At 33.3% G+C, this 72,089-nt stretch overlaps 3 protein-coding genes across 3 annotated transcripts; all 3 read left to right on the forward strand.

Annotated features, from left to right (window-relative positions):
* Positions 1 to 7,460: 7,460 nt before the first annotated feature.
* Positions 7,461 to 10,728, forward strand: LOC149226509 (putative aquaporin PIP2-8). Its single transcript, XM_089380214.1, has 6 exons — positions 7,461 to 7,506; positions 9,015 to 9,166; positions 9,627 to 9,822; positions 9,908 to 10,203; positions 10,326 to 10,466; positions 10,597 to 10,728. Exons 1-6 carry the CDS (start codon positions 7,461 to 7,463, stop codon positions 10,726 to 10,728), a joined length of 963 nt encoding a protein of 320 aa, XP_089236340.1.
* Positions 10,729 to 26,066: 15,338 nt separating this feature from the next.
* Positions 26,067 to 27,431, forward strand: LOC149226510 (putative aquaporin PIP2-8). Its single transcript, XM_089380215.1, has 4 exons — positions 26,067 to 26,349; positions 26,435 to 26,730; positions 26,853 to 26,993; positions 27,124 to 27,431. Exons 1-4 carry the CDS (start codon positions 26,067 to 26,069, stop codon positions 27,253 to 27,255), a joined length of 852 nt encoding a protein of 283 aa, XP_089236341.1. The 3' UTR covers positions 27,256 to 27,431.
* Positions 27,432 to 46,323: 18,892 nt separating this feature from the next.
* Positions 46,324 to 47,800, forward strand: LOC149226511 (putative aquaporin PIP2-8). Its single transcript, XM_089375312.1, has 4 exons — positions 46,324 to 46,656; positions 46,742 to 47,037; positions 47,161 to 47,301; positions 47,432 to 47,800. The coding sequence occupies exons 1-4, from the start codon at positions 46,359 to 46,361 to the stop codon at positions 47,561 to 47,563; spliced, it is 867 nt and encodes a 288-aa protein (XP_089231438.1). The 5' UTR covers positions 46,324 to 46,358; the 3' UTR covers positions 47,564 to 47,800.
* The last annotated feature ends 24,289 nt before the right edge of the window (positions 47,801 to 72,089 follow it).

A 72,089-nucleotide genomic window follows, 5' to 3' on the forward strand; every position in this document is an offset into this window, starting at 1 on the left:
TCCATGATATGACTAGCCCGTAGAAAAAAAAAGGTTTTCGTCTTTTTTTTAAACACTCTCCCAAAATTTATTACTTCTCTGCCATTGATCTTCTCCCGAAAGATCCAGTGGTTCATGGTAGATTTCGAGTTTTCGTCTTTTTTTTAAACACTCGCAAAATTTATTACTTCTCTGCCATTGATCTTCTCCGGAAAGATCCAGTGGTTCATGGTAGATTTCGAGTTGACAAGACAAACAGGGACCGCCTTTAACTGTCAATTATTATAAGACTTTAGTTATTATAAGACTTTAATTATCCAATTCCAATGGGTGCATATTTTAGGTTTAGGTTAAAGTAATAGTGGTGAATTTATTTTAGTTATATGTTTTAAATATGTATGTAATGTAACTGAGCTAAATAATTTCTGGTTGGAATTTGAAAAAAAAATAATTGACTCAATCATAATGAATCTAAAAATATAAAATTAAAATTATATTTTGTTTAGTCGACCATAAGTCTACTTGTAGTGTATCTCGGCATTTATTTACAGGGCAGTTACTGATCCATTCACTTTGTCATTAATGTCATTGACGTAGGCATAAACAATGGCTTATGAAATCTCAACAATCACCTTGCTGTTCACCTTTTTTACACAATTCTACATGTTTCTTTTAGAACAGGAATGCCTTTGGAATATGGCCAAAACAATGCATTTGTGCTTTATAAATAGAAATTTCCGTGATTCACTAGAGATCACGATCTAACTGAGCCAACGGTCCAGATTAAAATGCATCATTGCAAGTCGCAAGTCACAAGGTTCTTGATCCGAAGCTCCCCTTTGTTAAAGTCCTGATGCGATTTATCGCACCGATCGTTTATCGGCAATCGCTGCTTCCCCATGGCTTAAGGCCTTATCTCCCCCGCCCAAATGCTCTGATGCGATATGTTGGCAGTCGATAATCGCAACTCATGAAGACTTGGGGTCCGCCTTCCTCTTAAAAAAACTTGTGATGCGATAGGTTATGGTTCACGGACCCGACAGTTTACAAAAGTTTCGTGAATAACATTTCAAATCCGGATTTCAAATCTGCTAAGTGTTTGTGCTAATTGTTAGTGTAACTTGGATTTTCGCCTGCAGGACCAAAACCATGTAAATAAACTTCACTGATCTGATATCGATGATCCAATGATGTTCATAGAAAAGGCAACGAACAATGATGTTCATAGAAAAGGCCATGATTTTGATTAACTCTATGTTTTTCTAATATGAATGGTTTACATTTTTTCTTTCGAAATAAATAGAATTATATAATTAATAAATAGAATAATATAATTATGTAAGAGAATAATGATATTTTTGGATTCATAATGATTCGTAATTGCTGAAATAAATGTTTTCAATTTTGGATTCATAATGATTCATAATCCCTCAAACAAATCTTTCAATTTTTTAAAAGAAACTTTAAACACCTTCCTTAATTCATGTTTAAATTCACGTGTTTTTAGATTTTCCGTTGTTTTTAATTTGTCCAAAATTATTTGGAATTACAAGTAAATTTGATTCAAAAAAAAATCACAAGTAAATTTGAGTAAAGATTGTTTGGAATCACAAGTAAAATGTACTTAGCTCCAACCAAAAATTCCTTAACATCTACTTGTTGGACAACCCATTAAGTTCAAGTTATATATCATTATTTTTTTATAACAATGGAGACATATAGAATTAATTGTTTTAGAAAACACATTTTCTTAATGGTTAAGAACATTTAAATTATAACTATTATGATTAGAGTATTATTAAAAATGACATTATTAAGTAAGAAATAGTATTTTAATAAATATTAAGAAATTCAAATAATTAAAAGGAGTTATAAATATATATAATTATGTTGAAAAATCTCACAAACATAAAACATATTACATTTTTTGTTATTTAAATTTCTTAATATTTATTAATTTAACCTCCATATACAAAATAATCACAATCATGTAGATATTAATGTAGTCCATTGGAATGCTTTGATTGTGATATTAATGCAGTCCATTACAAGGATTATCTTATCATATTAACAATCTATTGTTTTATTAATAAATAAGTAAAATGATTCTAGATTAATTCTAGATATGAAAAAAATTATTAATATGTTGTTTTAGAAATTTAGTAATATAATTTTAATTTGATATTTTTCGATTCAATATGAATGAGTCAATTTTTTTTTTTCAAATTTCAAGCAGAAATTATTTAGGTCATTCACATTACATACATAATTAAAACATATAACTAAAATAAATTGACTACTATACACAACAGGTGGCCATGTGATCTTGAATCCAGAAAAAAAACCAAGTTGTTCACCAACTATTTTTTATTGGTTGAAATTTCACTCTAACACAACCATTAACATTTCTTATCCTTAATAAAATGGAAAATTGTGTATAGTAAATTTTGTATTTATGTTAGTTTTAATTTTTTTCAACATTAAATTGTTTTGATGCTTTTTTTTACTATTAGGTGATTTCACTGTTAAAATATCTTAATATTAATTATAAATAACATATTTTAATATTCTAATTGATATATTTCATTCGAAAAATATTGTAATGTGAGTTCTAAAATAAAAATCTCACTATTTGCTTTTATTAAAATAATTCAATTTCAATTATATAGATAGACAAATAGAATAATAACAATTATAAATATAATAAAAAATAAATTAATTAATTGTAGTAGAGTATAAAAGAAATTATTTAAAAATATATTAATAAAATAATATATATATATATATATATATATATATATATTAAAAATATTTTTAATGGTTAAAACATTTTTATGTTACTTCAAGAGAAAAGAGATGTATACACATCATGAATTTTATGCAGTTAATATATGAAACATATATATAGTATATACATATAAATAATTCATATATATATAACATGTATATAGTACATCAGACATATATATGGTTGATAAATGGAATATGGATTCTTTTCCATTTTTAATAAAGTCAATATCAACTTTTAATAAAGTCAAAATTAAAATGAATTTAAGTTACTCTATACCATTTTTAAAAATGAAAAATAAAATTATAATATTTATAATTTAACAATAATGTATTTATAAAAAAATAATAAAAAAGATTACCATGTTGATAATATAAAAATAAAATGAAATAAAATAAATTATAATGTTATTACATAAAAATTAATATATTTAAAAAATAATAAAAAGATTACGATGTTTATAATATCACAGTAAAATACTTTAAAAAATAATAATTTGAAATATATAAACATTTTAAAGTGATAAATTTATTAGTGTAATTTAAAAAATAAATTATTTAAAATGAACCCCAAGTTTTCACTGATTACTATATTTATATACGTATACATCTTTGAATCTTTTGTAAATTTTATTGGCTTCAAATTGCAAATGCTTTCGTGTTTTGATGGCTTGAAACATTATTAATATCAAAGGTTTTTAAAATTTCCCAAATTATATTTACGCATATAAGCCTTTCAATCTTTTATAAATTTTATTTGCTTAAAATTGAATTTCAAACATTATTAAATATTTATTTTTTTTAATTTACCAAATTATACCTATTTACCAAATTATACCTATATACATATAAGCTTTTGCATCTTTTATAAATCATAGTGGCTTAAAATCGCAACTAATTTTGTGTTTTGGTTGCTTCGAAGATTATTATTTTTCAAACATTTTTAATACGTAAGAGTTTTTAATATCCCTCGAGTTATTTTTTTTAACGTATTTTTTTCCAAGTTCATGTTTATTCCACATAAGTTTCCATATTTTCCTTTCGTTCTTTCAGACCCTGAACGCTGTCTTCCCAAAATGAAATTTGCGATACCCATTCGAAATAAATCACGCTCATATGGTTGCAGTGCAATTGATGTTAACGGAAGTAATCCATCAGTGGAACCCATCGACTGCACCAGCGAATGCGAAATGACGCCCTATCCTACCAACCCCCGGGATTTAGAAGCCAAGAATACCCTAACTTAAATTTACAATATAATCTATGAGCGAGATAGGTTCAGTGTTGTTTACTTCCCTCGTACAAAAATTTAGCTCAACGGTCGAGACGGGTCCACTACTTTTACAGCAGATCCAGCTCGCTTATACTCTACAGTCATGTGACGGCTACGGTACGTCAGCTCTTCTCACTACTATTTAACCGATCAAGGGCATTCTTCTGTAAAATCCACACACTGGAGTATCCATTATTAAGATTACAGTTTTTGCTGTCAAGCTACGGAGAAGAGCAGGATCGCAAAGATGGGAGTAGAAAGCGGAGAACAAGAGAGCAGGGATTATGAGGATCATTCCCCCGCCCCTCTTTTGGATTCGCTAGAATTTGTTGGAATGTTAATTCCAACTGCAGGCAGCAGGCGGATGTGAGCAGCCGACTCAGCAGTCGTACCAACGCCCAAACCGCTGCGCCCAAAATCGCCAGAACGAAACCGCCCGGTCTCCCCGCACCGCCTTTGGCAAAATGCTGTACCCGCAGAGGAGGACCCGACACAATGAAACTCCGCCACGCGTCCCATGTACGAGCGCCGAAACCGCTTTCCCCGGACGCTAAAGGTCGTTCTGTTTGCGGGAGCTTGGCATGCGAATTCCGTTGGATCGAGTTTGGTGGCTCGGATCTGCGCGAAGCTGTGCGGACTTTAATGACCGGGCCCGACGAATGAGGTGGCGACACGTGGCACCGAAGTGACGTCAGCCGACCCCGCCCGCGTCAAATCAGATTTTGCGTGGAGTGATTTTTTTTGTTGACCGCCGAGAAGGGAATTCAATGGTCTTTAATGTTTTACGTAGATCTTGGTGGAGGCCCCTTTAATAAGGTTATGGGGCATACGTCCTTTATGTTAATTTTTATATGTTTTTTTATATATGGCTATGTAAGCCCGTGTGTGAAAAATGTTACGTTATGTTTTTTTTGTTGTGGTGTATTGTGGCTGCGGCAGCGTATAGTAATGTGCGCGTTTTTTTGGTGATGGGTATTGTGCCTGCGCACAATTTTTTTATGTAATGGTGTTATGTGGTGGCTGCGCACAGTAGTGCGATTTTTGTAAATGCACAGCAGTGCGTTAAAACAAAACAGGGATGTAATGGTTTTGCTCGCCATTGTAAAACAGAGGTGCATTGTAATGGTGTTGACCCTGTGCACGTTTTTTTTGTTCATGGAAATGTATTGAACGCACAGCAGTGCGAAAAGAATTTGAAAACAGGGATGTATTGTATTGGCTTGCCATCGCAAAACCAAGAGATAGCATGAGATTGTTTATGTAATACCCACAGCAGTGGAAGACCAGAAGCGAGAGAGAGACAGAGTCTCTCCAGTGAATCCCTCTCTGCGCAGAGGATGAAGTTTGTAACAGTTTTTGTTTTTAATCAATAGAAAATAGTTTTATGGCTGTGTAATGGACTGTTATGAGTCATTTTGTTTTAATAGCTTCCCTGTGCAAAGGTCCTGGAAGAAATGGAACAGAGCATTGGCTCTGTGGTATTTGCTTGATTGGTTTTGGTATTTTCCCATGTAAAAATACCCAACAGTGGTATCAAAGCTAGTCCAGGCTCTTTGAAGACTCAAAGAAGCTGAAGGAAAGTGTGGTTGCAGCAGTCAAACTTCTCCAGCAGTGTGAAGACTCAGCCAAAAGAGTTAAGGTATTTTTCAAAGCTTTCCTTTCTGTTACTGTTGAAGAAACAGTCAGTGATTTAAAAAAAACACAGTCAAGTATTTAAAGCCTAGATAAGAATGGCAAAGTCAAAGAAGAAAGCCTCCAGGCCTGTTAAAAATGTGTCTCCCTCCTCTACTAAAATAGAAGGCAATCCATTTGAATACATTTTATTTGAAACCCCAAAGTTTGATGGAAACTTTGATGTATAGGAAATAATGATGAGGGCTTTCCTAATGTCTGAGGGGATTGAAGTCTGGGAGTCAGTGATTGATGACAGCAAGATGGATAAAGAATCCATGGAGTATGATGCACAAGCAGTAAAGACTATCTTGAATGGACTCCCTGATTCTGTAAAGAATAATCTAGGAAAATATACATCAGCAAAGGATATATGGGACAGACTACATGACCTTCATGCAAAGGGAGCACTGACCATGACAATGAGTCAAGAAGAACCCATCATGGAAGCTGAAAATGAAAAGCTTGACCTCATCAAACTTCAAGTAAGAGAAAGGGATGAAGAGCTTGCCAAGCTTAAGAAGGAGTTTGACCAATGCAAGAAGAAACATCATGAAGAAGTCATATCCATGACAAATCAGCTGAATAGTGCAAAAAAGCAGGCAGATGTCTTGACAAGTGAACTTGAACAAAGACACAAGAGAGTGAATAAGCTTGTGGAAGAGATTGGACAGTACAAGGTAGAGGTCTCCTCCCTTAAGTCTAAACTACAAGAAGCCAGGAAGCAGGCACAAGGAGCTGAAAAGAAAGTGAAGAGCAGTCAAGCAAAAGATGAAGAAATCTCCAAAATGAAGACTGATATTATCTCCTTTAAAATAGTAGTAGCTGAAGCTACTCGTAGCAAGGAAGAAACTGAGGGACAACTAGCAAAGAAAAATAATGAGTGTGAAAAGTTGGAAGAAGAGATTGTCCTCCTCAAAAAGAAGGTTGAAGGGATGAACAAGATCATGAAGAGCTCTCAAGCTTTGGATGACATGCTCAGCTATCACAGATCTCCATCTGATAAATCAGGACTTGGGTATGTAGGTGAACCCTCAAACAAGGATGAGGATGCTTTAAGCAAAGGAGATGTGAAGAAGCCAGAAAGAAGTTGTGAAGCTCCTAGTTCCAGCAAAGGCAAGGAGAAAAATGAAGGCTGCAATAGAAGAAATCCAGCTCCAAGAAGAAATGTAGCTGATGTCAAAGAGGCAAGAGGCAATGGTGATCATCAAAGGATCTCAAGGCAGCAAGGCTTCAGAAGTACATCAAGGAAACCTCCATCTCCCAGGTACCAAAGTTCATTTTATGGTTATTGTTATGCTTGTTCAAACTTTGGTCATATGGCAAAAGACTGTAGAGCATTTCATGGAGATAGATGTTGTGGTCCCCGACAATCTCCAAGAAATAATTTCACAAGAAGAAATCATGAATTCTTATTCATGAATAAATTTGAATGCTTCAAGTGTCATAACATTGGGCATATGGCACATGACTGTAACTTAAGATGGGATCCTATGCAAGCTAGACCCACACAAAAGAAGAAAGTTACACAAGTATGGAGAAGAAAAGAAATACAGTGTGAAAGCTCCTTAAGCAACGCAGCTGATCTAAGTTTGTTTTGAGAAAACTTGCCAAAAGAAGACAAGCATACATTAAATGAGAGCTTGTAATTTTTTTTTGTTTGCTGAACTGTATTAACAGTCACTCTTTGATGAAAACCTTTTATAAGGGAAAAATATGAAGTTAAATCTGCCATAAAAGCAGAAAAGAAATGGAGGCAGCGCTCAAATGTAAAGAGCAGCAGCGCAAGAAGAAAAGTATGCATGGCAAGGAAACCCTCACAGCAGTGGGAAGACAAAATATAAAACAACAGTTTGAAATTTTTTTTAATGCAATATGCATAGAAATGCATAAAGAAAAACAGGGGCAGCGCATAGTTTTAATGCACATGGAATGAATGAGAATGTGTGAGGCAGCAGAAAATTGAAAGGGATTGCACAGCAGTGCGTTGTGAAAATAAAATGAATGAAGCTGAAGATTGTGTGAAGCAAGGGTGTAAAAAGAAAAGGCAGCAGCCCGTGTTAATTTTTTTTTTGTTGTGTGGAGAATGCAATGCAAAACAACGTGAGGATGATTTCTCTCTATGTGCAAGTAATGGAGAGTAAAGAGTTAGTGTATGGGCACACAACAATATGATGAAACAAAAGGCAGCCACAGTGCAAATCGCAGAGGCAATGCAGCAGCAAATAAAAACCCAGGGATGACAGTCTATGGTTATCGATATGGACAACAGTGCATAAGAGAAGGCAGCAGTGTGATGGCAAGAAGGAGAAGCACAGTAGTGCATAGAAAATGAAGCCAGAGCTAAGAGAGAATGAAGAAATGTGTTTTTACACAGCAATGCAAATAAGAAAATGCAGCAGCATGAAGTTTTTGTTGAAGAAACGAGATGTAATGGACAGCAGCAGATGTAAAAGAGTTTTTTCTTTACAGCAGTAAATGTAAGTGCAGTGAGTGTGTTGTTTGCATCTGAAATGCAAGTAAGACACAACAGAAGTACGATTGTAATTAATGAAGGGGAGCACGCAGCGGCGTGAAGAAAAGTTTTTTCATTGTGAAGAAGGGAAGCACGCATTAGTGCACAAGTAAAGAATTCTCACACAACAGTGTGAATGTGAGAAAGGAAAGGCACAACAACGCACATGTAAGAATATTTTTATTAACGCACAGCAATGCAGAGTTTGTAAAGAAATGTAAGAGCAGTGCAGGTGTAGATGCAGTAGCGTGGAGCAGACACAGCAGTGTGGGCTAGACGCAGCAAAGAAGATGGCACAACAGTGCAGCAGAGAATATGCATCAACATAAGAGAACATTGTAATGAGTTTGCACACACAGCAGTGCAATGATTGTTTGTTTTGGAACTGCATTTGAAGCAGTGACTTGGTGAATCCCTCTGTTGAGAGGAAGATGCTCTTTAGCATTGTTTGGTAAATCCCTCTGTTAAGAGGAAGATGTTTTTTTTATAACAGGTGAATCCCTATGTCATGAGGAAGGTGCTCTTCAGCACTTTGTAATGGTGAATCCCTCTGTGATGAGGAAGGTGCTCTTAAGCACAGTTTCAGGTTAATCCCTCTATTAAGAGGAAGACAACTTTGTTTGTTTGTGAACTGCATCAGAAGCAGTTGGTGAATCCCTCTATGTGAGGAAGATATCTTTGTAACAGCAGTACTGAGGAATCCCTCTATGTGAGGAAGTGTTTGGGTATGTCCTAATGCCCAGCAGTTGAAATTAAATGAGAGTGTTGGAATGTTAATTCCAACTGCAGGCAGCAGGCGGACGTGGGCAGCCGACTCAGCAGTCGTACCAACGCCCAAACCGCTGCGCCCAAAACCGTCCGGTCTCCCCGCACCGCCTTTGGCAAAAGGCTGTACCCGCAGAGGAGGACCCGACACAATGAAACTCCGCCACGCGTCCCATGTACGAGCGCCGAAACCGCTTTCCCCGGACGCTAAAGGTCGTTCTGTTTGCGGGAGCTTGGCGTGCGAATTCCGTTGGATCGAGTTTGGTGGCTCGGATCTGTGCGAAGCTGCGCGGACTTTAATGACCGGGCCCGACGAATGAGGTGGCGACACGTGGCACTGAAGTGACGTCAGCCGACCCTGCCCGCGTCAAATCAGATTTTGCGTGGAGTGATTTTTTTTGTTAACCGCCGAGAAGGGAATTCAATGGTCTTTAATGTTTTACGTAGATCTTGGTGGAGGCCCCTTTAATAAGGTTATGGGGCATACGTCCTTTATGTTAATTTTTATATGTTTTTTTATATATGGCTATGTAAGCCGGTGTGTAAAATATGTTATGTTATGTTTTTTTTTGTTGTGGTGTATTGTGGCTGCGGCAGCCTATAGTAATGTGCGCGTTTTGTTTTTTTTTTTTTTAGTTGAAGCGGTGGTCGTTCTACAGAGCCACCATGTCTGAGTTCGTTGGTACGCTGCTTTTCCTCTACATAACACTCACAACCGTCGTTGAAAACAAACGAAGCAAAGGTACCTGCGGCGGAGTGGGGTTGTTGGGAGAAGCCTCCGCTTTCGGAGGAATGATCTCCGTGCTAGTATACTGCATATCCGCAATTTCAGGTATAAGAATCCAAGTGCATTCCTGCAGCTTTGATCATAATCTGATTTCATATTTCATATATATATAATCAATGCGTGTGTCCAGGGGGTCACGTCAATCCAGCTGTCACGTTTGCACTGTTTCTTGCCCGCAAGGTCTCTCTTCCTCGCGCCCTAGCGTACATTGTAGCTCAATGCCTGGGTGCCCTGTGCGGAACTGCCCTTGTGAGGGGCATGCAGGGGAGCTTTTATGCCTCCACCGGAGGAGGATCGAACTCTGTATCTACCGGTTATTCCAAGGGAAGTACCCTTCTCGCCGAGATCATTGGCACGTTCGTGTTGGTTTACACTGTCTTCTCTGCAGCAGACCCCAAGCGCAAAGCCCGCCACTCCCACATCCCTGTACATAACACAAATCATATTCCATCCTGAAACTCTTTCCCTACATATATATATGAACCTTGGTGTTATTAAATATTCATTCGCTGATGGAAATTTACTAATATGACAAATGGTTAACGCAGGTTTTGGCTCCGATTCCAATTGGGTTAGCGGTATTCTTGGTCCATTTGGCAACCATTCCCATCACAGGCACGGGCATCAACCCTGCCAGGAGCTTTGGGCCCGCTGTGATATACGGCCATCAAAATTCATGGGACGACCTTGTAAGATTTATCTATAATTCTCTGTTTCGAAGCATTGCATTTGACTAATCTAAATAACTTCAAAGAGGAGATTTATATTAATAGAAATGAAATTTGATTGTGACTTCGTTTAATGGATTGAATGCATCAGTGGATATTCTGGGCTGGTCCGCTGATTGGAGCTGCGGTTGCTACGGCCTATCACCAGTACCTTCTAAGAGCCGGTGGTTTTGGTCTGAAAAACTCGGAATCGTTGCGTAGCCAGCCCACCAGCGTAATATAGAAGGAAAAATTCACAGGCCATCTCTTATTATCCCACATTGCAGTTTGATAAGTGGGCATTATATTGTAAGCTGTGCTGATAAAAATAAATATTGATAAATACCATGAATATAATGCTGCCGTTTTTAACGCCTCCCTTTGTGTTGTTTAAAGCTTCATTCTCAGAAACCTTATTAAATGTAACTCTTCGATCTCCAATAAGAGTCTGACTCCGGATCATTTATTGTCAAATTAATTTCATACGTTGAACATTTTGTTCGTGTTGTTTTGTGCAAAGCTTCAGTCTCGGAAGTCTTCCTTTTATATCTGTTAAATGTATTTGTGGATTATTAGTTTTCTGTACTGTTTACAAATCAAACTAAAAAATTAATCCAGTTTGAAACCTAAACATGACTTCAATATTTATTAACGACTATTTTAAATATAATATATTCATAATTTAATAATTTTAATTAAGTGGAATATATAAAAATATAAAAATATAAGGTTTTTAAAATTTTCGAAAATATTTTTTATTCTATATATAATTTATTTAATAAAATAAAAATTGTGCAGGTCATTTTTACTTTTCCCATCTCCACTAATATTACAAATTCTAATCATACCAATAACATAAATATTTTGATATCAACATTTATGTAACATTTAATTTAAATGTCCCTGAACACAACTTAAAAAATACAGGGTAAAAACAACATAGTAATATGCCACTCGAAAAATACAATATAAGAATATTATTACCGAATGGATTTGATGGCGTGATGAAAGTGTCCGCTTATATACAGATTATACTGAACGATACTTCGATTTAAAAAACATATGAAGTTCGACGACACATCGATTGGCCACCCTATGAAAGAAAATAGTAACTTGGTAGTAAGGTAACCTTAACGCGTCTGGTATTCTTGATACTATCGATCACTTAAATATTCGAAGTGATTCGCTAAATTCAAGGATTGTATTTCATGGCTTACGTAAAGCCGCCCTGTATGTATTTCCGTCGGACTCAACATATAACATAGCAAGTAGGTAACGAGAAACAACATTGTGGGTCACCGTAAACATAACGGCAGAAGCTATTTTAAGATTCTCAATTCCATGAAAACTTTGTGTCAGCCAATTTTTTTTTGTTTTAAATAAGGGTTTAGAATATTTTTTATAAAATTGCATTATAAAACGTGGTCCATAATTTGCATGATGAATGCATGGTTTGATTTTTTTAAATATTTTATATATTTACATTTAGCTGGTATATTTTGCATTTAGTCATTCTTATAAGGTTAATAGATGATTATGGTTTGATTTTTTTAAATATTTTATATATTTACATTTAGCTGGTATATTTTGCATTTAGTCATTCTTATAAGGTTAATAGATGATTATTAGGTTTTCTTTAAAGTTGTTTTATCTTGACTTATTTAAATTGAAACTACTGAAATTGTAAATTACAAAATGTGGTATGCATTTTGCATTTGAAAGAATCAAGCATAAGTCTAAAACAATGATAACAATTTGCATGATGCACGTGCATGGTTTGATTCTTTTAAAGGTTTTACATATAATTTAATTTCATGAATATGTAGAAATGAAAGTAAATTTTCATTTAATTGGTACATTTTGCATTCAATCATTCCTATAACCTTAGTAAATGACTCAGCCAACCACAATCACAAATTAAGATAGAAGTAACAACGCTCTGTTCAACCAACCACAATCACAAATTAATAAAGCAATAACAATGTACCTGAACTCTAAGTTCTCAAAGATGAATCCGATTAGAAGAAATTGTTGTGAAATTCAATTAAAAAATTTATAATGGAATGCCATCTTCAATGATCTGTTCATGGTCAAATTTTTATATTCTCCATTTTTTAACTTTCAATTTTTTTTTATTTAACTTCTATCAACTTTATGCACATTGCACACACCAAGTGTCTATATTGACAACTTATGACATCAGTGTGATAGTCTTGAAAGTAAACATTACTCTCAATTTGGTGAGTTTCTTGCAAAAAATAAAACTGCAGTATAATAACCCTCTATCATATATAAAAATGTTATCATCATAGTCTTCCAATAACTTCATCTTTCGTTCAGTGCACCACATGAAATAATACTTGGCATTTTCTATGTTGTTAGTGGGTGCAGCTATGCAAAAACATCTCCTCCACAATAAAACAAGTGTAAATTTAGATCGTAATTTATATGAAATTCACTTTATCAATATGGAGTTGATTTTATTATCTATTTCTAGAGCTTTATATTTTAACTATTATCTAGATACTTATACACATTGATTTTAAAAACATAAAACACACACACACACACACACAAATATATACATATATATATTGAAATCAATTGAAATGTTACCTTCTCTAACAAAATCAAAAACTCAATCACCTTTAGATGATACTATAGTATCCTCTGATTCCATCTCTTCAAATATCGCACTTCATATTTTCCCCTTTGTATTTAGTTTTGTATGTTGTCAAGTTTTACATACATATTGTTTTCAAAAACATCATTGGATTGTGTGTCATCTGCGCAAATTGGACAAAACAAGAATATTATATTTTATCAAATGCAAACACATTTTGGTAATCCTTTGTTTTCATTGAATGCAATTTTTGAGTCCCTTTTAATGTTTCAGTTTCATAGTAATCGATCTATCTACATCTTCGACTCTAATATGCCAAAGAAAACCTATAGTAAATTCAAACAAAAATTTAAATATGTTATTTAAAATATAGTTTATATATGTTGAATATATTCATTGTCATACTGTTTAAACTATATAATTTATAAATGTTTAAAATTAGAAAACTAATAAAAAATATCATATATTAAAACTATATACAAGTTAATTTTTACATATATGTACATACCTTTGTACCTCCCTTGATGGGTTAGTCTGATAGATTAGTGAAACATCACATCATTTAACAACTTGTTCAGATGTGACAAGTTGCTCTATAGAGTGTTCCATTTTATATCTTCGAAGTGCTTGTTTTATACATGCCCCTACACCATCATGTTCTCCTTTTCCATAACCAGTCTCAAAGAAATTCCAACGATGTTTAATGTGGATTTTCTTATGAAGACGACACAACCAAAAAATGATCGTGAAGATTTGAATTAACCTGCACATCCATTTGACCATATCCAATGTTCATTGAATTTTATTCCACCACCTTTCAATGAATCATAAATCTTATCAAAACAATGTTGTACAAAGTGTGCATCATGTGTAAGATCATCGCTGATATAAAAGTGATATTATTTAATAACATGTCGATTCTAACTAGTGATTTCGATAGCATCAACATTTTCGTCATCATGTCTATATAGAATATGGAAAATCATAGATACTTGGTCAGACTAATAATATTCAATCTGTATTTAATTTTGTGCAACAAATGTGTAATTCTCTACAAAATCCACTATTGACAAAATGGTCCCAAATGGAAACATTTCACGGGGTTTTTTTGACTTGCAGGTCCTTCCATCAAACGCTATAAGAATGCTTGGTGTAATTATGAATTTATGTCTCAAATTTCTTCAAAAGCTCTATCACAATAATTTCTTCTTGTTGTAATTCAATCCTTTTCGCACTTGTACTATTATTTGAACTCATTGATGTATGGATATATTTATATCTCTTCCATTTCACTTTTAGGTTAGACAATTATTAATCATTTATATCAATAGAATATTTGTTGTGAAATAAAGTCAAATTTCCACAATGATCACATTTTTTACCACCAACACATTTCTTTTGGTAAAATAATTCATGACTTTCTCTTTCACATAGAATTTCAAATATGAAACCATGGATAGTGGAAGGAGGAGGTGAATTTTTCCAAAATGTTTTACCAAAATTAAGGAAGGTGTCATAATATAATTGAAATTCCACATGATAATGAAAAAACAAGTGTCACGTATAGTGATATGTTTAACATACCATGGTTTTCTTTGCACAAAAGTATTGGCTAGGACATTAATTCCATGATTCTCTTCTATGAACTTATTGAAAAATTCTATCTGAGTGGCATCCAAGATATGTTTTTCATGTTCTTCATACTTATTTCATGTTATTATTTGCCGCCTCACATCCCTTGCTTTTGGTGAAACACGTGAATTTTTCATCCAATATTAATGTATTATTTTTTTAACATATTCTCCAAGTCTATCTTTGTATGGTTTCCTACAAATAATTGTCCAACAAGCGAGCTCATCATTTACATCTATTTGTAATAGAAATTTCCTATGTTTGTGCGATGCTTTTTGTGAGGTCCTTAATATTTTTTCCATAGATTTTACCAAACAATTTTCTTTAGTACTTGATGAAACCACTACCATTTGTATTGCTCTACGTGTAGCTAGATCGGTTGTCTTTCTAGATCTTCCAATTTTTTGTATAGCACTATTTATATTATGAATTACATTTTTCTTCACCTTTTTATCTTTCGTTGACTTTCGAATACCCAACCAAGTTGTAGGGCGTTTTAATTTCTTTGATGTTAAGAGGCCTCTCAAAAGTTGAGCTTGAAATATCACACTTTCATCTTTGAAGAAATTTTCAATAATGACCTTAACACGATATTTTATAATATGGTCACCTTTTTTATCTCCATATATGTTAGTGTCAACATTTTGTAACATCTCATCATCGACATTGACTTTATTTCTACATATGAAAATTAAATGTAACACTACTACACCAAGGTCACTTTTAAGACATTATTTTAAGACAAGAAATCTTTTGCCTTAAAAAATCACTTTTTTATTCTAGTTATTTTGCATTAAATTTTAATATGAATTGATTTGTCTTAAAGATAAACTTTAAAACAAAAACAGTTTGAGACAAAAATATTTTAAGACAAAACTTTATATTTAAGACAAAAATAGTTTAAGACAAATAGTTTAAGAAAAAAATAGTTTGAGACAAAAATATTTCAAGAAAAAACTTTATATTTAAGACAAAAATAATTTAAGATGAAAATATTTTGAGACAAAACTTTATATTTAAAACAAAAGTAGTTTGAGACAATCATTTAAAGAAAAAAATTATATTTAAGACAATTATTTTAAGACAAAACTTTATATTTAAGACAATGGCCACTTTAGATGAAACCTTTTTAATACAATTAACAATTAAAACACAAACATATCAAATTAAGACAATATTATCTAACAACTACAAAATTGATTCTAACAGTGTGTCCTAAGTCCGCCAGCTTACAAGGAACTACTGTCTTGCACCTATACCAAGGTTGTTATTTTACTTACCATTCATGTTTTCTTATATAAATAGAGCGATTTGTTGGGCTCTTTATTTTGTGGGGGTCATCGACTAAGAAGAATGCGGCAACTTTTACGAACAAGATTTCTCATACATCAATTCCTCTTCTATCCCCTTCATATCTACTGATGCGATTAGAGACAAATTGTCTATCGTTGCATTTGGCATTGCTACATGGAGGAAGATTTTAGGAGAATTTTTTAAGAGAAAAGAAATATTCTGTCTTTAAATTTTACGTAAGAGGCTCTAGTAAAAAAAGGTAGAGGTGAAGGATTAGGGGTCCATCTACTATCATTCACGAAGTGGTTGGTTTACCATGGTTGTGAAGTGATATTCAACATAGGAAAAGTGTTCCTAAGACACATAGCCATGGGACAGGTGAAGAAGATCGGGGTTCAAGTGAAGAACCTATATAAGCTGGATATGGAACACTGTGATGTATTAAGCACTAAGACGGAGAAAGTGTAGGTTGTGACATCGATAAACTTTGGCACAAAATGCATGGTCATCTGAATCATGGTACCTTGAATATTATACAACAAATAACCATTGGCCTCGCTAAAGGAGCACTTAAGTAGTAGGATGTATGCAAAGGATGTACGTTGCGGAAGTACATAAAATCCACATTGCATGATCGGGACAACAAAGCACATGTAGTCCTAGAAAGGATCCACTATGATGTTTATTGACCTTTATCGACAACCTACACTGCCAGACAAAAATATTTTGTCATTTTTATTTATGACTTCTCACGGAAGTGTTGGATATTCTTCATGTGGAAGAAAGATGAGACATTCTCCAAGCTCATAGAGTTCAAGACACTGGTTGAAAAAGAAGCTAGCAAGAAGGTGAAGGCTCTATTGTAGCAGTTGCAACACCCTCCAAAATTTTTTCCTGCACTTAAATTGCGGAGCCTACTATGGATATTGTTATTGATCGTTCCTTAGTCACTTATTGGTAAGTTGATGATCTGAAGCTCCCCTTTTCTATCTTAAGAGTCCTTCATGCTTTTATCTTTACACAGAATGTGTCATATTTGGACCAGGGGTTATCGTTTGTCATGTAAAGGGAGGTTTGTTTTGATTCAAGGGGAAATCTTTATGAGAATGGGTTGTCCTCGCCACATAGATATGTTTGATACTCATTTCACACACTCTTACACAAGTGTCTCTTTTATCCTCCCAAATTCTATCATCAGAGTTGCACTTGTCGTAAGCTTCCACAAAGGTTGTTGCATTAAGCGAAGTATGTGTTATATGTTCTGGATGGTCTATGTTGTATCACTAAGTTTTCAAGTGTGTGATTGTAGTCAAGTTTTATCACTGTTCACATTAGTTCCATTGATCCCACACTTAGCCAAATTTCAGAGTTTCCTTAGCAACCTAGCCTCATCCAACTTTCCTGAACTGTGCACTTCACATATGTAACCCTCAAGATTTTCCCTTACATGTTGGAACTATGCAATGCGCAGAAATCCCAACCTCCCTTAGCATTCAAAACTACACAGTGGTTTCCTCCAATGTCCTTCCCTCAGCCAGAACCCACTGTCTCTAGAAACTGTGCAATTTTATCCCTTGACTACCCAGTCTGCCTTGCATCCTAAAATTGCGTAGATGTGTCCTCCCAGGGCCTCATCCCATGGCAGTGCCTTGCATCCTAAAAATATGTAAATGTGTCCTCCCAGGGCCTCATCCCGCAACAATCACTACCTGCTGAAACTCACAATTATGTCTCTCAGGGGCCACGAAGAAAAATGGCATGATAAATGAGTCTCAAGGAGCTGAGGAGAAAAATAAGCAAACCAAGGAACCCAAAGTATGTTAGAATATCGTGATCACATGAAGACTCCATCTGATGCATAACCCTATGGAGGCTAGGTATGTTTCAGACTATTGCTAAATACATAATGACTATTGCGTATGATGTAGTAATACACAATGATTGTTGCATATGGAGGTGGTATAACATATGGTTGTTTCAAACAACAACCAACGTAGGTTTGGAGTGGTGGTATCGGTGGAGGAGTGGTATTACACAGTCAACTATTATGCAGCGGATTTAAAACCGTGAGGACTACATACACTATTCAAACATTATACCATTGAGCCATACGACATTAAAAAAATGGAATTCAATACCATTTTGTTCCGCCACTCTCATACCATTCCGACCAACATGTTCAATGCAGAGTACTCCAGTCATTTGATGTTGAATGTGCCTCCAACAACTAGAGATATATGCATAGTGAACCTCACGGTCAATGCATAATTTCAGAAGTGTTTATCCCTCACAGTATTTGAAAATTTCTTAATGCAAAGGCAGATACCATTCCGTTGCGTACCATTCTCAACACCACGACTTACACCATGCATCATACACCATGTCTGAGCGGCACCATCACTAGAACGAGGTCTTGGTTTCCACACGACTAGCAGGGGCTCGACAGGTCTCAGTGCTCGATAGTGGAGTGGTATGGGGAGACGAGTCGTTTACCCAACAATGTTTAGGTAGGAAATATAAAATCCATATGATAGTGTATGGAAGGTGGGTTCAGGCTTCAGGAGCATGGCAGAGGTGTCAGTTCTGCAAAATAGGCAGAACATAGGTAAGAGGGAGTTACAAGGGCAGAGAGGGAAGCCAAAAATGGAGCTGGCTCTGATACCATGTCAGACCAGGAGGTAACTCCTCAAATGTAATTGTATTATTCATTCAGGTTGTTCATTATTATATACAAGAGGGAGTGACTGTTCAGTTCATCTCCCGATGAATCTCCATTTTCTCTATTATTTATTTACACTAATTACAGTTGCTCACCCAATCCCTATGATGATAGAATCTCATAGCTCAAGAATTTGAGTATTCCTCCATGTCATTATCATCAAAATAAACACCATTGTCACTGCTCTCTCTTCTATCCTCCATTATATGAAATTCAATCTTTGCATCTTCTAGTGTGAAGGAAGAACCCTCAAGAGGATCACCCTTAACTCAGAAGTAGGTGCTCTTAAATTTAATATGGAAAAATATACATGCCCAAAAAACATTGACTCTTCCATTTGACTTTATATTGAGCCCTTGGTGTCTTGTAGCATACTTCCATAATGAATTTTTTTTCTATTGAGCCTATTTTCTTATTAAGGCTATGCCTTTTTTGAACATTTGAAGCTACTTTTACAACCCCACTTCTAACCGATGGAACATTAGTAGACTGTGATGAAAATAGAGGGGGAACAACATCAGTGGGGGCATTCCTCCCTTTCCATTTTCCTTTTCCATATTTCCTTGATGATCAGGCCATAATTTATATTAAATGAAGAAGAAAATGAACTATTATAGGAAAAATATTGAAGATTGGTGAACAAATTCACTTACACAGTGTTGCCTCTCAATCTATCCCAAGAGATATGCAAGGTTAGTGCTAAGAAAAAATTAATGCAAACATGGAAGGGGACCCACTATCAACTAGGATCCCACTTCCACACTCTTCTTAGATGAATACAAGTCACCTAAAGGGAGGCTTCCATATGAATGATACCCTTTCTATGACACACATCAACCAAAATGAGCCAACTCCTTGCAATAGTAAAAGGGGTTGAAAAATACCAACATTCTAATCACCAGGTTTGTTTTGTGTTTTTTAACATAAAATCCTTGAAAAAAACCCTCATGGGGAGATTCCATTTTAACATCAAAAACCCAAATTCTAAGGCTCTTCTAAGATTATAATTTCAAATGGTAAACTGAGAATTTATTCATGAGACATTAAGATGGCACAAGTATTCCGTGTATTATTGCAATCATCTATTTAATCAGCACATATAATTAATTAAAAAAATTTGCTATTTATGGACCTTAAAACACAAAATTCATTTAACATTCATACAATGTAAGAATGACAACTATGTGAGAAGGTTAAGAGGTCGTTGATAATAAGTAATGTTATGAGAGACATAGAATGATATCAACAATTTCTAAATATATACACCTTTCCGAGATATTCATCTTATATGTGGGTGAATGCAAACTTCCTTTCATGAACAATATACAAATTTTTTTAGTAAAAGACATATCGAATTTTCATTCCCAAGTATAAAGAAGAGTAACCAACTTATAATTATGGTCCCAAAGTAAGCATACCAAAACCATAGTAAAGGGTGCTAATTAGATATAATTTTTTCATACATAATTTTCTTCAAACAAATGTGGCACAACTCAATACCCTATTAGTTATACACATAATTTCATGGTGACATTGGTGCTATATCTATATATGTATTTTATTCTTGTTAAATCACTCCTTTAAATGTAAAAAAAACAAAATATCTCAGAGTGGAAAATAGAGTTACCAACTGTCATCTGTGCCACTCAAGAATTGCATACAAACATTCTCATGATGGTTGTAATATAGTGGGGGGGATTTCCTTTAGGCATTTCATCAAACAGTTATTGAACATCCACATATATTTCTAGAAGTTCTCACAAATGTATTAGATTGACAATTGTGGCCTCTAGTAAATAGGTCTAAGGTAAATTCAAAATAAAATGAAGAGACTTTTGGAAATGCTTAAAGAACTGATTTGCACATTTCTTAAAACAATTTATGTGCAACCTTATCTAGCAAAATTATTGTTAGCAAACAATATAAAATTCAAATTTTAATCTTCAATTTTGTTTTATAGAACATTGAATGTCCTTTTTGTAGGCATCAATACTTTACCAACATAACTTTATACCAGCATACAATGAAAATTATGAAAGATTGTTGTTTGACTATGAGATATTTTCATAGATATAAATAAGAAAACATTTGCATGCAAATTTTTTCTTTAATGGTTATATGTTAGGCCCCTTTGGAAGAGTTTTCATAATCATTTCATGGGAAATATTATGTTATTTTTTTTTTGTATCCCCCATACAAATTTTGTGTTCTAGGGTATTTGGCCTTAATTGGGAGTAGCAAAGCAGGGGATAAATGTTATAGCCAATTCCTAGTGAATAAGGCTATGAAGAACGGAATGTGGCTCAAAACAATTTTTTTTTAATCTACGCCACCTACTTCCATATCTTCTTTGGGGAATATTTTGGAGGATATGAAGACTCAAATTTTGTATTCTCTTACAATGCAAATGGATAAGATGTGGTTGAAGGTGAAACATACAGGGATTTGGCCATTTTTTGTCCTAGACAGAGAAATAAACATGATAATAATTCATACCCTTTGCATACCATTTATATTTGTTGGATATGTATTGATCAACTTGTTACGAATAAATATCCATTTCTACCTCCCCTAACCACAACATTTAGAGTTGAAGGCCCATAAGAATCCATGGAACTTTTTTTCTTTATGAACAAAATAATAACATGACCCTCTAGGCCTTTCTAATAGTCCTACAACCATATATCTTCTTCTCCTTATGGAAATCAGTATAAATAGGCAGAATGAATCCCAATTTCGCAATCACCACTACCAAATAATCTACTTTCTAGAGGAAAAGCACTCAAATGCAATTAGGCCTGTGTACTTCTTTTCAGCTCCATGAAATTGCTCAATTATCTAACCCTATACACTAGTAGGGTGGAGACCCCAACAACAATTACAATAGTAAGGTCTCATGCTTCCACCTATAATTATTTTTTTTACAATGTCTCTTCAAAATGATATCCAACAAAAATCACCAAGAGCTCCAAAAATACCAACCTAGCTTGCACCTAATCCAAATAATAGGTATGCCCAACCTGTCTACAAGATCGATTCTTCCAATTTTTAGAATTACTCACTAATATTGGGTAAAATCAATGATGTCCACCTCATGTCAAGAAAGAAACATAGAATCCGCCACCTCCTATCATTACTGAACACTATTAAAGTGGTCAACCCCAAGGGGAAACCAAATATCAAGAGGAGGAAGAGAATGTAGAAGAACAACATGAAACAAGGATTTCATCTCTTGTCCCACAATTTCAAAAAGGATCAGAAGATAAGAAACCTCATAAAGCTACAACCACTCTATTAGATTGGCTTAAAAATACTTTTGAAAATATCCCCTTTCTTCAGGCCATCAAATAAATACCCATTTACAACAAGCTCATCAAGGATTTTTGCAAAGGCTCAGGCAGAAAGAAAATAAATCCTTCTACCATTCAAATATGGGCCAACTTTCTGATATCATGCTGAGGAAAGCTACACATCCAATTTATTCTGACCCCATAAGTCCTATTGTGACTATCTATATAAATGATACTTCCGTTACCAAAACTTTGATCAACCATGGAGTAACTTTTAATTTCATGATCAAGGAAACTATGCTAAGATTGAACTTTTAGTTGACTCTGAGGCATACTCCCACTATTTTGTAGCTAATAGATACCTCAACTGTAGGCCCATAACGAACATTGAAAGATTCAATTGTGTGAATTGATTCATGGGACTACCTCACTGATTTGATTGTCTTGGACACAAAGAAAAAGCTCAACGATTACCTTCTTCTTTTGGGTAGGTCATGGTTGGCTAAAAAAAATGCCTGTACAGGGTGCTGGGAAGGAAAAATGACAATATAAAATCATACTTTACAAAGAAGCTCACACTTCATCCACCTGCCAAACCTCCTTAGATGAAGAATCCAATGTGGATATAATAATATGGGGATGGCCCAATTCTCCCCATTCTAACAATTGATAGAGTTGTCTCTCTGAGAAAACTTAAAGAAGAAACTATGTTCTCAAATATTATGTGAATTTGTATGACACTTCTTTTCACTTTTGGGATAAGCGATCTTTCAAGATTGGGAAATTACTGGTTTATTAATTGAAGAACGTACTTGGAGGAGGTTATATAGTGTGAAGGAAAGTTATTCTTCTAATAACATGATTGAAGTTGCACCGAAGAATACATTGAGAATCAACAATAATTTCATTGTTTCACAGGAACGTAAATTGTTGGAAATTCTATAGGAAAAGAGTCTAACCTTTTCTTGGAACTATTCACATATGAAAGGTATACATTAAGACAATTTTCAACATCACATTTTATAAATGATGGACCCATGCTCATTAGGAAGCCACAAAAAAGGTTGAATACAACATTTAAGGACAACACAATGACTGAATTACATAAATTGTTGGATGCATGAATAATCCCACATGACTATATCCTAATGGGGAAGTTGCAAACCCTATTCCAAGAACATGACTAAGATTCCAATCTTATCATGCCATTTCAATGAATCTCCATTAGGTTAATTGTAAAAACTTGACCATTTTAGGTAACAAACTTGACCATCAGGTTTTTCATTCAATCTGAGAGGACCCTTGTAGTATAAACCAAAATTAGAGAGACCAAAAAAAAAATATTTCTATAGCTAAGAAAGAAAAATGTATAAAGGAAAGGTATTTTTACTGCTCAGAAGACACAATGTACCACTGAATGATTCTACAGAAACTACCATTCTTTTTAAAATACCAGAATAGTTGCTAAGATCTGTACATTCTCTTAAATTATCTTTAGGCCAAAAATTACACTTATATGAAGTAATTGGATTCAAACTTAACTTCCAATAGACAAATTTGATCAAGCAAATGAGCTCATGGCATAGAAGAAAAGGAAATAAACATACCTACAACATCTTTCCCATCATAAACTCCTTTATAAATAGTCCCAAATGTGCCCTCGGTGATAATACTTGTGATATCCAATTTTTTTGGGTCAATTTCCCACTCCTTTGGCTTTTGGGCTTTTGATTTTATCTATACCTTACTCAGGTGTTCTTTCAAATTCATCAGATCGATCTAATGTGTTCTAAAAAAACTACTCTTCTGAAAAATGGAATGGACCAACCATCATCAAATCTAATAAACATTGCTCTGACAGGAAAAGGAAACTGACTTGATCTATTGTAACCCAAATGATAATATGACAACCATATTTAATAAGCCTCCATGAAAATCTAAGTTTAAATTGGGTATAGAGAAGTAAGGTGTGGTAGAGAATCGATTTTTCTGTTAAGGGGGAGCGTTAGAGTTAATAGGAGAAATGTGTTGTTCCAAAAAATTCTTCTGGAGAGTTTTGCTTTCTAATATAAGTGTGAGTTATACTCACTTAGGTGTTGTTATCATCCAATTATAAATGGTTTTTATGGTTATCTATTATACCTATCCCATTGCTATAAATATGGGTTCTTATTATGTGTTCAAAGATGTATAGAATCTAATAAATCATTTCTCAATAGAGGTTGACTTCTTTATGGTGTTTTTGAGTGTCTTCTAATGGGGAATGTGTTATACATCCCTAAAGAGCTATCACCACATGGTGTTTATATACAATGGGTAATCATAGGGGTAAGTGTTTGGCGGTGGATCCCATGGGAAAATATTTTTGGGTAATTTTTGGTATTTTTTATAATTTAATCCATATCCAATTAATGAATTAGGGTTGTAACTACACCAATAGACATGTCTAATTTTGAATCAGGATTCTATATTTTTAATTTAATTATCAATAATTATAAGGTGGTTGGTAAGGATTTAACATTCACAAGATATTCTAACATATATTAGTATTATATACAAATTAAAGGTTGGGATTTATATCCAAAATAGTTATATCATTTTTTAATTAAATGAGTTATGTTTTTTTGGGCATGTGATATTGATAAACCATGGTATTGCCCAATGACATTGTAATAAAGCATATTTATATTAAGAATCTCTATGGTAAGGTAATGATGCATCTCTAAAATTAAAATGAATTTAAGTTAGCCTATACCATTTTTAAAAATGGAAAAAAAAAATTATAATATTTATAATTTAACAATAATATATTTATAAAAAATAATAATAATATATTTATAAAAAAATAATAACAAAGATTACAATGTTGATATTATAAAAATTAAATAAAATAAAATAAATTATAATGTTTTTACATTAAAATAATATATTTAAAGAAAATAATAAGATTACGATGTTTATAATATTACATTAAAATACTTTAAAAAATAATAATCTGAAATAATAAACATTTTAAAGTGATTAAAAAAATAATAATTTGAAATATATAAGCATTTTAAAGTGATAAATTTATTAGTGTAATTAAAAAAATAAATTTTTTAAATGAACCCCAAGTTTTCACTTATTATTATATTTATATACGTATACATCTTTGAATTTTGTAAATTTTATTGGCTTCAAATTGCAAATACTTTCGTGTTTTGATGGCAGAAACATTATTAATATCAAAGATTTCTAAAATTTCCCAAATTATATTTATACACATATAAGCCTTTGAATGTTTCATAAATTTTATTCGCTTAAAATTGAATTTGAAACATAATTTTTTTTTTTTTTTTTTTTTTAATTTACCAAATTATACCTATATACATATAAGCTTTTGCATCTTTTATAAATCATAGTGGCTTAAAATCGCAGCTAATTTTTTGGTTTGGTTGCTTCAAAGATTATTAATTTTCAAACATTTTTAATAGGTAAGAGATTTTAATATCCTCGAGTTATTTTTTTAACGTATTTTCCAAGTTCATGTTTACTTCACATAAGTTTCCATATTTTCCTTCGTTCTTTTAGACCCTGAACGCTGTCTTCCCAAATGAAATTTGCAATACCCATTCGAAATAAATCACGCTCATATGGTCGCAGTGCAATTGATGTTAACGGAAGTAATCCATCAGTGGAACCATCGACTGCACCAGCGAATGCGAAATGACGCCCTATCCTACCAACCTCTCGGATTTAGAAGCAAGAATACCTTAACTTAAATTTACAATATAATCTATGAGCGAGATAGGTTCAGTGTTGTTTACTTCCCTCATACAAAAATTTAGCTCAACTGTCGAGACGTGGTCCCCTACTGTTACAGACATCCAGCTCGCGATTACTCTACAGTCATTGTTACGGCTACGGTACGTTAGCTCTTCTCACTACTATTTAACCGATCAAGGGCTTTCCTCTGTTAAATCCACACAGTGGAGTATCCATTATTAAGAGTACAGTTTTTGCTGTCAAGCTATGGAGAGAGCAGGATGGCAGAGATGGGAGTAGAAGGCGGAGAACAGAGAGCAGGGATTATGAGGATAATTTCCCCCGCCCCTCTTTTGGATTCGCTAGAATTGAAGCGGTGGTCGTTCTACAGAGCCACCATGTCTGAGTTCGTTGCTACGCTGCTTTTCCTCTACATAACACTCACGACGGTCGTTGAAAACAAACGAAGCAAAGGTACCTGCGGCGGAGTGGGGTTGTTGGGAGAAGCCTCCGCTTTCGGAGGAATGATCTCCGTGCTAGTATACTGCATATCCGCAATTTCAGGTATAAGAATCCAAGTGCATTCCTGCAGCTTTGATCATAATCTGATTTCATATTTCATATATATATAATCAATGCTTGTGTCCAGGGGGTCACGTCAATCCAGCTGTCACGTTTGCACTGTTTCTTTCCCGCAAGGTCTCTCTTCCTCGCGCCCTAGCGTACATTGTAGCTCAATGCCTGGGTGCCCTGTGCGGAACTGCCCTTGTGAGGGGCATGCAGGGGAGCTTTTATGCCTCCACCGGAGGAGGATCGAACTCTGTATCTACCGGTTATTCCAAGGGAAGTACCCTTCTCGCCGAGATCATTGGCACGTTCGTGTTGGTTTACACTGTCTTCTCTGCAGCAGACCCCAAGCGCAAAGCCCGCCACTCCCACATCCCTGTACATAACACAAATCATATTCCATCCTGAAACTCTTTCTCTACATATATATATGAACCTTGGTGTTATTAAATATTCATTCGCTGATGGAAATTTACTAATATGACAAATGGTTAACGCAGGTTTTGGCTCCGATTCCAATTGGGTTAGCGGTATTCTTGGTCCATTTGGCAACCATTCCCATCACAGGCACGGGCATCAACCCTGCCAGGAGCTTTGGGCCCGCAGTGATATACGGCCATCAAAAATCATGGGACGACCTTGTAAGATTTATCTATAATTCTCTGTGTGGAAGCATTGCATTTGACTAATCTAAATAACTTCAAAGAGGAGATTTATATTAATAGAAATGAAATTTGATTGTGACTTCGTTTAATGGATTGAATGCATCAGTGGATATTCTGGGCTGGTCCGCTGATTGGAGCTGCGGTTGCTACGGCCTATCACCAGTACCTTCTAAGAGCCGGTGGTTTTGGTCTGAAAAACTCGGAATCGTTGCGTAGCCACCCCACCAGTGTAATATAGAATGAAAAATTCACAGGCCATCTCTTATTATCCCACATTGCAGTTTGATAAGTGGGCATTATATTGTAAGCTGTGGTGATAAAAATAAATATTGATAAATACCATGAATATAATGCTGCCGTTTTAACGCCTCCCTTTGTGTTGTTTAAAGCTTCATTCTCAGAAACCCTATTAAATGTAACTCTTCGATCTCCAATAAGAGTCTGACTCCGGATCATTTATTGTCAAATTAATTTCATACGTTGAACATTTTGTTCGTGTTGTTTTGTGCAAAGCTTCAGTCTCGGAAGTCTTCCTTTTATATCTGTTAAATGTATTTGTGGATTATTAGTTTTCTGTACTGTTTACAAATCAAACTAAAAAATTAATCCAGTTTGAAACCTAAACATGACTTCAATATTTATTAACGACTATTTTAAATATAATATATTCATAATTTAATAATTTTAATTAAGTGGAATATATAAAAATATAAAAATATAAGGTTTTTAAAATTTTCGAAAATATTTTTTATTCTATATATAATTTATTTAATAAAATAAAAATTGTGCAGGTCATTTTTACTTTTCCCATCTCCACTAATATTACAAATTCTAATCATACCAATAACATAAATATTTTGATATCAACATTTATGTAACATTTAATTTAAATGTCCCTGAACACAACTTAAAAAATACAGGGTAAAAACAACATAGTAATATGCCACTCGAAAAATACAATATAAGAATATTATTACCGAATGGATTTGATGGCGTGATGAAAGTGTCCGCTTATATACAGATTATACTGAACGATACTTCGATTTAAAAAACATATGAAGTTCGACGACACATCGATTGGCCACCCTATGAAAGAAAATAGTAACTTGGTAGTAAGGTAACCTTAACGCGTCTGGTATTCTTGATACTATCGATCACTTAAATATTCGAAGTGATTCGCTAAATTCAAGGATTGTATTTCATGGCTTACGTAAAGCCGCCCTGTATGTATTTCCGTCGGACTCAACATATAACATAGCAAGTAGGTAACGAGAAACAACATTGTGGGTCACCGTAAACATAACGGCAGAAGCTATTTTAAGATTCTCAATTCCATGAAAACTTTGTGTCAGCCAATTTTTTTTTGTTTTAAATAAGGGTTTAGAATATTTTTTATAAAATTGCATTATAAAACGTGGTCCATAATTTGCATGATGAATGCATGGTTTGATTTTTTTAAATATTTTATATATTTACATTTAGCTGGTATATTTTGCATTTAGTCATTCTTATAAGGTTAATAGATGATTATGGTTTGATTTTTTTAAATATTTTATATATTTACATTTAGCTGGTATATTTTGCATTTAGTCATTCTTATAAGGTTAATAGATGATTATTAGGTTTTCTTTAAAGTTGTTTTATCTTGACTTATTTAAATTGAAACTACTGAAATTGTAAATTACAAAATGTGGTATGCATTTTGCATTTGAAAGAATCAAGCATAAGTCTAAAACAATGATAACAATTTGCATGATGCACGTGCATGGTTTGATTCTTTTAAAGGTTTTACATATAATTTAATTTCATGAATATGTAGAAATGAAAGTAAATTTTCATTTAATTGGTACATTTTGCATTCAATCATTCCTATAACCTTAGTAAATGACTCAGCCAACCACAATCACAAATTAAGATAGAAGTAACAACGCTCTGTTCAACCAACCACAATCACAAATTAATAAAGCAATAACAATGTACCTGAACTCTAAGTTCTCAAAGATGAATCCGATTAGAAGAAATTGTTGTGAAATTCAATTAAAAAATTTATAATGGAATGCCATCTTCAATGATCTGTTCATGGTCAAATTTTTATATTCTCCATTTTTTAACTTTCAATTTTTTTTTATTTAACTTCTATCAACTTTATGCACATTGCACACACCAAGTGTCTATATTGACAACTTATGACATCAGTGTGATAGTCTTGAAAGTAAACATTACTCTCAATTTGGTGAGTTTCTTGCAAAAAATAAAACTGCAGTATAATAACCCTCTTTCATATATAAAAATGTTATCATCATAGTCTTCCAATAACTTCATCTTTCGTTCAGTGCACCACATGAAATAATACTTGGCATTTTCTATGTTGTTAGTGGGTGCAGCTATGCAAAAACATCTCCTCCACAATAAAACAAGTGTAAATTTAGATCGTAATTTATATGAAATTCACTTTATCAATATGGAGTTGATTTTATTATCTATTTCTAGAGCTTTATATTTTAACTATTATCTAGATACTTATACACATTGATTTTAAAAACATAAAACACACACACACACACACACACAAATATATACATATATATATTGAAATCAATTGAAATGTTACCTTCTCTAACAAAATCAAAAACTCAATCACCTTTAGATGATACTATAGTATCCTCTGATTCCATCTCTTCAAATATCGCACTTCATATTTTCCCCTTTGTATTTAGTTTTGTATGTTGTCAAGTTTTACATACATATTGTTTTCAAAAACATCATTGGATTGTGTGTCATCTGCGCAAATTGGACAAAACAAGAATATTATATTTTATCAAATGCAAACACATTTTGGTAATCCTTTGTTTTCATTGAATGCAATTTTTGAGTCCCTTTCAATGTTTCAGTTTCATAGTAATCGATCTATCTACATCTTCGACTCTAATATGCCAAAGAAAACCTATAGTAAATTCAAACAAAAATTTAAATATGTTATTTAAAATATAGTTTATATATGTTGAATATATTCATTGTCATACTGTTTAAACTATATAATTTATAAATGTTTAAAATTAGAAAACTAATAAAAAATATCATATATTAAAACTATATACAAGTTAATTTTTACATATATGTACATACCTTTGTACCTCCCTTGATGGGTTAGTCTGATAGATTAGTGAAACATCACATCATTTAACAACTTGTTCAGATGTGACAAGTTGCTCTATAGAGTGTTCCATTTTATATCTTCGAAGTGCTTGTTTTATACATGCCCCTACACCATCATGTTCTCCTTTTCCATAACCAGTCTCAAAGAAATTCCAACGATGTTTAATGTGGATTTTCTTATGAAGACGACACAACCAAAAAATGATCGTGAAGATTTGAATTAACCTGCACATCCATTTGACCATATCCAATGTTCATTGAATTTTATTCCACCACCTTTCAATGAATCATAAATCTTATCAAAACAATGTTGTACAAAGTGTGCATCATGTGTAAGATCATCGCTGATATAAAAGTGATATTATTTAATAACATGTCGATTCTAACTAGTGATTTCGATAGCATCAACATTTTCGTCATCATGTCTATATAGAATATGGAAAATCATAGATACTTGGTCAGACTAATAATATTCAATCTGTATTTAATTTTGTGCAACAAATGTGTAATTCTCTACAAAATCCACTATTGACAAAATGGTCCCAAATGGAAACATTTCACGGGGTTTTTTTGACTTGCAGGTCCTTCCATCAAACGCTATAAGAATGCTTGGTGTAATTATGAATTTATGTCTCAAATTTCTTCAAAAGCTCTATCACAATAATTTCTTCTTGTTGTAATTCAATCCTTTTCGCACTTGTACTATTATTTGAACTCATTGATGTATGGATATATTTATATCTCTTCCATTTCACTTTTAGGTTAGACAATTATTAATCATTTATATCAATAGAATATTTGTTGTGAAATAAAGTCAAATTTCCACAATGATCACATTTTTTACCACCAACAGATTTGTTTTGGTAAAATAATTCATGACTTTCTCTTTCACATAGAATTTCAAATATGAAACCATGGATAGTGGAAGGAGGAGGTGAATTTTTCCAAAATGTTTTACCAAAATTAAGGAAGGTGTCATAATATAATTGAAATTCCACATGATAATGAAAAAACAAGTGTCACGTATAGTGATATGTTTAACATACCATGGTTTTCTTTGCACAAAAGTATTGGCTAGGACATTAATTCCATGATTCTCTTCTATGAACTTATTGAAAAATTCTATCTGAGTGGCATCCAAGATATGTTTTTCATGTTCTTCATACTTATTTCATGTTATTATTTGCCGCCTCACATCCCTTGCTTTTGGTGAAACACGTGAATTTTTCATCCAATATTAATGTATTATTTTTTTAACATATTCTCCAAGTCTATCTTTGTATGGTTTCCTACAAATAATTGTCCAACAAGCGAGCTCATCATTTACATCTATTTGTAATAGAAATTTCCTATGTTTGTGCGATGCTTTTTGTGAGGTCCTTAATATTTTTTCCATAGATTTTACCAAACAATTTTCTTTAGTACTTGATGAAACCACTACCATTTGTATTGCTCTACGTGTAGCTAGATCGGTTGTCTTTCTAGATCTTCCAATTTTTTGTATAGCACTATTTATATTATGAATTACATTTTTCTTCACCTTTTTATCTTTCGTTGACTTTCGAATACCCAACCAAGTTGTAGGGCGTTTTAATTTCTTTGATGTTAAGAGGCCTCTCAAAAGTTGAGCTTGAAATATCACACTTTCATCTTTGAAGAAATTTTCAATAATGACCTTAACACGATATTTTATAATATGGTCACCTTTTTTATCTCCATATATGTTAGTGTCAACATTTTGTAACATCTCATCATCGACATTGACTTTATTTCTACATATGAAAATTAAATGTAACACTACTACACCAAGGTCACTTTTAAGACATTATTTTAAGACAAGAAATCTTTTGCCTTAAAAAATCACTTTTTTATTCTAGTTATTTTGCATTAAATTTTAATATGAATTGATTTGTCTTAAAGATAAACTTTAAAACAAAAACAGTTTGAGACAAAAATATTTTAAGACAAAACTTTATATTTAAGACAAAAATAGTTTAAGACAAATAGTTTAAGAAAAAAATAGTTTGAGACAAAAATATTTCAAGAAAAAACTTTATATTTAAGACAAAAATAATTTAAGATGAAAATATTTTGAGACAAAACTTTATATTTAAAACAAAAGTAGTTTGAGACAATCATTTAAAGAAAAAAATTATATTTAAGACAATTATTTTAAGACAAAACTTTATATTTAAGACAATGGCCACTTTAGATGAAACCTTTTTAATACAATTAACAATTAAAACACAAACATATCAAATTAAGACAATATTATCTAACAACTACAAAATTGATTCTAACAGTGTGTCCTAAGTCCGCCAGCTTACAAGGAACTACTGTCTTGCACCTATACCAAGGTTGTTATTTTACTTACCATTCATGTTTTCTTATATAAATAGAGCGATTTGTTGGGCTCTTTATTTTGTGGGGGTCATCGACTAAGAAGAATGCGGCAACTTTTACGAACAAGATTTCTCATACATCAATTCCTCTTCTATCCCCTTCATATCTACTGATGCGATTAGAGACAAATTGTCTATCGTTGCATTTGGCATTGCTACATGGAGGAAGATTTTAGGAGAATTTTTTAAGAGAAAAGAAATATTCTGTCTTTAAATTTTACGTAAGAGGCTCTAGTAAAAAAAGGTAGAGGTGAAGGATTAGGGGTCCATCTACTATCATTCACGAAGTGGTTGGTTTACCATGGTTGTGAAGTGATATTCAACATAGGAAAAGTGTTCCTAAGACACATAGCCATGGGACAGGTGAAGAAGATCGGGGTTCAAGTGAAGAACCTATATAAGCTGGATATGGAACACTGTGATGTATTAAGCACTAAGACGGAGAAAGTGTAGGTTGTGACATCGATAAACTTTGGCACAAAATGCATGGTCATCTGAATCATGGTACCTTGAATATTATACAACAAATAACCATTGGCCTCGCTAAAGGAGCACTTAAGTAGTAGGATGTATGCAAAGGATGTACGTTGCGGAAGTACATAAAATCCACATTGCATGATCGGGACAACAAAGCACATGTAGTCCTAGAAAGGATCCACTATGATGTTTATTGACCTTTATCGACAACCTACACTGCCAGACAAAAATATTTTGTCATTTTTATTTATGACTTCTCACGGAAGTGTTGGATATTCTTCATGTGGAAGAAAGATGAGACATTCTCCAAGCTCATAGAGTTCAAGACACTGGTTGAAAAAGAAGCTAGCAAGAAGGTGAAGGCTCTATTGTAGCAGTTGCAACACCCTCCAAAATTTTTTCCTGCACTTAAATTGCGGAGCCTACTATGGATATTGTTATTGATCGTTCCTTAGTCACTTATTGGTAAGTTGATGATCTGAAGCTCCCCTTTTCTATCTTAAGAGTCCTTCATGCTTTTATCTTTACACAGAATGTGTCATATTTGGACCAGGGGTTATCGTTTGTCATGTAAAGGGAGGTTTGTTTTGATTCAAGGGGAAATCTTTATGAGAATGGGTTGTCCTCGCCACATAGATATGTTTGATACTCATTTCACACACTCTTACACAAGTGTCTCTTTTATCCTCCCAAATTCTATCATCAGAGTTGCACTTGTCGTAAGCTTCCACAAAGGTTGTTGCATTAAGCGAAGTATGTGTTATATGTTCTGGATGGTCTATGTTGTATCACTAAGTTTTCAAGTGTGTGATTGTAGTCAAGTTTTATCACTGTTCACATTAGTTCCATTGATCCCACACTTAGCCAAATTTCAGAGTTTCCTTAGCAACCTAGCCTCATCCAACTTTCCTGAACTGTGCACTTCACATATGTAACCCTCAAGATTTTCCCTTACATGTTGGAACTATGCAATGCGCAGAAATCCCAACCTCCCTTAGCATTCAAAACTACACAGTGGTTTCCTCCAATGTCCTTCCCTCAGCCAGAACCCACTGTCTCTAGAAACTGTGCAATTTTATCCCTTGACTACCCAGTCTGCCTTGCATCCTAAAATTGCGTAGATGTGTCCTCCCAGGGCATCATCCCATGGCAGTGCCTTGCATCCTAAAAATATGTAAATGTGTCCTCCCAGGGCCTCATCCCGCAACAATCACTACCTGCTGAAACTCACAATTATGTCTCTCAGGGGCCACGAAGAAAAATGGCATGATAAATGAGTCTCAAGGAGCTGAGGAGAAAAATAAGCAAACCAAGGAACCCAAAGTATGTTAGAATATCGTGATCACATGAAGACTCCATCTGATGCATAACCCTATGGAGGCTAGGTATGTTTCAGACTATTGCTAAATACATAATGACTATTGCGTATGATGTAGTAATACACAATGATTGTTGCATATGGAGGTGGTATAACATATGGTTGTTTCAAACAACAACCAACGTAGGTTTGGAGTGGTGGTATCGGTGGAGGAGTGGTATTACACAGTCGACTATTATGCAGTGGATTTAAAACCGGGAGGACTACATACACTATTCAAACATTATACCATTGAGCCATACGACATTAAAAAAATGGAATTCAATACCATTCTGTTGCGCCACTCTCATACCATTCCGACCAACATGTTCAATGCAGAGTACTCCAGTCATTTGATGTTGAATGTGCCTCCAACAACTAGAGATATATGCATAGTGAACCTCACGGTCAATGCATAATTTCAGAAGTGTTTATCCCTCACAATATTTGAAAATTTCTTAATGCAAAGGCAGATACCATTCCGTTGCGTACCATTCTCAACACCACGACTTACACCATGCATCATACACCATGTCCGAGCGACACCATCACTAGAACGAGGTCTCGGTTTCCACACGACTAGCAGGGGCTCGACAGGTCTCAGTGCTCGACAGTGGAGTGGTATGGGGAGACGAGTCGTTTACCCAACAATGTTCAGGTAGGAAATAGAAAACGCATATGATAGTGTATGGAAGGTGGGTTCAGGCTTCAGGAGCATGGCAGAGGTGTCAGTTCTGCAAAATAGGCAGAACATAGGTAAGACGGAGTTACAAGGGCAAAGAGGGAAGCCAAAAATGGAGCTGGCTCTGATACCATGTCAGACCAGGAGGTAACTCCTCAAATGTAATTGTATTATTCATTCAAGTTGTTCATTACTATATACAAGAGGGAGTGACTGTTCAGTTCATCTCCCGATGAATCTCCATTTTCTCTATTATTTATTTACACTAATTACAGTTGCTCACCCAATCCCTATGATGATAGAATCTCATAGCTCAAGAATTTGAGTATTCCTCCATGTCATTATCATCAAAATAAACACCATTGTCACTGCTCTCTCTTCTATCCTCCATTATATGAAATTCAATCTTTGCATCTTCTAGTGTGAAGGAAGAACCCTCAAGAGGATCACCCTTAACTCAGAAGTAGGTGCTCTTAAATTTAATATGGAAAAATATACATGCCCAAAAAACATTGACTCTTCCATTTGACTTTATATTGAGCCCTTGGTGTCTTGTAGCATACTTCCATAATGAATTTTTTTTCTATTGAGCCTATTTTCTTATTAAGGCTATGCCTTTTTTGAACATTTGAAGCTACTTTTACAACCCCACTTCTAACCGATGGAACATTAGTAGACTGTGATGAAAATAGAGGGGGAACAACATCAGTGGGGGCATTCCTCCCTTTCCATTTTCCTTTTCCATATTTCCTTGATGATCAGGCCATAATTTATATTAAATGAAGAAGAAAATGAACTATTATAGGAAAAATATTGAAGATTGGTGAACAAATTCACTTACACAGTGTTGCCTCTCAATCTATCCCAAGAGATATGCAAGGTTAGTGCTAAGAAAAAATTAATGCAAACATGGAAGGGGACCCACTATCAACTAGGATCCCACTTCCACACTCTTCTTAGATGAATACAAGTCACCTAAAGGGAGGCTTCCATATGAATGATACCCTTTCTATGACACACATCAACCAAAATGAGCCAACTCCTTGCAATAGTAAAAGGGGTTGAAAAATACCAACATTCTAATCACCAGGTTTGTTTTTTGTTTTTTAACATAAAATCCTTGAAAAAAACCCTCATGGGGAGATTCCATTTTAACATCAAAAACCCAAATTCGAAGACTCTTCTAAGATTATAATTTCAAATGGTAAACTGAGAATTTATTCATGAGACACTAAGATGGCACAAGTATTCCGTGTATTATTACAATCATCTATTTCATCAACACATATAATTAATTAAAGAATTTTGTTATTTATGGACCTTAAACCACAAAAATCATATAACATTCATCCAATGTAACAATGACAACTATGTGAGAAGGTTGAGAGGTTGTTGATAATAAGTAATGTTGTGAGAGACATAGAATGCTTTCAACAATTTCTAAAGAGATACACCTTTCCGAGATATTCATCTTAGATGTGGGTAAATGCAAACTTCCTTTCATAAACAAGATACAAAATATTTTAGCAAAGAACATATCAAATTTTCATTCCCAGGTATAAAGAGGAGTAACCAACCTATAATTATGGTCCCAAAGTAAGCATGCCAAAACCATAGTAAAGGGTGCTAAGCAGATATAAATTTTTCATACACAATTTTCTTCAAACAAATGTGATACAACTCAATACCCTGTTAGTTATACACATAATTTCATGGTGACCTTGGTGCTATATCTATATATGTATTTTATTCTTGTTAAATCACTCCTTTAAATGTAAAGAAAACATAATATCTCAGGGTGAAAAATAGAGTTACCAACTCTCATCTGTGCCACTCAAGATTAGCATACAAACATTTTCATGATGGTTGTAATATAGTAGGGGGGATTTCCTTTAGGCATTTCATCAAACAGTTATTGAACATACCCATATATTTCTAGAAGTTCTCACAAATGTATTAGATTGACAATTGTGGCCTCTAGTAAATAGGTCTAAGGTAAATTCAAAATAAAATGAAGAGACTTTTGGAAATGCTTAAAGAACTGATTTGCACATTTCTTAAAACAATTTATGTGCAACCTTATCTAGCAAAATTATTGTTAGCAAACAATATAAAATTCAAATTTTAATCTTCAATTTTGTTTTATAGAACATTGAATGTCCTTTTTGTAGGCATCAATACTTTACCAACATAACTTTATACCAGCATACAATGAAAATTATGAAAGATTGTTGTTTGACTATGAGATATTTTCATAGATATAAATAAGAAAACATTTGCATGCAAATTTTTTCTTTAATGGTTATATGTTAGGCCCCTTTGGAAGAGTTTTCATAATCATTTCATGGGAAATATTATGTTATTTTTTTTTTGTATCCCCCATACAAATTTTGTGTTCTAGGGTATTTGGCCTTAATTGGGAGTAGCAAAGCAGGGGATAAATGTTATAGCCAATTCCTAGTGAATAAGGCTATGAAGAACGGAATGTGGCTCAAAACAATTTTTTTTTAATCTACGCCACCTACTTCCATATCTTCTTTGGGGAATATTTTGGAGGATATGAAGACTCAAATTTTGTATTCTCTTACAATGCAAATGGATAAGATGTGGTTGAAGGTGAAACATACAGGGATTTGGCCATTTTTTGTCCTAGACAGAGAAATAAACATGATAATAATTCATACCCTTTGCATACCATTTATATTTGTTGGATATGTATTGATCAACTTGTTACGAATAAATATCCATTTCTACCTCCCCTAACCACAACATTTAGAGTTGAAGGCCCATAAGAATCCATGGAACTTTTTTTCTTTATGAACAAAATAATAACATGACCCTCTAGGCCTTTCTAATAGTCCTACAACCATATATCTTCTTCTCCTTATGGAAATCAGTATAAATAGGCAGAATGAATCCCAATTTCGCAATCACCACTACCAAATAATCTACTTTCTAGAGGAAAAGCACTCAAATGCAATTAGGCCTGTGTACTTCTTTTCAGCTCCATGAAATTGCTCAATTATCTAACCCTATACACTAGTAGGGTGGAGACCCCAACAACAATTACAATAGTAAGGTCTCATGCTTCCACCTATAATTATTTTTTTTACAATGTCTCTTCAAAATGATATCCAACAAAAATCACCAAGAGCTCCAAAAATACCAACCTAGCTTGCACCTAATCCAAATAATAGGTATGCCCAACCTGTCTACAAGATCGATTCTTCCAATTTTTAGAATTACTCACTAATATTGGGTAAAATCAATGATGTCCACCTCATGTCAAGAAAGAAACATAGAATCCGCCACCTCCTATCATTACTGAACACTATTAAAGTGGTCAACCCCAAGGGGAAACCAAATATCAAGAGGAGGAAGAGAATGTAGAAGAACAACATGAAACAAGGATTTCATCTCTTGTCCCACAATTTCAAAAAGGATCAGAAGATAAGAAACCTCATAAAGCTACAACCACTCTATTAGATTGGCTTAAAAATACTTTTGAAAATATCCCCTTTCTTCAGGCCATCAAATAAATACCCATTTACAACAAGCTCATCAAGGATTTTTGCAAAGGCTCAGGCAGAAAGAAAATAAATCCTTCTACCATTCAAATATGGGCCAACTTTCTGATATCATGCTGAGGAAAGCTACACATCCAATTTATTCTGACCCCATAAGTCCTATTGTGACTATCTATATAAATGATACTTCCGTTACCAAAACTTTGATCAACCATGGAGTAACTTTTAATTTCATGATCAAGGAAACTATGCTAAGATTGAACTTTTAGTTGACTCTGAGGCATACTCCCACTATTTTGTAGCTAATAGATACCTCAACTGTAGGCCCATAACGAACATTGAAAGATTCAATTGTGTGAATTGATTCATGGGACTACCTCACTGATTTGATTGTCTTGGACACAAAGAAAAAGCTCAACGATTACCTTCTTCTTTTGGGTAGGTCATGGTTGGCTAAAAAAAATGCCTGTACAGGGTGCTGGGAAGGAAAAATGACAATATAAAATCATACTTTACAAAGAAGCTCATACTTCATCCACCTGCCAAACCTTCCTTATATGATGAATCCAATCTGGATATAATAATATGGGGATGACCCAATTTTCCCCATTATAACAATTGATAGAGTTGACTCTCTCAGAGAACTTGATGAAGAAACTATGTTCTCAAATTTTATGTGAATTTGTATGACACTTCTTTTCACTTTTGGGATAAGCGATCTTTCAAGATTGGGAAATTACTGGTTTATTAATTGAAGAACGTACTTGGAGGAGGTTATATAGTGTGAAGGAAAGTCAATATTCTAATAAGATGATTGAATGCACCCAAGAAGACATTGAGAATAAAAAATAGTTTCATTGTTTCCCATGTACATAAATTGTTGGAAATTCTATAGGAAAAATGTCTATCCTTTTCTTGGAACTATTCATATATAAAATTTATATATTAAGACATCTTCCAACATTACATTTTATAAATGATGGACCCATGCTCATTAGGAAGCCACAAAAAAGGTTGAATACAACATTTAAGGACAACACAATGACTGAATTATATACATTGTTGGATGCATGAATAATCCCACACAACTATATCCTAATGGGGAAATTTCAAACCCTATTCCAAGAATATGACTAAGATTCCAATCTTATCATGCCATTTCAAAGAATCTCCATTAGGATAATTGTAAAAACTTCACCATTTTAGGTAACAAACTTGACCATCAGTTTTTCATTCAATCTGAGAGGACCCTTGTAGTATAAACCAAAATTAAAGAGACCAAAAAAAAAATATTTCTATAGCTAAGAAAAAAAGTGTATAAAGGAAAGTTATTTTTACTGCTCAGAAGACACAATGTACCACTGAATGATTCTACAGAAACTACCATTCTTTTTAAAATACCAGAATAGTTGCTAAGATCTGTACATTCTCCTAAATTATCTTTAGGCCAATATCTTACATTTATATGAAGTAATTGGATTCAAAGTTAACTTCCAATAGACAAATTTGATCAAGCAAATGAGCTCATGGCATAGAAGAAAAGACAATAAACATACCTGCAACATCTTTGCCATCATAAACTCCTTTATAAATAGTCCCAAATATTCCCTCGGTGATAATACTTGTGATATCCAATTTTTTTGGGTCAATTTCCCACTCCTTTGGCTTTTGGGCTTTTGATTTTATCTATACCTTACTCAGGTGTTCTTTCAAATTCATCAGATCGATCTAATGTGTTCTAAAAAAACTACTCTTCTGAAAAATGGAATGGACCAACCATCATCAAATCTAATAAACATTGCTCTGACAGGAAAAGGAAACTGACTTGATCTATTGTAACCCAAATGATAATATGACAACCATATTTAATAAGCCTCCATGAAAATCTAAGTTTAAATTGGGTATAGAGAAGTAAGGTGTGGTAGAGAATCGATTTTTCTGTTAAGGGGGAGCGTTAGAGTTAATAGGAGAAATGTGTTGTTCCAAAAAATTCTTCTGGAGAGTTTTGCTTTCTAATATAAGTGTGAGTTATACTCACTTAGGTGTTGTTATCATCCAATTATAAATGGTTTTTATGGTTATCTATTATACCTATCCCATTGCTATAAATATGGGTTCTTATTATGTGTTCAAAGATGTATAGAATCTAATAAATCATTTCTCAATAGAGGTTGACTTCTTTATGGTGTTTTTGAGTGTCTTCTAATGGGGAATGTGTTATACATCCCTAAAGAGCTATCACCACATGGTGTTTATATACAATGGGTAATCATAGGGGTAAGTGTTTGGCGGTGGATCCCATGGGAAAATATTTTTGGGTAATTTTTGGTATTTTTTATAATTTAATCCATATCCAATTAATGAATTAGGGTTGTAACTACACCAATAGACATGTCTAATTTTGAATCAGGATTCTATATTTTTAATTTAATTATCAATAATTATAAGGTGGTTGGTAAGGATTTAACATTCACAAGATATTCTAACATATATTAGTATTATATACAAATTAAAGGTTGGGATTTATATCCAAAATAGTTATATCATTTTTTTAATTAAATGAGTTATGTTTTTTTGGGCATGTGATATTGATAAACCATGGTATTGCCCAATGACATTGTAATAAAGCATATTTATATTAAGAATCTCTATGGTAAGGTAATGATGGATCTCTATGGTTAAGAATATTATTAAATAGTTATTTTTTACTGTATAAGTGCTTGATTTATATATTAATTATTTTTAAAATTAATAATAATACTAATTTAAATAAATCTATAATTTAGCTAATTTTTATGATTTTTTAATTTTGGCAAGATGAGATGTATTATAAGTGTTTTGATGCATATCATATATTGATACCTATTGAAACTTACCAACCATTTAATTTATATGATTACATTATTATAATAAGGTAAATAGATTTAAGTTTTGGATGCCACATAATTCATATATATTGTATTATGAAGGGTGATGTTAATCTAATAAGAGAGAGTTGTGACTTTAATACTCGCTAATTTTCTAGTTTAAGGATTTCCATGATAATTTTTTATGTATTGTGTGTGAGCTATTGGTTATTTTTTTTTATATAAGAAATTATATACTCTATTTCACTTTACATGTTTAATTTTTTTCTTTCTTCTTCTTCAATATGAAGAACGCATAATATTTTATTAATTCAAAATAAAAGATGTACAAATTCTTCTTAAGATCATAACATATGCGTCTCTCGCAATGTCCCTTATGATGGAAATATCAGCAGAAAGAAGGGAGATCCATATACCACAAGATGAGCCTCATAGATGAACAACATATTCTAGATACAAAAATCAGTAAAAGCAGAGATTTGTGGATATGTATATATACAAATACCCAACAACTGTAATATCAGGGTAGTACAGAAGCAGCCCAAAACCGAAGATGATTAACAGTATTGCACGAGTAGCATCAAAAATACAAAAAACGGTACAATAAAAAATAGAGAAATCCGACTATGGACTCTGCAAAGATCAAGCATGTGCTTACCATCTAACGAGGAGGCAGAGTTGTATAAAAATCAGCATGAATTGGACTAAGCTAGCCTTGTAGAGGACGTTGTTTTAAGCCAAGTGGCCAGGAATCCAGTTACTGCTACGAAAAGAACAGTCATCCAATAATACCACAAATAACTATATTCGTATTTTAAACCTACAATATCATTAAGAAAATAAAAAGTTAGTGGTGAGGGGTTATTTAACCAGGGAGGGGAAAATCTTCAATATTTATGTTTTATGTTTTTCTGGTTGATAGTAATTGTAAAGTGCATCTTGGCTAATGAACTTGAGAGGAACCTCTTTGATAGCTCGTCTGCTATCATATTTGTTTCCTATGGACATGTGCTATGGAGGAATTGTTTGGTGGAGTCATATTCTATAGTTACTTCTAATGCATTTTTTGTAACTATGATTTGGGGCTTTTATTTTTAAACATAGATAAATCAAATTATTGAGCTCATTCTACAACCCAGTATGATGTATAATGTTGTTCATTATCAAAGTTAAAATTTTACTCAAATCAGAGAAAATAAAATTTTTAAAAAGTCTAAAAAAAATGAAAAAAATAATTATACAAAACATTTAAACAATGTTTGTTCATAAAAAAATTAAACTTGAAGAAATTGGATCGCTCTCCACTCATGTTATATTTTGTAGAAATTTCTCTATAGATCATCTAGCTCTGATACCATGTAGAAATTCTCACTGTAGATTACCTGATAATGTAATGTAACTAAAGCAAAATACTTGATCTACTTCTACTATGAAACTTTGCGGAAACTTAATCAATTTTGAGGAAGATCAAACAGAACACATATAACAGAGAAGAAAATCAATCACACATGAAACACATAAGAATACTATGGGGAAAGCCTCAGCTAAAAACCCCGCTATCTATATTATCATACAAGTGGAAATATCTCAGGATTACACAAATTTTTAGCTCACAAGATATTATCATACAAGTGGAAATATCTCAGGATTACACAAAGCTTTATCTCACTAGATATTATCATACAAGTGGAAATATCTTAGGATTACACAAAGCTTTATCTCACGAGATATCCATCTCGTAGTATAATCCCTCACTGTTACTCATAGACAGAATAGACAACACTTGTGCCTTCCTTCAGTCCTCCAAGCCTCCTATTTCCTTGTGCAGTTTATCTTGGGTCCTCCAACTGCAACCTGTGTGATTCTCACCTCACACACAACACTGACTTCTAAATTAACTGCGCAATCCTGAAATATTTTATTCCTTTTGCATGGTTGAGTTTCCTTTATAGGAAAATTCCTCCAACTTATAGTACAATGTCTGTGTCTTTAATCTCAACTGGGTCTTTCTCTGAACTAGCATGCATGAGTTATTTATGAGAGAATATTTAGTTAGTCATCTGGAGAACACTAGTTGCATGCATGCATGCATTAACTGACTGAACTCACAATTAGTTCCTCCAACTGTTTGGAACTAATTTAACTAGACTTAAGTCAGTTAACCGAGCTAACTAATTACAACTCAAATACAACTTATCCTTATCTCCTTAATTAAGGGATAACTTCCTCAATCAAAGGGATAACTGTTGCATGTCTTCACAAAGACTTCATGTTTGATTTTCACCAACTAATTAACTCAAGATGAGTTAATTAATTATTTTTCAAACAGCTAGTGAGACTAAATTTGAATTTTAGTTCAAGGACAAATAAAAATTGGAATATATCCTAAAATTCTATTTATAGCAATGCTATTTTTAGCATTTCTATTTTTTTCTATTTCCAACAAAGTTGGAGTATATCGTGAAATGCTATTTTTAGCATTTCTTGTTGCTATTTCCAACATATTTAAGATGGATCTATGTTGGTACTTTTCCATAGTTTCATGGATGCTAAGGAAACTATGGATGCTAAAGCAAATTAGCTTGACAAATCTTGGTTCAGTGATTGAAATTGCCTCATCATACTTAGTGAGGCACTACTTGATAATATGTGGTAATTGAGTTGTAAGGTGATATAAAGTTATGATAAAATGATATATATATATATATATATATATATATATATATAGAGTAGAGGGGCATTTTATGGTTATTATGAGGGAATATATATTTTTAAATAAAATAAAATATATATTAAATGAAAAAAAAAAAAATTAAAAGCATTATTAATATTAAAGACTAATATAAAGGAGATGTGTAATTTCTTTCAAATTTAAATTAAAATTTAAACGTGGTATTTAAAAATATATATATATTAGAAACAAAACAATATTACCATAAATAAAATATATCAATATACATATTAACTAATATAATTTTGATATCCATTTTTTTAATTTATATTAATTTTATATAAAAATAAAATAATTAAAAGTAAAATGTGTAATATTTTTTGAAATATTTCAATGCAAGTCTCAAATAAATAAATTATATATATATATATATAATTTCCAAATAGTAGAAAATATATTTTAATATATAATTAAAAAATATTTTAATATTAATTATAAATAACATATTTTAATATCCTAATTGATATATTTGATTCAAAAAATATTGTAATGCGAGTTCTACAATAAAAATCTCAATATTTTCTTTTATTAAAATAATTCAATATCAATTATATAGATAGACAAATAGAATAATTGCAGTACAGTATAAAAAAAAATATTTAAAAAAATATATATATATATATATATATATTAAAAATATATTTAATGGTTAAAACATTTTTATGTTACTTCAAGAGAAAAGAGACGTAATTATTTCTATACACATTATGAATTTTATGCAGTTAATATATGAAACATATATATAGCATATACATATAAATAATTCAGATATAGCATGTATATAGTAGATCAAACATATATGATTGATAAATGGAATATGGATTCTTTTCCATTTTTAATAAAGTCAAAATTAAAATGAATTTAAGTTAGCCTATACCATTTTTAAAAATGGAAAAAAAAAATTATAATATTTATAATTTAACAATAATATATTTATAAAAAATAATAATAATATATTTATAAAAAAATAATAACAAAGATTACAATGTTGATAATATAAAAATAAAATAAAATAAAATAAATTATAATGTTTTTACATAAAAATAATATATTTAAAGAATAATAAAAAGATTACGATGTTTATAATATTACATTAAAATACTTTAAAAAATAATAATCTGAAATATATAAACATTTTAAAGTGATAAAAAATAATAATTTGAAATATATAAGCATTTTAAAGTGATAAATTTATTAGTGTAATTAAAAAAATAAATTATTTAAAATGAACCCCAAGTTTTCACTTATTATTATATTTATATACGTATACATCTTTGAATCTTTTGTAAATTTTATTGGCTTCAAATTGCAAATACTTTCGTGTTTTGATGGCTTGAAACATTATTAATATCAAAGATTTCTAAAATTTCCCAAATTATATTTATACACATATAAGCCTTTGAATGTTTCATAAATTTTATTCGCTTAAAATTGAATTTGAAACATAATTTTTTTTTTTTTTTTTTTTTTTAATTTACCAAATTATACCTATATACATATAAGCTTTTGCATCTTTTATAAATCATAGTGGCTTAAAATCGCAGCTAATTTTTTGGTTTGGTTGCTTCAAAGATTATTAATTTTCAAACATTTTTAATAGGTAAGAGATTTTAATATCCCTCGAGTTATTTTTTTAACGTATTTTCCAAGTTCATGTTTACTTCACATAAGTTTCCATATTTTCCTTTCGTTCTTTTAGACCCTGAACGCTGTCTTCCCAAAATGAAATTTGCAATACCCATTCGAAATAAATCACGCTCATATGGTCGCAGTGCAATTGATGTTAACGGAAGTAATCCATCAGTGGAACCCATCGACTGCACCAGCGAATGCGAAATGACGCCCTATCCTACCAACCTCTCGGATTTAGAAGCCAAGAATACCTTAACTTAAATTTACAATATAATCTATGAGCGAGATAGGTTCAGTGTTGTTTACTTCCCTCATACAAAAATTTAGCTCAACTGTCGAGACGGGTCCCCTACTGTTACAGCACATCCAGCTCGCTTATACTCTACAGTCATGTTACGGCTACGGTACGTTAGCTCTTCTCACTACTATTTAACCGATCAAGGGCTTTCCTCTGTTAAATCCACACAGTGGAGTATCCATTATTAAGAGTACAGTTTTTGCTGTCAAGCTATGGAGAAGAGCAGGATGGCAGAGATGGGAGTAGAAGGCGGAGAACAAGAGAGCAGGGATTATGAGGATCATTCCCCCGCCCCTCTTTTGGATTCGCTAGAATTGAAGCGGTGGTCGTTCTACAGAGCCACCATGTCTGAGTTCGTTGCTACGCTGCTTTTCCTCTACATAACACTCACGACGGTCGTTGAAAACAAACGAAGCAAAGGTACCTGCGGCGGAGTGGGGTTGTTGGGAGAAGCCTCCGCTTTCGGAGGAATGATCTCCGTGCTAGTATACTGCATATCGGCAATCTCAGGTATAAGAATCCAAGTGCATTCCTGCAGCTTTGATCATAATCTGATTTCATATTTCATATATATATAATCAATGCTTGTGTCCAGGGGGTCACGTCAATCCAGCTGTCACGTTTGCACTGTTTCTTTCCCGCAAGGTCTCTCTTCCTCGCGCCCTAGCGTACATTGTAGCTCAATGCCTGGGTGCCCTGTGCGGAACTGCCCTTGTGAGGGGCATGCAGGGGAGCTTTTATGCCTCCACCGGAGGAGGATCGAACTCTGTATCTACCGGTTATTCCAAGGGAACTGCCCTTCTCGCCGAGATCATTGGCACGTTCGTGTTGGTTTACACTGTCTTCTCTGCAGGAGACCCCAAGCGCAAAGCCCGCCACTCCCACATCCCTGTACATAACACAAATCATATTCCACCCTGAAACTGTTTCTCTACATATATATATGAACCTTGGTGTTATTAAATATTCATTCGCTGATGGAAATTTACTAATATGACTAAGTGGTTAATGCAGGTTTTGGCTCCGATTCCAATTGGGTTAGCGGTATTCTTGGTCCATTTGGCAACCATTCCCATCACAGGCACGGGCATCAACCCTGCCAGGAGCTTTGGGCCCGCTGTGATATACGGCCATCAAAATTCATGGGACGACCTTGTAAGATTTATCTATAATTCTCTGTTTCGAAGCATTGCATTTTACTAGTCTAAATAACTTCAAGGAGGAGATTTATATTAATAGAAATGAAATTTGATTGTGACTTCGTTTAATGGATTGAATGCATCAGTGGATATTCTGGGCTGGTCCGCTGATTGGAGCTGCGGTTGCTACGGCGTATCACCAGTACCTTCTAAGAGCGGGTGGTTTTGGTCTGAAAAACTCGGAATCGTTGCGTAGCCACCCCACCAGTGTAATATAGAATGAAAAATTCACAGGCCATCTCTTATTATCCCACATTGCAGTTTGATAAGTGGACATTATATTGTAAGCTGTGGTGATAAAAATAAATATTGATAAATACCATGAATATAATGCTGTCGTTTCTAACGCCTCCCTTTGTGTTGTTTAAAGCTTCATTCTCGGAAACCCTATTAAATGTAACTCTTCGATCTCCAATAAGAGTCTGACTCTGGATCATTTAGTGTCAAATTAATTTCATACGTTTAACATTTTGTTCGTGTTGTTTTGTGCAAAGCTTCAGTCTCGGAAGGCTTCCTTTTATATCTGTTAAATGTATTTGTGGATTATTAGTTTTCTGGACTGTTTACAAATGAAACTAAAAAATTAATCCAGTTTGAAACCTAAACATGACTTCAATATTTATTAACGACTATTTTAAATATAATATATTCATAATTTAATAATTTTAATTAAGTGGAATATATAAAAATATAAAAATATAAGGTTTTTAAAATTTTCGAAAATATTTTTTATTCTATATATAATTTATTTAATAAAATAAAAATTGTGCAGGTCATTTTTACTTTTCCCATCTCCACTAATATTACAAATTCTAATCATACCAATAACATAAATATTTTGATATCAACATTTATGTAACATTTAATTTAAATGTCCCTGAACACAACTTAAAAAATACAGGGTAAAAACAACATAGTAATATGCCACTCGAAAAATACAATATAAGAATATTATTACCGAATGGATTTGATGGCGTGATGAAAGTGTCCGCTTATATACAGATTATACTGAACGATACTTCGATTTAAAAAACATATGAAGTTCGACGACACATCGATTGGCCACCCTATGAAAGAAAATAGTAACTTGGTAGTAAGGTAACCTTAACGCGTCTGGTATTCTTGATACTATCGATCACTTAAATATTCGAAGTGATTCGCTAAATTCAAGGATTGTATTTCATGGCTTACGTAAAGCCGCCCTGTATGTATTTCCGTCGGACTCAACATATAACATAGCAAGTAGGTAACGAGAAACAACATTGTGGGTCACCGTAAACATAACGGCAGAAGCTATTTTAAGATTCTCAATTCCATGAAAACTTTGTGTCAGCCAATTTTTTTTTGTTTTAAATAAGGGTTTAGAATATTTTTTATAAAATTGCATTATAAAACGTGGTCCATAATTTGCATGATGAATGCATGGTTTGATTTTTTTAAATATTTTATATATTTACATTTAGCTGGTATATTTTGCATTTAGTCATTCTTATAAGGTTAATAGATGATTATGGTTTGATTTTTTTAAATATTTTATATATTTACATTTAGCTGGTATATTTTGCATTTAGTCATTCTTATAAGGTTAATAGATGATTATTAGGTTTTCTTTAAAGTTGTTTTATCTTGACTTATTTAAATTGAAACTACTGAAATTGTAAATTACAAAATGTGGTATGCATTTTGCATTTGAAAGAATCAAGCATAAGTCTAAAACAATGATAACAATTTGCATGATGCACGTGCATGGTTTGATTCTTTTAAAGGTTTTACATATAATTTAATTTCATGAATATGTAGAAATGAAAGTAAATTTTCATTTAATTGGTACATTTTGCATTCAATCATTCCTATAACCTTAGTAAATGACTCAGCCAACCACAATCACAAATTAAGATAGAAGTAACAACGCTCTGTTCAACCAACCACAATCACAAATTAATAAAGCAATAACAATGTACCTGAACTCTAAGTTCTCAAAGATGAATCCGATTAGAAGAAATTGTTGTGAAATTCAATTAAAAAATTTATAATGGAATGCCATCTTCAATGATCTGTTCATGGTCAAATTTTTATATTCTCCATTTTTTAACTTTCAATTTTTTTTTATTTAACTTCTATCAACTTTATGCACATTGCACACACCAAGTGTCTATATTGACAACTTATGACATCAGTGTGATAGTCTTGAAAGTAAACATTACTCTCAATTTGGTGAGTTTCTTGCAAAAAATAAAACTGCAGTATAATAACCCTCTATCATATATAAAAATGTTATCATCATAGTCTTCCAATAACTTCATCTTTCGTTCAGTGCACCACATGAAATAATACTTGGCATTTTCTATGTTGTTAGTGGGTGCAGCTATGCAAAAACATCTCCTCCACAATAAAACAAGTGTAAATTTAGATCGTAATTTATATGAAATTCACTTTATCAATATGGAGTTGATTTTATTATCTATTTCTAGAGCTTTATATTTTAACTATTATCTAGATACTTATACACATTGATTTTAAAAACATAAAACACACACACACACACACACAAATATATACATATATATATTGAAATCAATTGAAATGTTACCTTCTCTAACAAAATCAAAAACTCAATCACCTTTAGATGATACTATAGTATCCTCTGATTCCATCTCTTCAAATATCGCACTTCATATTTTCCCCTTTGTATTTAGTTTTGTATGTTGTCAAGTTTTACATACATATTGTTTTCAAAAACATCATTGGATTGTGTGTCATCTGCGCAAATTGGACAAAACAAGAATATTATATTTTATCAAATGCAAACACATTTTGGTAATCCTTTGTTTTCATTGAATGCAATTTTTGAGTCCCTTTTAATGTTTCAGTTTCATAGTAATCGATCTATCTACATCTTCGACTCTAATATGCCAAAGAAAACCTATAGTAAATTCAAACAAAAATTTAAATATGTTATTTAAAATATAGTTTATATATGTTGAATATATTCATTGTCATACTGTTTAAACTATATAATTTATAAATGTTTAAAATTAGAAAACTAATAAAAAATATCATATATTAAAACTATATACAAGTTAATTTTTACATATATGTACATACCTTTGTACCTCCCTTGATGGGTTAGTCTGATAGATTAGTGAAACATCACATCATTTAACAACTTGTTCAGATGTGACAAGTTGCTCTATAGAGTGTTCCATTTTATATCTTCGAAGTGCTTGTTTTATACATGCCCCTACACCATCATGTTCTCCTTTTCCATAACCAGTCTCAAAGAAATTCCAACGATGTTTAATGTGGATTTTCTTATGAAGACGACACAACCAAAAAATGATCGTGAAGATTTGAATTAACCTGCACATCCATTTGACCATATCCAATGTTCATTGAATTTTATTCCACCACCTTTCAATGAATCATAAATCTTATCAAAACAATGTTGTACAAAGTGTGCATCATGTGTAAGATCATCGCTGATATAAAAGTGATATTATTTAATAACATGTCGATTCTAACTAGTGATTTCGATAGCATCAACATTTTCGTCATCATGTCTATATAGAATATGGAAAATCATAGATACTTGGTCAGACTAATAATATTCAATCTGTATTTAATTTTGTGCAACAAATGTGTAATTCTCTACAAAATCCACTATTGACAAAATGGTCCCAAATGGAAACATTTCACGGGGTTTTTTTGACTTGCAGGTCCTTCCATCAAACGCTATAAGAATGCTTGGTGTAATTATGAATTTATGTCTCAAATTTCTTCAAAAGCTCTATCACAATAATTTCTTCTTGTTGTAATTCAATCCTTTTCGCACTTGTACTATTATTTGAACTCATTGATGTATGGATATATTTATATCTCTTCCATTTCACTTTTAGGTTAGACAATTATTAATCATTTATATCAATAGAATATTTGTTGTGAAATAAAGTCAAATTTCCACAATGATCACATTTTTTACCACCAACACATTTCTTTTGGTAAAATAATTCATGACTTTCTCTTTCACATAGAATTTCAAATATGAAACCATGGATAGTGGAAGGAGGAGGTGAATTTTTCCAAAATGTTTTACCAAAATTAAGGAAGGTGTCATAATATAATTGAAATTCCACATGATAATGAAAAAACAAGTGTCACGTATAGTGATATGTTTAACATACCATGGTTTTCTTTGCACAAAAGTATTGGCTAGGACATTAATTCCATGATTCTCTTCTATGAACTTATTGAAAAATTCTATCTGAGTGGCATCCAAGATATGTTTTTCATGTTCTTCATACTTATTTCATGTTATTATTTGCCGCCTCACATCCCTTGCTTTTGGTGAAACACGTGAATTTTTCATCCAATATTAATGTATTATTTTTTTAACATATTCTCCAAGTCTATCTTTGTATGGTTTCCTACAAATAATTGTCCAACAAGCGAGCTCATCATTTACATCTATTTGTAATAGAAATTTCCTATGTTTGTGCGATGCTTTTTGTGAGGTCCTTAATATTTTTTCCATAGATTTTACCAAACAATTTTCTTTAGTACTTGATGAAACCACTACCATTTGTATTGCTCTACGTGTAGCTAGATCGGTTGTCTTTCTAGATCTTCCAATTTTTTGTATAGCACTATTTATATTATGAATTACATTTTTCTTCACCTTTTTATCTTTCGTTGACTTTCGAATACCCAACCAAGTTGTAGGGCGTTTTAATTTCTTTGATGTTAAGAGGCCTCTCAAAAGTTGAGCTTGAAATATCACACTTTCATCTTTGAAGAAATTTTCAATAATGACCTTAACACGATATTTTATAATATGGTCACCTTTTTTATCTCCATATATGTTAGTGTCAACATTTTGTAACATCTCATCATCGACATTGACTTTATTTCTACATATGAAAATTAAATGTAACACTACTACACCAAGGTCACTTTTAAGACATTATTTTAAGACAAGAAATCTTTTGCCTTAAAAAATCACTTTTTTATTCTAGTTATTTTGCATTAAATTTTAATATGAATTGATCGTGAAGATTTGAATTAACCTGCACATCCATTTGACCATATCCAATGTTCATTGAATTTTATTCCACCACCTTTCAATGAATCATAAATCTTATCAAAACAATGTTGTACAAAGTGTGCATCATGTGTAAGATCATCGCTGATATAAAAGTGATATTATTTAATAACATGTCGATTCTAACTAGTGATTTCGATAACATCAACATTTTCGTCATCATGTCTATATAGAATATGGAAAATCATAGATACTTGGTCAGACTAATAATATTCAATCTGTATTTAATTTTGTGCAACAAATGTGTAATTCTCTACAAAATCCACTATAGACAAAATGGTCCCAAATGGAAACATTTCACGGGGTTTTTTGAATTGCAGGTCCTTCCATCAAACGCTATAAGAATGCTTGGTGTAATTATGAATTTATGTCTCAAATTTCTTCAAAAGCTCTATCACAATAATTTCTTCTTGTTGTAATTCAATCCTTTTCGCACTTGTACTATTATTTGAACTCATTGATGTATGGATATATTTATATCTCTTCCATTTCACTTTTAGGTTAGACAATTATTAATCATTTATATCAATAGAATATTTTTTGTGAAATAAAGTCAAATTTCCACAATGATCACATTTTTTACCACCAACAGATTTGTTTTGGTAAAATAATTCATGACTTTCTCTTTCACATAGAATTTCAGATATGAAACCATGGATAGTGGAAGGAGGAGGTGAATTTTCCCAAAATGTTTTACCAAAATTAAGGAAGGTGTCATAATATAATTGAAATTCCACATGATAATGAAAAAACAAGTGTCACGTATAGTGATATGTTTAACATACCATGGTTTTCTTTGCACAAAAGTATTGGCTAGGACATTAATTCCATGATTCTCTTCTATGAACTTATTGAAAAATTCTATCTGAGTGGCATCCAAGATATGTTTTTCATGTTCTTCATACTTATTTCATGTTATTATTTGCCGCCTCACATCCCTTGCTTTTGGTGAAACACGTGAATTTTTCATCCAATATTAATGTATTATTTTTTTAACATACTCTCCAAGTCTATCTTTGTATGGTTTCCTACAAATAATTGTCCAACAAGCGAGCTCATCATTTACATCTATTTGTAATAGAAATTTCCTATGTTTGTGCAATGCTTTTTGTGAGGTCCTTAATATTTTTTCCATAGATTTTACCAAACAATTTTCTTTAGTACTTGATGAAACCACTACCATTTGTATTGCTCTACGTGTAGCTAGATCGGTTGTCTTTCTAGATCTTCCAATTTTTTGTATAGCGCTATTTATATTATGAATTACATTTTTCTTCACCTTTTTATCTTTCGTTGACTTTCGAATACCCAACCAAGTTGTAGGGCGTTTTAATTTCTTTGATGTTAAGAGGCCTCTCAAAAGTTGAGCTTGAAATATCACACTTTCATCTTTGAAGAAATTTTCAATAATGACCTTAACACGATATTTTATAATATGGTCACCTTTTTTATCTCCATATATGTTAGTGTCAAAATTTTGTAACATCTCATCATCGACATTGACTTTATTTCTACATATGAAAATTAAATGTAACACTACTACACCAAGGTCACTTTTAAGACATTATTTTAAGACAAGAAATCTTTTGCCTTAAAAAATCACTTTTTTATTCTAGTTATTTTGCATTAAATTTTAATATGAATTGATTTGTCTTAAAGATAAACTTTAAAACAAAAACAGTTTGAGACAAAAATATTTTAAGACAAAACTTTATATTTAAGACAAAAATAGTTTAAGGCAAATAGTTTAAGAAAAAAATAGTTTGAGACAAAAATATTTCAAGAAAAAACTTTATATTTAAGACAAAAATAATTTAAGATGAAAATATTTTGAGACAAAACTTTATATTTAAAACAAAAGTAGTTTGAGACAATCATTTAAAGAAAAAAATTATATTTAAGACAATTATTTTAAGACAAAACTTTATATTTAAGACAATGGCCACTTTAGATGAAACCTGTTTAATACAATTAACAATTAAAACACAAACATATCAAATTAAGACAATATTATCTAACAACTACAAAATTGATTCTAACAGTGTGTCCTAAGTCCGCCAGCTTACAAGGAACTACTGTCTTGCACCTATACCAAGGTTGTTATTTTACTTACCATTCATGTTTTCTTATATAAATAGAGCGATTTGTTGGGCTCTTTATTTTGTGGGGGTCATCGACTAAGAAGAATGTGGCAACTTTTACTAACAAGATTTCTCATACATCAATTCCTCTTCTATCCCCTTCATATCTACTGATGCGATTAGAGACAAATTGTCTATCGTTGCATTTGGCATTGCTACATGGAGGAAGATTTTAGGAGAATTTTTTAAGAGAAAAGAAATATTCTGTCTTTAAATTTTAAGTAAGAGGCTCTAGTAAAAAAAGGTAGAGGTGAAGGATTAGGGGTCCATCTACTATCATTCACGAAGTGGTTGGTTTACCATGGTTGTGAAGTGATATTCAACATAGGGAAAGTGTTCCTAAGACACATAGCCATGGGACAGGTGAAGAAGATCGGGGTTCAAGTGAAGAACCTATATAAGCTGGATATGGAACACTGTGCTGTATTAAGCACTAAGACGGAGAAAGTGTAGGTTGTGACATCGATAAACTTTGGCACAAAATGCATGGTCATCTGAATCATGGTACCTTGAATATTATACAACAAATAACCATTGGCCTCGCTAAAGGAGCACTTAAGTAGTAGGATGTATGCAAAGGATGTACGTTGCGGAAGTACATAAAATCCACATTGCATGATCGGGACAACAAAGCACATGTAGTCCTAGAAAGGATCCACTATGATGTTTATTGACCTTTATCGACAACCTACACTGCTAGACAAAAATATTTTGTCATTTTTATTTATGACTTCTCACGGAAGTGTTGGATATTCTTCATGTGGAAGAAAGATGAGACATTCTCCAAGCTCATAGAGTTCAAGACACTGGTTGAAAAAGAAGCTAACAAGAAGGTGAAGGCTCTATTGTAGCAGTTGCAACACCCTCCAAAATTTTTTCCTGCACTTAAATTGCGGAGCCTACTATGGATATTGTTATTGATCGTTCCTTAGTCACTTATTGGTAAGTTGATGATCTGAAGCTCCCCTTTTCTATCTTAAGAGTCCTTCATGCTTTTATCTTTACACAGAATGTGTCATATTTGGACCAGGGGTTATCGTTTGTCATGTAAAGGGAGGTTTGTTTTGATTCAAGGGGAAATCTTTATGAGAATGGGTTGTCCTCGCCACATAGATATCTTTGATACTCATTTCACACACTCTTACACAAGTGTCTCCTTTATCCTCCCAAATTCTATCATCAGAGTTGTACTTGTCGTAAGCTTCCACAAAGGTTGTTGCATTAAGCGAAGTATGTGTTATATGTTCTGGATGGTCTATGTTGTATCACTAAGTTTCCAAGTGTGTGATTGTAGTCAAGTTTTATCACTGTTCACATTAGTTCCATTGATCCCACACTTAGCCAAATTTCAGAGTTTCCTTAGCAACCTAGCCTCTTCCAACTTTCCTGAACTGTGCACTTCACATATGTAACCCTCAAGATTTTCCCTTCCATGTTGGGACTATGCAATGCGCAGAAATCCCAACCTCCTTTAGCATTCAAAACTACACAGTGGTTTCCTCCAATGTCCTTCCCTCAGCCAAAACCCACTGTCTCTAGAAACTGTGCAATTTTATCCCTTGACTACCCAGTCTGCCTTGCATCCTAAAATTGCGTAGATGTGTCCTCCCAGGGCATCATCCCATGGCAGTGCCTTGCATCCTAAAAATATGTAAATGTGTCCTCCCAGGGCCTCATCCCGCAACAATCACTACCTGCTGAAACTCACAATTATGTCTCTTAGGGGCCACGAAGAAAAATGGCATGATAAATGAGTCTCAAGGAGCTGAGGAGAAAAATAAGCAAACCAAGGAACCCAAAGTATGTTAGAATATCGTGATCACATGAAGACTCCATCTGATGCATAACCCTATGGAGGCTAGGTATGTAAAACAAAGCACATCTATTGAAATACATCTCTTAACGTAGCTTAAAAGTTTTGTTATCATTGTCATATCAATCTGTCTTCAATGAAATGCATGGTTGCAATAAATGAAATTTATTCCATGTGTTTCCTTTAAGTGTCTTTCTCCCTTTCACTTGTTTATTGCATAGCCTAGAAGATGAAGAGTATTACCACTTGTTTATCTATGCTACGGAGGTTGTGAACAACATGATATTATGACTAACCAGGCATGATGCAAGGCATCCTAAGTGGGATGAAAGATGTTTGGTGGTATGTATATGGTCATTACACTCCTTCTCATTACTCCTTTTCAATAATCCTTTCTTTGTTTCTTGCATGTACCCTCACTGCTTGTCAGATTTGGCTACTTGCTCCCAGTAGTCTCTTAGCTCTTTCCTGAAAAAGAAGGGAAAGGAATTTCCTTCAACATGATTTCTTCAAGCCTCTTCATAGAAAGTATAGAGCTAAGAGAAGTAGATGTGGAATCTCACTATCAAACTCTTGAATATACTTTGCACGTTCGAATCTATCCAAATGATTAAGCTACCACTCAACAACATTGTCAATCTTGGAAGACTCAAGAAAGATCACATCTCTAGATATTATACACATCTTATTCACTTCATCATAGAGATGGTATGCTTTGGAGATATAGTACCCCAGGAATATACATTTGTGACTCCTTTCGTTGAGTTTTTTAATCCTTTCCTTAGGTATGAAGGCATAACATGATGAACCAAAAACCCTGAGATGCCTCACCAAAGGAATGTGGTGATACCACATTTCATAGGGAGTCTTGTTTCTAATAGAAAGAGATGGAAACCTATTCTTTATATGCACAACACATAGAACCACATCAACCCAAAAAATTATGAACTTAACATGTGAACTATGCCAAGTTAATAGTGAAAGTAATACATTATAGTAAACTGTGTGTTGAAAAATGCAGCAAGAAATTCTCAATTTGATGTTTCCCTAATTAAATTGAAAAAAATTGAATTTTCACATCAACAGACAACTTGGATGATGTTAACTTGTGTGACATGGCTTGTGTCACCTACTTTACTCAGTAAATTCGAGTTGGAGAAGTTAGAGTTCAGTTCTGGATATGTGATTGCTAATTTGTAGCAATAAAGGTTAATTATCTCAGGTTGTTGTCAGTTAAACTAGTTCTAACTTTTGGAGGAACTAGTGGAAGGTCATTTAAGCAATGGGACTTCAGTCAAACTCAGTGATCATCCAGTTAACTGATCAATCAACCCAAAATAATTGGGGCATGCGGAGAAGTCAAGTTCCCTAATATTGGTAGAGATTCCAAGGAAATTTTAATTTCTTGTAGCTCACACAGTTGCAAGAACTTAATATAAACATAGTGGAGGAGGTAGCTTGAGTAGGAGATTCTTGTGAAATTGTAGAGGGAATGATTGTTGCTAGCACTAATAGCCTACAAAAAATTTGTTTTGCACCACACCTCAATGTTTTGGGAAAGGTTTTTGAGGGTGGATAATTTTTTCTGATGCTTTTTGGTCATGCACGCCCTCACTAAGTATCTCGGAGGTCTGTAATAGTTCCTTGCATGCATGTCCTCACTAAAAATGTTTTGGGATGTATGTACCAGTTCCTTGCAAAGTTCTGTTTGTCAAGGCTTAACTACTTATGATCTTAGGTGATCACAACAGTCCGACAATTTATGGAACTCTCCAATCACCATTCCTAAAAGGATCCAACAAAACGACTTGAGAGGAAGATGAGAAGGACACACTCTTATTGGAACTAGCCTAGAACTAGTGGAATTTGTTAGTCCCAATGGTTTTATAGTTGTACTAGTCTACTTTGGTGGTTCATATTAGCTAAGGTTGGTCTTGTGTTGAACTAACCTTAAAACACCAAAGTGACTAGTTCTCTACTAAATTGACCAATTCTGAAGAATGTAGTGGAAAATAGCTAATGACCACCAAATATTAATTGAAAAAAAATACTTAGAAAGAAAAAAATTATATTAAGCCTAGGGCCCTACAAAACCTAACCCTAGTAATTAATGGTAATATTTAATTTTTAAAGTTAAAGTAAAATTTGACATTCTCCTTATCTTTCCTTTTTGAAAAGGAAAGATAAGGATAATGTCAACTTTTACTTAAATTTATAATATTAACATTAATTGATTTGGGTTGTTTCAGAGTGGTTCCAACTTCATTCAATTTTGGGAAAGTCAAATTTTAGATCCCATTCAAAACTTAGTGGTCACTGTTTGAACCGCTTCTTTGAGTCCTAGACTTTGACTTGCAATTTTTCACGTGCATTTATTGCATATTCGTATTCCTCGTGAGACTTTGCAGCAGAATTTGATCTTTAATCAATTGCAAGAAATTTGCCTAGCTTAGGGAACCATTAGCTACCCCTCCCAAGTTGCTCCTCAACAATGAAATTTTCATTGGAAGTAGGCATTCATTTTATCCATTAGATTATCTTTTCCATTGTGAAAGTCCAACAACACCCCTGCCATCATGTGCTTGATAATCCATCTCATCTTTACTGCTACCTTATAAAAACTCTTAAATATTGTGTCTGCAATCTAAAAGAGGAAGAACTAGAAAGGGCCTTCTTGGCCCTCTTCTCAACCCACAATATGTTTAGCTTCTCTCTTGTGCTCACCCTCTAGTCTTCTCGTAGCTTTAGAATGGCGAATCTTAAAAACGATCTCATGATGTGCATTCAGGGAGGCATAATTCACCCTTGCTTTGCATCAAATTACCCCCCTAGCATTCCCTTTACCTTTACACGCAAGCATATATTTTCCTTGTGGAGGAATGTTAAGCTTCCTATCCCTATTTTGCCTCCCTCTCCTACCCTCATGAACATGATAAGATGAATTTAACCAAACTCACTGTATTTTAGATAAACAACCCATCCAACTAGGTAGATTGTATTGAGACACTTTTAGAAACTAAATCCATCCCTCCACAATGATATGTCCCTCTCCAAGAACATCATTATGTTGTCTTTGAGATCTATCATTCCCATGATCACAATAAATTTCCCAGTCCTTCACTTACATCTTTGGTAACGTCATCATTCAGATCACTTATACTTTGTTGTATTGTTGCTTGTGTTATGATTTACTTTAATGGAAATATCTCCCTAGTAGGCACGAGTAACCAAATTCAAGTTCTTATTGAAATCTTGTGTTAACATACTTAATTTTCATTTTGACCTATTCAGTTTCAAATTCTAGTGTGGTTGGTTTATTGGTTGACTACTAGCATTCACCAAGTGGTTATTGATGATAATAATTCGTTTAGAGCGAATGTTGGACTTTGCCTTGAAAACCAATCCCCAAGAATATGCAATTATCATGGAACATTTCAGAGCTCATACTTTTCTACAAAGGAATACACTATTTTCATTCATCAAGAAAAGTTATATGAGAAGGAACGAAGTGGTTATGGTTTTCAACATTTTCACCCACATTTCCTATCTATCGTTCTCTTATTGAATGGGAATGTTGGTGTTTTGCGATTTTCAAATTAAATTTCTATGCTGGTGGTGCTCATCTCACATTTTGGTCTCCTTCTAAAATATTGTTTGGTATGTGCAAAATGAGCATTGGTGCAGCTTTTAGTGGTGCAATTTTTAAAGATATGCACATTCTATATTGATTTAAGACATGAAATGTTCAATATCTACATGATACCTTTTCTTGACATTCCATTCATAAATTTGAAATTTGTAACAAGTATAAATTTTACTAATTAAGTAGTATATTGATTATTACAAAATTGAAGAAGTAGGAAGAATAATATATAATGTAGGTTTATGTGAGTGGAAAATGTTAAGACAAAGGAAAAATTATATAATTGTAGGTGGACCATATGGGTTGGGTTCCTTGCCATTGATGTATTCTATATAAGGAGGGAGAAGAAGGAGAAGATGGTTTCACTTTTTCTCTTAGATTCTTTCATCAATTCCTCAACTGGTGCGATAATGGGAGGCTAGTTTTGTAAGATATGTTCAATCAAGTCATCTTCATCAAGCTGCCTCCCTCGTATAACAATGTCTAGAGTGCATAATAGGTAGAAGGATATCTGATAAGATTATTCCTCTTCCTCCTCTAACCATAAGGGTAAGTCATGTTCAATAGAAGGTTGAGAAAGAGGATACAACAAACGTTGTTTGGATAAATGCCCATTCTTAATAGTCATGACCCCAACCCTACAACTAATGTAGGCATCAACAGTGGCTAACCAAGATCTTCCTAGAATGAGAGCATAGCCATTAAACTTTGTTTTGGGATGGAGTATTAGGAAATCAGTGGGGTACTCCCAGGAGTCAATAGAGACCATCACATCCTCAATAAATCCTTGAGGAACTACTTTGGACCTATCTACAAGTTTCAACACTATGGTGGCCTTCCTTGAAGCCCCTTGGAGTTTGAGATTTAACATGGTTTCCCTATTCATTACCTTGATTTCATCCCCAAGATCAATTAGGGTACTAGGAAACATAATGACATCGATGTGCACATCCACTACTGGACTACCATGATCTGAGTACTTTGGGGAGATTACTCTTCCCAACATCAAATCAGATAGTTGTCCAACAACATTGATTGTGGGAGTATCTCTTCTCCTTCTCCCAGGAATTTTGAAACATTCCTCCTTGATAAGCTTGTTGTAGATGGGAACATCTTTGATGGCCTAGAGGAGGGGTATCTTGACACACAAATTATTTAACTTCCCAGAAGTTCAGCATCTTTTGAGGTGTGTTGTTTAGGGTGGACCATCCTTTCAGGATAAGGAGGTGCATTGATTTGATGGGAAATCTCATCGTCTTCTTCAATCTATTCAAGTGGAGAAGGTATATTATTCTCTTGGAAATCTCTCTCAAACTAAAGGTTGATCTCTTGGATTTCCATGGCATAAGAAGGATATTATGTTTCCCTAGTGTATACCTATTGTGATTGCTTATTATTCGGGTTCATATTTGGTTGAGAAGGAATTTGAGGTTGTTTAGGTGGAGTATGGTGAGGTTTTTGTGCTTGAGGTTGAGGTGGAGGAAGTAAAGCAGGAGTTTGGGTGGTTTGAGGCCTCCACCCTGATGAGGTATTTCCCCGTTGCGAAGGTTGGGGTGGGTATGGCTGAAAATGAGTGTTGATAGGTTCAAGATGATATTGAGGAGTATCATACCATGGAGGAGGTGTGGACCATGATGGATGAGTGGAAGAGTATGAAGGTTGGAACAGTGCATTTTTATTTGGATTGTAATGATGACAATGTGAACCTTGCATGGCGTGTTGATATGGTCAAGGACCTAGGGTTCTCCTTTGGTTAATGAAGCACAACTACTCGGACCCACCTTCTATCCCTCCGTGGTATACAACCTTTAGACCTAGCGGAGGGGGACATTTATCTATTGCATGATTCTCTTCATAGACTAAGCAAACTTATATGACATTCAATTGGACTCATTCCTAGAGTGTCTTTTAGTACACCTAGCGAAAAAGATAGCTAGTTCCATCTTTGCTTCCTGTTGTTTTATTTTTATTTCAATAGTATCCATCTGAAAGGAAAATGTATGCAACATTTCAGTCTTAAAATCTTGCAACATACTTCCAATCCCATTATTGATGATTGTTGTGGAGGGAGAGGAACTGACCAGAATTTGGTTAGACCTACCCTTCTTCCTAGTATCCCTACAGTGATTCTTGAATACAATTTTGATGTTATCATAAGGCAATTGGTATATATCTCCTCCATATAGCATGTTGAGGGTTTCCATTACATCTTCCATGATCCAGCGTAGAAGAACTAGCTTGAGTGACTCAGGATCAAGGGTATAGTTGGCCCTCCGATAATTGACTTGAAACCTTTTATCATAGTCCTCAAAATATTCATCAGGTCCAAGGGTCCTCCTAAAGATTTCATCCTTTGCTTCTTTAGACCTACAATAATCATGATACTTTACAATCAGGTTTTGTGTCATTTGGGCCTAGGTAGTGATGATTCCTCCAGGTAGACTTATAAATTAGCGCAAGGCTACATCTTTGAGGGTAGAAGGAAGAAACTTCAACTTATGCCGATCAGAGGCATAGTCGTAGGTCCTAGAGACAACAAAAAACTCAAACATGAAGATGCGAGGATATTCAGAGGTAAGGCCATGGAAATTTTGAAAGGAAAAAAGGCTTATATTTTACGTTCTAGCCTCTCCATTGGTTTCTCTGATAGGGAAAATCTCATTGTTCTGGTTTTCAGCCATAATTTGGGTAGGCGAGATGGGTTCTTCAAAAATTTCAAGTGGCTCTCCTAAAGGTTTTTCCAACTCCCCTATAGTTAGAGAGGGAAGTTCATAGTCACCAAAGAAGAAGGAAGGTTGACTTCTTGAGGGGGTGGGGGTTTTTCGTAAGAATTTCCCTTGGTTATCTCTACTCCTATGAAGCATGAAAGAACTAGCATTGTTGCTTTTTCAATAATTTTCAAAGCAATAATATTGGTGCAAAACATAATAGAACACACAATTATTTAGCAGAAATAATTCCTACTTAAACACCTCCCCGACAATGATGCCAAAAAGTGATGATCCATGGTATTGTACCAAGAATTTTTCAACTCCCAATGGTTTCTCAACTCAAATTTTCAACTTGGGGTTTTTACAAACTTAGAGGTGATAATGCACTATGCAGAGTAGGTTAGGTTCTACTCATGTCACTCTTATTCATGAAATCAGATCAAGGTATTTAGAGACCATTCCTCCAACTAATTGTAGTGAAAACGTCTCATGAAAGCATAAATGAACATGATTCTAATACCAAGGTTAAAATTCCAATCATCAAATGTAAATGCTAATTGAAATTGCAATAGAGAAAATAGGCTAATTTAATGGAAGAAATAAATCATACTATTTTTCTTGGCATTCGTCAAATGTAAATGTTACTTGAAAATGCATAAGGAAAAGAACTAATCTATTTGAAGAAATAACTCATGCTACTCTTCTTGCATATTCGATTAAAATCAATAACCTATCTTGCATGCATCATTTATTTTCTCACACTTTCTGAAATTGAGAAATCACTTCTTTAACATGCTTATGAAGAAAAATATGCTAAATCTAACTCTGTTTTTCTATCTGATGGTTGCAGTGATGGAAGGATGAGGTTGGAGTGGTCCTAAGGTATTAAATAATCATAAAATCATAGTGTGGGGGCTCTTATTCAACTTAACTAGGGTAGAGTCCAAGTTTGGAGCAAAACTGGTTGAAAAAATCAAAACTACAGAGTTGTTATAGGAGGTCTTGTATTGCTACAAGAAGCCCTGTTTTGTTAAAGGAGGGGGTCTGTAAGGGTTTTGAGGATGAAAATGGTATCTTAGGGATGAAGGAAGGTGGATGGAGGTAGAAGGTAATAAACAAAGGTTGTGGGAGGCCCTTAGACAAGCGTAACACTCCTTAGAGGTCTACCTTGCATTGAAGGTAATGCCCATGGTGCCTCTTGTTTTCCTTGATAGAGTGATTTTGGAGATAGAGGTTGTGAGCAATGTAAATTACCTAGGAGGAGGATGGAAAAGTCCAGGTGAATGTGGGAAGGTATGCCCACCTCTACAGGTCAACACAGTCCTTGCAGTTAGCCAAATACCCTAATGAAATAACCAATAACACAGTGAAATCAATTAACATGGAAAAGATGAGTTGAATTTGATTAATATTTATTCTATCCCAAAACACTAGTCTAATCACTTAAGCTTATGAAACTAACTCCTAAATTGCAGAGAATAAGCAAGAAAAGTAGCATCTATTGGTTTCCAAGATATCATTAACAAATATTTTTGGATTGTTATTGTATATCTTTCCAAATAACTCTTACCACAAGAGAGGTGATAGGTAAGTGTGAAATTACATGTTTTTATGGTATCATATCTATTGAAATAATACAAGGATTGGAATTGTTTGAAACAAGAACAAGAAAGAAAATACAAGAGAGGGACTAAAGCCTCTGCGTTGGGCCAAAACCCAAGGGTTGAATCCCTCCAAAACTAACTCACATTCAGATCAATGTTAACCTTCTCATTAAAATAAAATAATTGTCTCATACCTCATACGAAAGTTAAGAATAATAATGTCAAGCACTAGGCTCAATAGCTACTCTAAGCTGCAACAAAAATTTGAATCCTAATGAGCCTTTTAGTAGGTTTACTTATACAAATATGATTAAGGGAGAAATTTCTTGAAAGGAGGAATGCTCCCCTCCAAAATCTCGAGATTTGTGGATGTGGTTCCCTTTGTCCTTGTCATTCACTACATGTTCTTCGACTGGTAGTGAATTCGAGATGTTGGAGAGGATTCTCTGATCTCAAGCTGAATTAGGGAGTTAATGAGGTGGACAGTTTCCCTATATTCTTTGTAGGTGTCTCCATCATGGTAACTATCTCCAAAAATGCTTCTTTGACATGCATATTAATCACGTTAGGCCATACAATATGACAAACACCTTTTAGTCTTTCCACTAAGAAAATTATGGCTAAAAAAGTGAATTATTTTGAGAAAATGAGAATTTTAAGCGCTGGAGAATAGCACAATGAACTCCAAAAGATACCTATTCATAGAACCCATCAATATACATAATTTAGCTAATGAAATTAAAAATTTCGAAATCATTTTTCTTTTTCCGAACTTCATTGATATTGCAAAATACAAATATCATATAAATATTTTGATAGCTATCAACAATGAACTACATAATTTAATTTAAATGACGACGAAACACAACTTCAAAAATATTATGTAAAAAGAACATAGTAATATGTCACTACAAGAATACAAGTTAAGATATATTATTACCAAGTGGATTTGATGGCGTTAAATACATCATACGATTACGTAAAAATTTGAAGTGACTCACGAAATTCAAGTATTGTATTTCCTTGCTTACTTGAAGCCCTATTATTTATTTCCGTCGGACTCAACATATAACATAAATAGGTAACGAGAAACAATGTTGTGGATCACCGTAAATATAAGGAATTTTAGGTTTTTTAGGTGGAGTATGGTGAGGTTGGTGTGGTTGAGGTTGAGGTGGAGGAAGTAACACAGGAGCTTGGGTGGTTTGAGGCCTCCACCCTGGTGAGGGATTTCCCCATTGGGAAGATTGGGGTGGGTATGGCCGAAAATGAGTGTTGATAGGTTCAAGACGATATTTAGGAGTATAATACCATGGAGGAGGTGTGAACAATGATGGATGAGTGGAAGGGTATGAAGGTTGGAAAGGGAAATTTATTGATTTTCTGATTCTCCTCATAGACTAAGCAGAATTATATGACATTCAATGGCACTCATTCCTTGGGTGTCTTTTAGTACACCTAGGGCAAAAGATAGCTAGAGCCATTTGTGCTTCCTGTTTTTTCTTTTTATTTGCATAGTATCCATCTGAAAGGAAAATGTATGGAACATTTCACTCCTAAAATTTTGAAACATACTTCCAATCTCAAGATTGATGATTGTTGTGGAGGGAGAAGAACTAACCAGAATTTGGCTAGACCTACCCTTCTTCCTAGTAGCCCTAAAGTGATTCTTGAATACAATTTTGATGTTATCATAAGGCAATTGGTAGATATCTCCTCCATATAACATGTCGATGGTTTCCATTACATCTTCCACAATCCCTCGGAGAAGAACAAGCATGAGTGACTTTGGATCAAGGATACAGTTGGCCCTCTTATAATTGAGTTGAAACCTTTCATCAGAGTCCTTGAAATATTCATCACGTCCAAGGGTCCTCCTAAAGATTTCATCCTTTACTTCTTTGGACCTACAGTAATCTTGATATTTGTCAATGAAGTTTTGTTGCATCTGGGCCAAGGTAGTGATGCTGCCTCTAGGTAGACTTATAAATTAGCGTAAGGATGCATCTTTGAGGGTAGTAGGAAGAAGCTTCAACTTCTGCCCATCAGAGGCATAGTCATAGGTCCTAGAGACAACAAAAAACTCAAACATGAAGATGTGAGGATCATCAAAGGTAAGGCCATGGAAATGTGGAAGGGAAAAAAAGGCTTATATTTTTCGTTCTAGCCTCTCCATTTGTTTCTCTGATAGGGAAAATCTCATTGTTCTAGTTTTCAGCCATAATTTGGGTAGGTGAGATGGGTTCTTCAAAAATCTCAAGTGGCTCTCCTAAATGGTTTTCAAACTTCCCTATAGTTAGAGAGGGAAGTTCACAATCACCAAAGAAGAATGAAGGTTGACTTCTTGAGGGGGTGGGGTTTTTTTGCAAGAATTTTCCTTAGTTATCCCTAATCCTACAAGGAATGAAAGAACTAGCTTTGTTGATTTTTTCAAGAATTTTCAAAGCAATAAGACTGATGCAAAACATAATAGAACACACAATTCTTAAGCGGAAATAACACCTACTTAGATACCTCCCCGACAACGACACCAAAAAGTGATGATCCCTTGTATTGTACCAAGAATTTTTTAACTCCCAAAGGTTTCTCAACTCAAATTATCAACGTGGGGTTCCTACAAACTTAGAGGTGACTTTGCAATATGCAGAGTAGGTTAGGTTGTACTCATGTCACTCTTATTCATGAAATCAGATCAAGGTATTTAGAGGCCATTCCTCCAACTAATTGTAGCGAAAACTTCTTATGAAAGCATAAATTAACATGATTATACTACCAAGGTGAAAATTCCAATCATCAAATGTAAATGCTAATTGAAATTTCAATAGAGAAAATAGGTTAATTTACTGGAAGAAATAAATCATACTATTTTTCTCAGCATTCATCAAATGCAAATGTTACTTGAAAATGCATAAGTAAAGGAACTAATCTATTTGTATAAATAACTCATGCTACTCTTGTTGCATAGTTGATTCAAATAAATAACCTACCTTGCATGCATCATTTATTTACTCACACTTGCTGAAATTGAGAAATCAGTTCTTTAACATGCCTATGAAGAAAAAGACGCTAAATATAACTCTGTTTTACTATCTGATGGTTGCAGTGATGGAAAGATGAGGTTGGAGTGGTCCTAAGGTCTTCCATAATCATAAAATCACAAGGTGGGGGTTATTATGCAACTTAACTAGGGTAGAATCCAAGTTTGGAGAAAAATTGGTTAAAAAATCAAACTACAGAGCTACTACATGAGTTCTTGTATTGCTACAAGAAGCCTTGTTTTGCTAAAGGAGGGGGTCTGTGAGCATTTTGAGGATGGAAATGATATCTTAGGGATGTAGCAAGGTGGATGGAGGCAGAAGGTAATAAATGAAGTTTGTAGGAGCCCCTTGGACAAGCGTAACACCCCTTAGAGGTCTACCTTGCACCAAAAGTAATGCCCATGGTGCCTCTTATTTTGCTTGATAGAGTGATTTTGGAGACAAAGGTTGCGGGCAGTGTGAAGTACCTAGGAGGAGGATGTAAAATTCCAGGTGAATATGGGAAGGTATGCCCACCTCTACAGGTCAGCACAGTCCTTGCAGTTAGCCAAATACCCTAATGAAATAACCAATAACACAGTGAAATCAATTAACATGGAAAAGTTGAGTTGAATTTGATTAAGATTTATTCTATCCCAAAACACTACACTAATCACTCAAGCTAATGACACTAACTCCTAAATTGCAGAGAATAAGCAAGAAAAATAGCATCTATTCATTTCCAAGAAACCATAAACAAATATTTTGGATTGTTATTGTAGATCTTTCCAAGTGACTCTTCCCACAAGAGAGGTGATAGGTAAGTTTGCAATTACATGTTTTTATGATATCATATCTATTGAAATAAGACAAGGATTGCAATGTTTTGAAAGAAGAAGAAGAAGGAAAATACAAGAGAGGGACTAAAGCATCTGCATTGGGCCCAAACCCAAGGGTTTAATCCCTCCAAAACTAACTCACATTCAGATCAATGTTAAACTTCTCATTAAAATAAAATAATAGTCTCATACCTCGCATGAAAATTAAGAATAATAATGTCAAGCACTAGGCTCAATAGCTACTCTTAGCTGCAACAAAAAATTGAATCATAATGAGCCTTTTAGTAGGTTTAGCTATACAAAAATGATTAAGGGACAACTTCCTTGAAAGGAGGAATGCTCCCCTCCAAAATCTCGAGATTTGTGGATTTGGTTCCCTTTGTCCTCGTCATTCACTAGGAGTTCTTCGTCTGGTAGTGAATTCGAGATGTTGGAGAGGATTCTCTGATCTCAACCCGAGTTACGGAGTTTATGAGATGGACAGTCTCCCTATATTCTTTGTAGGTGTCTCCACCATTGTGAATATCTCCAAAAATGCTTCTTTGGCATGCATATTAATCACATTAGGCTATACAATATGACAAACACCTTTTAGTCTTTCTACTAAAAAAATTATGGCTAAAAAAGTGAATTATTGTGAGAAAATGAGAATTTTAAGTGCTGAAGAATAGCACAATGAACTCTAAAAAATACCTATTCATAGGACCCATCAATATACATAATTTAACTAATGAAATTAAAAGTTTCCAAATCATTTTTCTTTTCCCGAACTTCACTGTTATTACAAAATACAAATATCATATAAATATTTTTAACGCTATCAACAACTAACTACTTAATTTAAATGACCACGAAACACAACTTTAAAAATATTATGTAGAAAGAACATAGTAATATGTCACTCCAAGAATACAAGTTATGATATATTATTACCAAGTGGATTTGATGGCGTTACATACATCATACGATTACGTAAAAATTGGAGGTGAATCCCGAAATTCAAGTATTGTATTTCCTCGCTTACTTGAAGCCCTGTTATGTATTTCCGTCGGACTCAACATATAACATAAATAGGGAACGAGAAACAACATTGTGGCTCACCGTAAATATAATGCTACAAGCTATTTTAATATTCTCAGATTCCTTGAAAACTTTTAGTGACCCAAAGTTGTTTTTGTTTTAAGATTTCAGAATATTTTGAAAATCAATTATTTCATTATATTATGATTTCCATATATTATAATATCTAAAATTATTCATTTTATATTTATAAATCTACAATTTTTGAAGTTAAGCGAAATACTATGGATGCACAGCTGGGTCTTGGAATGCTGAAAACGTAATTAGATATAGGAAAGAATTAGATCTATGTTTATAGAATATAGGGCCATACCGGGACTGTAAGTAAAGCATAGCTCTGCAAGATTCAGATCTATATTTATATAGTATGGGGCCATACCCGGAGTGTATGTAAGAGCCCATATTAGAGATGGATACGAAGCCTTCCAGGAATTAATCTAATATCCCCTTTTTAGGTTAAAACGCGTTGGCTTTTTGGTAAGTTTCATTATTTTATTATAAAATTAAAATATGATATATATAGAGTTATATTTTGGTAGATTGGAATATTGGTAGCTTTAAAAAAATAATTATAATGATTAATAAAGTATAAACAATAATTTTGTTGTTAAATCTAGAACTATAAAGGTTAGCAAAGTATAAATAATCATTTTGTATTGTAGTTCAAAAGAGAAACCAAGTTGAGCACTCGAAAAGCCAAAAGGAGTGGCTAACCATTTTTAAAGGACCCATTATTATGGAAAGCGCTCTTAGATGTACTAAATAGGTAAAAATAAAATCTATGAAATTGAAAAGCAGTAAAAACTATTTATGAGATTAGGTAGGAATGTTGTGACAAACGTTTTTTTAAGAGAAGTAGAGGAAAATTGGGGTTCTCTCGAAAGACTTGGGAGTTTAAATTTGAATCACATCTTCATGTTTCTTTACTAATGAAGAAACTAGAGTAATCACATTTTTTTTTCTATTTCTTCAACATCTCCATATGGCTACAAAACATTTTCTAGTCATCGTTGCAAGAGGATAGAGTATGATCCATAAACACTTTAGTATGCCAATATAATTCCATACTGCAATGGAATTCAATATCTTAGTTGGGTTTGTAAGAAAATCAATAGTTGTTACATACACCTTGTCTTTCTCCCAATAGTCCTATTTAACCACCATCTACGCTTCCGCTACTTGCACACAATTATGAAGGTGTAGATGGGTGGTGTGGAGATAAGTAAAAGCAAGCACAATGACTTCAGACTCGATATGACTACATCATATTGTAACTTTACCTTTCTTGGACTAATAGGTGTCATAATCAAATGAGACTATGTCATGGAACTGTCAGTGCAGATGAGAAGCATTTCATTTCACTTCAACGACTCTAAATATGAGACGATACTCTGCATGTTGAGCAGAGGGCACCTTGTCTGAACCATCACTCATACCATCCTCCCCAATCCTATGCCACTTGGTGTACCATGAATGCGTTCAACTATTTTCTATCCACTCTCACTCATCATCTAATTTTTTTTAAATGGGAGAGTTGCCCCATGCATTTCCATCACAAAATGAGATTGCATGCAAGGGGACGGTACTTCAAATTTTTGCAACATAATGTCTCAATATAACCTTAATGAGAAGGAATATAAAATATGGATTAAATTTAATGAATATATTAATAAAAATATTCATAGTTATATATATTTATTTAATAATTAAAATCATTGTATCTAATGTGGTCACAAGATATAGTGTTATTTTAAGGAGAATCATTCTTGTTCCTTCCACCCATATTTATTTTTCTCAAATTATGTATTAAACCTTTAATTATTAGGTTAGATGAATAAATTAAATGAAGTTATCCATAATTATGATATCTCTATTATTTCATAACTTAACGCTATAAAGAATGATCCAATAAAAAAATAGTCCCTTAGGAATTTAAAGTGTGGATACCTAGATTGATTGGCCATCAATTGTTCATTGACAAAAGGAAAGGAAAGGATATTAGGGAATCCCAAGCATCTTTGTTGTGTCCATCGAGTTGTCAAAGGATTTCCCCATCTATGATTAGAATCAAAAAAATAGTGGAGTCACTTAGTGCTTGAATTTTCTGATTGTGTATAATTTATTTATTTATTATTTTATTGTATTTTATTTGTGCGTTTTTCAAAATTTTTAGGTTTTCTTATCTATTCGCATCCATAAAAATATAAGTCGGTGTATCCATATTCAAGTGGAGATGACCATTGTTACATTGAGTTTCCATGCCTCTCGCAAAAAAACAACCCATAGTTAGGATTGTAATAGTATTTAATATTACTTATTTATAAAATACATAAATATTTGCTCCATATAAAACAATGGAAGAGACTTAGTGTTAGTTAAATATAGCTATGACAAATGGACAGATAAGAAATCCTACTTGAACTTACAATTCCAGAGAATTGGCTCTTTGGAAAATGGAGAATTAGAAAATACCAACACTAACATCCCATTAAGTGCAATGTAGGGAGTAAATAGAAAAAAAAAATTGGGTCCTAGTAACAAGAATTGACAAGGTATCGAAGTAAAAAATTTAATAAATGTAGAAAATTTGTAAAACATATACGAAAAAATACTCTCTAAAAGAGATAAATATGTTAGTGTTAAAAGAAACATGAAATATAAAATTGTAGATCCCACATTGATCCAATGAATGGAAAGAAATAAATATTTCTCCAATTAGGAAGTACCAAACTTTTGACGAGGAGAGCCTAGAAACCTCAATGAACTTTATTGAATTTTGAAGTAGAAGTTGCAGAGGA

Source organism: Pinus tabuliformis, chromosome J, assembly GCF_031772625.1.
Source record: "Pinus tabuliformis cultivar Carrire ecotype Pingquan chromosome J, CPIR1, whole genome shotgun sequence".
In the NCBI taxonomy this organism is placed as follows: domain Eukaryota; kingdom Viridiplantae; phylum Streptophyta; class Pinopsida; order Pinales; family Pinaceae; genus Pinus; species Pinus tabuliformis.

Bases quoted from the DNA above. Each gene is read 5' to 3' on its own strand.
- LOC149226509 (XM_089380214.1), top strand. From the start codon at position 7,461: ATGGAGGCAGCGCTCAAATGTAAAGAGCAGCAGCGCAAGAAGAAAA. The intron at 9,823-9,907 runs GTATAAGAATCC...GCGTGTGTCCAG, and splicing joins CTGCATATCCGCAATTTCAG to GGGGTCACGTCAATCCAGCT. The intron at 10,204-10,325 runs GTACATAACACA...TGGTTAACGCAG, and splicing joins CCCGCCACTCCCACATCCCT to GTTTTGGCTCCGATTCCAAT.
- LOC149226510 (XM_089380215.1), top strand. From the start codon at position 26,067: ATGGCAGAGATGGGAGTAGAAGGCGGAGAACAGAGAGCAGGGATTATG. The intron at 26,350-26,434 runs GTATAAGAATCC...GCTTGTGTCCAG, and splicing joins CTGCATATCCGCAATTTCAG to GGGGTCACGTCAATCCAGCT. The intron at 26,731-26,852 runs GTACATAACACA...TGGTTAACGCAG, and splicing joins CCCGCCACTCCCACATCCCT to GTTTTGGCTCCGATTCCAAT.
- LOC149226511 (XM_089375312.1), top strand. From the start codon at position 46,359: ATGGAGAAGAGCAGGATGGCAGAGATGGGAGTAGAAGGCGGAGAACAA. The intron at 46,657-46,741 runs GTATAAGAATCC...GCTTGTGTCCAG, and splicing joins CTGCATATCGGCAATCTCAG to GGGGTCACGTCAATCCAGCT. The intron at 47,302-47,431 runs GTAAGATTTATC...TGAATGCATCAG, and splicing joins AAAATTCATGGGACGACCTT to TGGATATTCTGGGCTGGTCC.